Source organism: Desmodus rotundus, chromosome X, assembly GCF_022682495.2.
Source record: "Desmodus rotundus isolate HL8 chromosome X, HLdesRot8A.1, whole genome shotgun sequence".
In the NCBI taxonomy this organism is placed as follows: Eukaryota; Metazoa; Chordata; class Mammalia; order Chiroptera; family Phyllostomidae; genus Desmodus; species Desmodus rotundus.
In genome coordinates, this window is record NC_071400.1 from 5157741 (window position 1) to 5229829 (window position 72089).

General features: G+C 39.6%; 1 pseudogene; it reads left to right on the plus strand.

The window, feature by feature from the left end:
* The first annotated feature begins 24256 nt into the window (after positions 1 to 24256).
* LOC112300038 (putative transmembrane protein 217B) lies at positions 24257 to 55198 on the plus strand (annotated as a pseudogene).
* Positions 55199 to 72089: the final 16891 nt, after the last annotated feature.

Sequence of the window (72089 nt, forward strand, 5' to 3'; positions counted from 1 at the left end):
GTCTTCGTGGGAAATCTCTGCAAATACTGTGTGATCCTAACTACCCTGGGGGCTTTGCCCAAACAGAGAGTGCTCTTGGCTGAGCCTCTGCTCCTTCCATTTCTAAACTTTGTATATTTCGAGGGAAATCTGATCTGGACCCTTCTGATTCATTTACACTTAAATCATCCAAGGGCTCTGTTGTAAGAGTGTACTCAGCTCCAAAAATGTCTTATAAGCTTTGGTTATAAAACTCTCTAAGATATTGTGGGCTAAAAATTTTTAACTCTCCTTTTCTTTGAAACAAGCTGTTGTGACTTTGCCAAGAGTAAATGGATTTCCAACCTCAAAGAGGTCATGTTTGGTTCAAGAGTCAGAAATCATGAAACTCAAAGGCTCAAATGCATTCTTCAGGAACTGGCAATAATGAACCCCAGGGGGATGGGATAAATGATAAATCTAGGAGTCTTTGCATGAAGTAGAGCGCGCATTCTACTCTTTTCACTCAGTGCCCAAAAGCCTCAGAAGTTTTGTCCCTTAACTGGGTAAATGGGGCCATGAGACAACACACTACTATAAGGCACCAGCAAAATTAGGCAGGAAAACAATTTTCATTTTGAAAAAGTACCTGCCAGTTGAAACAGTTCTTTTCAGTTTCGCTACTCATTTAATCTTGTAGCATCCCTGTGGACTAGGCATAATTATCCCCATTTTTCAGAGAAACAGAATGAGGTTCAAAGGAAATCATTGCATATTCAAGGCCACAGAGCTAATCTACAACCAAATCAGAAATTCTCATTAATTAACTTCAGACTGCAATGTGCTGGGGGAGAAATAAGATGCAGACATTTACCTTGATGAACTGAGAGCCAAAAAAGTAACTATGATGAGTGGCTATCACACTAAAATTATTTCTAACAAAATTGGATATGTGGAATACCCATGTACCAGTGATGTACATGGGTAGAGTGTGCATGTCCTCTTACTTTTTAAAAAAAAGATTTTATTTATTTATTTTTTAGAGAGGGGAAGGGAGGGAGAAAGAGAGGGAGAGAAACATCAATGTGTGGTTGCTCCTCATGCAGCCCCTAATGGGGACTTGGTCTGCAACCCAGGCATGTGCCCTAGACTGGGAATCAAACCAGTGACCCTTTGATTCACAGGCTGGCACTCAACCACTGCACCATACCAGCCAGGGCCTCTTACTTTTAAACGTACTTAGAAATTACTCTCTGGTCCCTTGCTGACCCACTTAGCTTAGCCTAGTGTCTGGTACAAAGTAGACATTCTGGCAGTAGATGAATAAATGAGTTAGTATGTGATAGACCACAGTGACTTACTTTGTCTAAAACAGTGTTTCTCAAACGTCCCTTTTGATAAAAATTACTTAGAACACTAGTTAATTGTACAGATTTACCTACATCTTCCCTGGAAAATTCTGATTTTACAGTTCTGGGTTGAGATTCAGGAATGTGTATTTTATGAAGTCCACCAGGAGATTCTCATAATGAGAGAAGTTTGGGAAACTGGTCCAGCTTAAATTTTACTTAAGAGAATTCAGTTTTTCCTGTTTCCAACCCACTGAAGATTGAGATAGGGGCTCAGAGAGGCTACAGGTTTAAAGACAACAACATGATATCCCATAATATGTGTAGTTTTTTCACAATTAACCAAGGACTTTTACATTAATATCAGAGATTATTGATACTATTGGTACACACAAATATCCATGTTTTCATTTTTTTCTGGGCATAGAGCTAGACTACATTCCCTAGACATCTTTTTAAAAAAATCTGAAAACCAACAAATTATATTTTTGATTTTTGTATAAAACAACCATTAGAACATCTCTAAGTTACTTAACAGTGTTTATAAAACTAAACACAAGTGTTTAAACAAATGTCTAATATATGTTCTTAATGCTAACCTATTTTATCCTGATGTTTTTTTCTTATTGTTTGTTGACACTATTACAGATGTCCCTCATTTTCCCCCATTTTGACCCCCTCCACTCAGCCCCCACCCTCCTGGTTTTCACCACATTGTTGTCTGTGTCCATGGGCTATGCATATATGCATACATGTTCTTTGGCTAATCTCTTCTAGGCCCCCCATCCACCTCCCCTCAGAGATCCAGGAACTCTTAACTTTTACAACAGTATGACAGCATGGATGGACCTGGAGAGTGTTATGCTAAGTGAAATAAGCCAGTCAGAGAAAGGCAAGTACCGTATGATCTCACTCATATGTGGAATCTAATGAACAAAGTAAACTGACAAACAAAATAAAAGGAGAGGCATGGATACATTTCCTAGCCTCCTTTGCTCTTGGATGCAGCCATAAGTCTGAGTTTTGTCAATATAATATGAGAAGAAATAATGTACATTGCTTTGAAGTTTAATCCTAAGGAACTCCCCTATGCAACCATCCCTCACTTTCCTCACAAACCAAAGTACCAAGAGGAGTGTAGAGCTAAAAAATGAATGAGTCTGGATCCCTGAATGACCACGTAGAGCAGAGTCCCCTACTAACCTGAATTGGATGGCGAAATAAGTGAAAAAAGTATTATTGTTTTATATAACACAATTTTTAGGTTGTTGTAGGTTCTTATTAGAGTAGTTAACCTACTTGAACTAACACAACCTCTATTACCTCAACCGAACTTCATTGCAGTCTTATAACATAAAGACATTATCTTTAGTTTGTAGAAAAGAAAACAGTCTCAGGGTGAAGGCAGTTTGCTGGAAAACAATACAACTGAGATTAAGAAACAGTTTACCTGCCATGTGTTTTCTTTCTTAGAAATGTCATTTAGACCAAAATTACCACAAAAGGGCTGGATGGAGTAAGTGATGAAAACAAGAAAAACTATTGAAATCTTATCTCTTTAGAGCCATGGTCAAATGAGACCTCCTCTCCTTGATGTTCTTTACTAAGAGTTGTCTTTTGCTTCCTTAGAGACCCATGGAAAGTTTGTTCATGCATTGCTCAGAGCATGTTTTATATATTTCATTTGCTTTAGAGTTATTTGTGTTTTTATCTTGTAACCTTCATTCTTATTATTCTCCACACTTCACCAGATTCTGAGCAACACAAAGGTTTAAGAGAAACGTGTCTTATTTGTCTTTGTGCCCAGTTTCTAGTTCAGTGTCAGGCACAGCAAAGGGTCATCTCCCAAGAGGTGTTAAATAGAGATATATGTAAAGAGTAAATATGTGAACATGTAGAGGCATGAATGTGTGTGTATGCTCATATGTGTTTGTGTGGGTGTGAGAATACATGTATTTTAGAGGTGTATGGATCTTGCAGGGGGGTGAGTATGTATCTGTGTGTTACAAAACTGTGGAGTTATGTGTATGCATGTGTTTCTGTGTGTATTGTGAAGATGCAATTCCATGACTGTGCTTGGGTGTGAGGCCTGGATAATTTTTTCCTCTGGAACTAGGTAAGAAGGAGACTTTGAGCTTGTTGAAATAATTATTTGACAAAACCTAAGGATTTCATTACTGATGCTCAGCCCTAAAGGTGCCAAAGGCTAGCCCTAAAGACACTTCCAAAATCTCTGCTGGTGCTACCCCACAAGGAAATGGGTCACAGAGCCAGGAATCAGCAAAAATGAAGTTAGCAAAGTTTACACTTGAATCACTTACTTCCCCTTTCCATGCCCTCCTTCTCCACAGACGGCCCATAGGGCCATCAAGTTGAAGCAGGTCTCCTGCAAATTAGGAAGATGTCTGATAAATAGGATTGGGCAGATAGAGACCCCAGGCATTCCTTCGAAAGTTGAAGGCTCTCAGGTTCTTTTTGACTGCTTCCACCACTCAATCTCCCTAAGTATCTAGAGATTTTCTACACACTCTCATATCTGAGATATGGAGCAATTTGGTTGGGGAGATAAAAACCATTTCACAGGCATTCCCTTCTTTTTGTATAATTAAATCTGCAGACTAAAAAGGGGCTCTGTAATAAGTCTAATTGAAAGTAACCTCACAGGGTGATCTGATAACGAATTTCTAGCTAGGCAGGTCATGGTGGGTAGTCATGCCTCGAGCCTACAACTTCCCTAGTAAAAGGTTATCTTTGCTTTAAGCAAGCCCTTTCCATTGTTTTTGTGCATCTAGGTTAACACACTTTTTAAATATCTCCTTTTTAGACCAATTGGAAGGAAAACCACCCTCAAGAGAGCACATAATCTTAACTATCTTGTAGTCTAATCATAGAGATTTCCTTGCCTTGCTTTCTCTCACTTTCATGTAATTTTCCTTACCTTCCCTCCTTAATTCCAAATGTATAAAAGAAACTGCAAACTGTCATTTTGGGAAGCATATTTCTCAATCTGTTTAGTTTCTGCTTACAGGAATGCCCTCTGTTTGGCTCAAATAAATTCTAATATACTTATAAAATTTTTCTACAGGTTTGGATGTTCTTATGTTAACAATTCTATAAACCTATTTACAACTGGACCTGTTTTTCCACTACTGTTACAATGGAGGACTTTTTATACTATCACAGGCTAAATTTTCTACCTGTATTTTGTATACTAGATATTCTTACCTTACCAAAGACTTCCTTATTAAGTTACCAGCCATGTTCTTTTTCTATATCTTCGTCCCTACTGGATCATTATATTCATGCTACAAACATTCTCTAGTTTTTTAGTTACAAAAACATTTTTCCTTGATACCACATTCCCTTTTAGTTACCCTTCATAGCTATTTTCCTCTTCCACTTAACAGCAAAACTTCTCAAAAGAGTAGATTACCAATGATCTCTATGTTGAAAAATCCAATGAATTTCAATGTCTCTGGTTATATTTTGTTTGCTTTCTTCTTTTGTTGATTATGTTCCAGTTAAAGGTGAGATCATATGGTATTTGTCCCTCACTGCCTGGCTTATTTCAGTTAGCATAATGCTCTCCAGCTCCATCCATGCTGTTGCAAAGGGTATAAGCTCCTTCTTTCTTTCTGCTGCGTAGAATTCCATTGTGTAAATGTACCATAATTTTTTGATCTACTCATTTGCTGATGGGCACTTCGGTTGCTTCCAGTACGTGGCTATTGTAAATTGTGCTGCTATGAACATTGGGGTGCACAGGTTCTTTTGGATTGGTGTTTCAGGGTTCTTAGGGTATAATCCCAGCAGCTATTTAAATTTTTTTAAAGCAGGGCCAAAGCCATACAGGCCAACTAGAATGACATGCTTTACTTTTGCTAGAATAAATAAATCAGTACAATAATGCTAAGCTATATCATCCTAATCAGGATTGGACTGGCAATTATATAGAACTTTATGAATCAAAATTGTGGAAGTTATTTCAAGAACTGCCGTTTCAAAGGGAGAAATCTCTTAAAGATATCGCATTTGTGAATAAAAAATGATATAGAACTTTAATAATAAAAATTCAGGAACTATAATTTTAAAAAAAGAAAAAATCCAATGAATATTTTCTTTTTTTTTACTGCTTACACTCACTAATTTTAAAATTATTTTCAGGTGTAAAGCATAGTGATTAGAGTATCATATACTTTATGAAGTGTTTCCCTTGATATTACTAGCATTTACCTGGCACTGTACATTTTATAACTTCCAATCTGTACTTTTTAGTCCCTTTACCTTTTTTATCCAGTCCCCCGAACATCCTCCCCTCTAGCAACCATCAGTCTGTTCTCTTATCTATGACTCTCTGTTTTGTTTATTTATATTGTTCCTTAGATTCCACATATAGGTAAAATCATATGGTATTTGTCTTTCTCTAACTTTCTCTATTTCACTGAGTATAATACTGTCCAGGTCCATCCATGCTGTCACAAATAGTCATATTTTGTTCTTTTTTATGGCTGAGTGTTATTCCACTATACATATGTACTACCATGTTTTTATCCATTAATATACTGATGGGCTCTTGGGTTGTTTCCATATCTTGGCTACTGTAAATAATGCAGCGATGAACATAGGGATGTATAGATTCTTTCCAGTTAGTGTTTTGGATTTCTTCAGATAAATCCTAAAAGTGGAATTGTTATGGGAGAAACTCCCAGAAACTTGGTTCTTCTGGCCAATGCAATAAAGAATTAGAGATCAGCGAGTGTATTAGCATGCCATCCAGGTTTATTGGTGATCCGTTCTCATGGAAGAGAATGGGCCTAGCTAAGGTGGGGTGGGGGCTGAAAGGCATAGTTTCAGGGTGAAGCAGAGTAAAGGCAGCAATGGTAAGGGTAGCCAAAGACTGGGGTGACAAGCACAGGGGTGGTGAGGGCCAGGGTAGCACGTGTGGCCAGAGGCCAGGTGGCCCTGCCTGGCAGCCATAGAGCCAAGCCTGCCAAGCCCCAAGTCCTTTGTCCTGAGGACTTACATAGTTGATGGGCTGAGGGGTGAGGGGGAAGAAGTTACATGTTGATTGACAGGTAAAGGTGGTGGTAGCTTTCTAGGACAGGGCATGAATACCCAAAGGTATTAATGAGCTTCTTCCTTTAAGTGCTACATGCCCTTTCGGCCTTTCAGGTCTTGGGATGAAAGCACAATTTCAAAGGCCTTCTTTCCCAGATAGTGGAAAAGATACATAGAATTTCAAGGACTACTGGGTCAGTGGGTAGGACATGCATCCCTTCTCCTTCTTGCCTTTGTTTGCTATCTTTCCTACCTAACAGAATTTGCTGGGTCATAAGACAGTTCCATTTTTAATTTTTAAAAAGGAACCTCCATAATGTTTTCCATAGCTGCTGCACCAGTCTGTATTCCCACCAACAGTTCATAAGGGTTCCCTTCTCTCTGTAGCCTTGCCAGCACTTGTTGTTTGTTTATTTCTTGATGATAGCCATTTTTACAGGTGAGAGATGATGTGTCATTGTGGTTTTAATTTACATTTCTCTGATGATTAGTGACATTGAGCATCTTTTCATATGTCTATTGGTCATCTGTATGTCTTCTTTGGAGACCTGTCTATTCAGGTCCTTTGTCCATTTCTTAATTGGATTTTTTTTGGTGTTGAGTTTTATGAGTTCTTTATAAATTTTGGATATTAACTTCTTTTCAGATGTATCATTGGTGAATATGTTCTCCCATTCTGTGTGTTGTCATTTTATTTTGCCGATGTTTTCCTTTGCTGTGCAAAACCTTTTTAGTTTGATATAATCCCATTTGTTTATTTTTTCTTTTGTTTCCCTTGCCCAAGGAGATATGTCAAAAAAAATATTGCCGCAAGAAATATCTGAGATTTCACTGCCTATGTATCTTCTAGGAGTTTTATAGAGTTGAGTTTTACATTTAAGTCTTTAGTCTATTTTGAGTTTATCCTTGTATATAGTGTCAGAAATTGGTCCAGTTTTACTTTTTTCATGTATCTGTCCAATTTTCCCAGCACCATTTATAGAACAAACTGTCTTTACCCCATTGTATTTTCTTATCATTTTTGTCAAATATTAATCAACTTTATGGGAGTGAGTTTATTTCTGGGTTCTCTATTGTATGTTCTTATCTCTTTGGTCAAATATTAATTGATTTTATTTATTTCTGGGTTTATTTCTGGATTCTCTGTTCTGTTCCATTGGTGTATATGTTTATTCTTATACCAGTACCATGCTGTTTTGATTAATATAGTCATGTAGTACAGTTTGATGTCAGGTAGTGTGATACCTCCAACTTTGTTCTTCAAGATTTCTGTGACTATTCAGGATCTTTTGTGGCTCCCTATAAATTTTTGTATTATTTGTTCTAATTCTGCAAAACACACTATTGTTATTTTGATAGGAATTGCATTGAATTTATAGATTGCTTTGGGTAGTATGGACATTTTAACAACATTAATTCTTCTTTGTTTTTTTATTTATTCATTTTTAGACAGGAAAGGAGGGAGAAAGAGAGGGAGAGAAACATTAATGTGTAGTTGCTTCTCACATACCCCCATCTGGGGACCGGACCTGCAACTCAGGCATATGCCTAGACTGGGAATTGAACTAGAGAACCCTTGCTTCACAGGTTGGCACTCAATCCACTCAGCCACGCCAGCCAGGGCAACAACATTAATTCTTCCTATTCATGAACATGGTGTATGCTTACATTTATTTGTATCTTCTTCAATTTGTTTCTTCAGTGTCTCATAATTTTTTGCATAGAGATGTTTTACCTCCTTGATTAAATTTATTTCCAGGTATTTTTTTGATGCAATTGTAAATGAGGTTGTTTTCTTAGTTTCTCTTTCTAATAGTTCATTAGTAGTATATAAAAATGTAACCAGAAGTGGAGTTGCTGGGTCCTAAGGCAGATCCATTTTTAATTTTTTGAGGTAACTATACTGTTTTCTAAAGTGGCTGCCCCAATCTGCATTTACACGAAGGTTCCCTTTTCTCCTCATCCTTGCCAACACTTGTTTATTGATTTATTGATGGTAGCCATTCTGACAAGTGTGTGGTGATATCTCATTGTGGTTCTAATTTTGCATTTCTCTGATAATTAGCGACATTGAGCATCTATTCATATGTGTAAAAATGGTGAAGCAATTAAGAAAAAAAAACCCTCATAGACACAGACAATAGCATGGTGATTACCAGAGGGAAAGGGGAGTCAGGGGAGATTGAAGAAGGTAAAGAGGGGATAAATGGTGATGGAAGAAGACTTGACTTGGGGTAGTGAACACACAGTGTAATATACAGATGATGTATTATACAATAGAATTATACACCTGAAATCTATATAATTTTATTAAACAATGTCACCCCAATAAATTCAATAAAAATACAACTGATTTCTAGATTTTTTTTGTGTCCTGCTACTTTACTGAATTTATTTATTAGTTCTTGTAGATTTTGGTGAACTCTTTAGAGTTTTTTATATACAATATCATGCCATCTGCAAATAATGGCAGTTTTACTTCTTTCTTTTCCATTTAGTTGCATTTATTTCATATTTGATTGTGGTGGTAAGAACTTCCAACACTATGTTGAATGAGACTGGTGAAAGTGGACATCCCTGTCTTGTTCCCAAACTTAAGGAATACATTTTTACTTTTTCCCCATTGAATATGATGTTAGGTATAAATTCGTCACATGAGGCCTTTATTATGTAGAGATATGTTTCCTCTATTCTCACTTTCCTGAGAGTTTTTTATCATAAATGGTTACTGGATTTTGTCAAATGCTTTTTCAACATCTATTGACCCAGGAATTCCGCTGCTAGAATTATACCCTAAGAACCCTGAAACACCAATCCAAAAGAACCTATGCACCCCAATGTTCATAGCAGCACAATTTACAATAGCCACGTACTGGAAGCAACCTAAGTGCCCATCAGCAAATGAGTGGATCCAAAAACTATGGTACATTTACACAATGGAATACTATGCAGCAGAAAGAAACAAGAAGCTCCTACCCTTTGCAATAGCATGGATGAAACTGGAGAGCATTATGCTAAGTGAAATAAGCCAGGAAGTGAGGCACAAATACCATATGATCTCACCTTTAACTGGAACATAAGCAATAGAAGGAAAAAGCAAACAAAATATAACCAGAGTCATTGAAGTTAAGAACAATCTAACAATAGCCAGGGCGGGGGTGGGGGGTGCGGGCGGGGACAGTGGGTAGAGGGGATTACAGGAACTACTATAAAGGACACATGGACAAAACCAAGGGGGAGGGTGGAGAGGGGGGAGGGAGGTGGGTTCAGCTGGGGAGGGGTGGAGGGATGGGGAGAAAAGGCATACAACTGTAATTGAATAACAATAAAAAAACCAATATAATTATTGATTATGCTATTACAGCTGTCCCATTTCCCCCACTTCCCTCAACTCCATCCTGCCCACCCCCTCCCTCCCACATTCCCCCCCTATAGTTCATGTCCATGGATCATACTTAAAAGTTCTTCAGTTTCTACATTTCCTACACTATTCTTACCCTCCCCCTGTCTATTTTCCACCTATCATTTATGCTATTTATTCTCTGTACCTTTCCCCCCTCTATCCCCCTCCCACTCCCCTATTGATAACCCTCCATGTGATCTCCAATTCTGTGGTTCTGTTCCTGTTCTAGGTGTTTGCTTAGTTTTCTTTTGTTTTGGTTTTAGGTGTGGTTGTTAATAACTCTGAGTTTGCTGTCATTTTTACTGTTCATATTTTTTATCTTCTTTTTCCTAGATAAGTCCCTTTAACATTTCATATAATAAGGGCTTGGTGATGATGAACTCCTTGAACTTGACCTTATCTGAGAAGCACTTTATCTGCCCTTCCATTCTAAATGATAGCTTTGCTGGAATAGAGCAATCTTGGACGTAGGCCCTTGCCTTTCATGACTTGGAATACTTCTTGTCAGCCCCTTCTTGCCTGTAAGGTCTCTTTGGAGAAATCAGCTGACAGTCTTATGGGAACCCCTTTGTAGGTAACTGTGTCCTTTTCTCTTGCTGCTTATAAGATTCTCTCCTTCTGTTTCATCTTAGGTAATGTAATTATGATGTGCCTTGGTGTGTTCCTCCTTGGGTCCAGCTTCTTTGGGACTCTGAGCTTCCTGGACTTCCTGGAAGTCTATTTCCTTTGCCAGACTGGGGAAGTTCTCCTTCATTATTTGTTCAAATAAGTTTTCAATTTTTTGTTCTTCCTCTTCTCCTTCTGGCACCCCTATAATTCGGATGTTGGAACGTTTCAAGATGTCCTGGAGGTTCCTAAGCCTCTCCTCATTTTTCCGAATTCTTGTTTCTTCATTCTTTTCTGGTTGGATGTTTCTTTCTTCCTTCTGGTCCACACCGTTGATTTGAGTCCCAGTTTCCTTCGCATCACTATTGGTTCCCTGTACATTTTCCTTTGTTTCTCTTAGCATAGCCTTCATTTTTTCATCTAGTTGTCGACCAAATTCAACCAATTCTGTGAGCATCCTAATTACCAGTGTTTTGAACTGTGCATCTGATAGGTTGGCTATCTCTTCATTGCTTAGTTGTATTTTTTCTGGAGCTTTGATCTGTTTTTTCATTTGGGCCATTTTTTTTTGTCTTGGCGTGCCTATTATGTAAAGGGGCGGAGCCTTAGGTGTTCACCGGGGCAGGGTAATGCTGGTCACTGAGCTGTGATGCTGTACGTGGGGGAGGGGCCGAGAGGGAACAATGGTGCCTGCTCCACTCTCCACTGGATTTCAGTCACTCCCTCCACTTCCCACAATCAAATTGGGCCCCTTTGGTGCTGATTTCCTAGTGGGTGGGCTTGTGTATGCTCTAGGCCCCTGTGGGTCTCTCCAATGACCTGTCCTGTGAGGCTGGGAGTTTCTCCTGCTGCCGCCCAACCCCCACGGGTGTTTTTAATCAGAGGTTTGAGGCTTTATTTCCCAGCGCTGGAGCCCTGGGTTACATGGTCTGCTTCGCTCCCCTCCGTTCTTCCAGGTTTATCTATGCGCGAATGTGGGGCCGCGGGTGCTACCCGCTGCTCTGCCTGCCCTGTTATCCACCACTCTGAGTCCGGCCCTCTCGGTTTATCTGTGTGCAAATGTAGGGCCGCAGGGTCTGCTAGTAGCCAGACTGCCTGCCCTGTTCGTCCCACACTCTGCCAGTCTCGGCCCACCATGGCAACATAAGTCCTCTCCGCCCCGGCTGCCCATCTCTGTCCCTCCTACCGGCCTGAATGAATGTTTCTTTTTTATCTACTTGGTGTCAGACTTTCTTGCTGTTCGATTTTCTGTCAGTTCTGGTTGTGTGAGGAGGCGCAGTGTGTCTACCTATGCCTCCATCTTGGTTCTCTCAGCCTGTACCATAGTTTTTTTGGAGGTTAATTTATTTTATAAATAAATGATGAGAAATCCACTGTTTTTCTTATTGACCTTTTCACATAGGTAATGTCTCATTTATCTTGGGCTGTCTTTAAATGTTTTTCCTTTTCTTTAGTTTTAAGAAGCTTAATTATGATGTGTCTTGTCATGAATTTCTTTGGGTTTGTCCCATTTGGGGTTTCTCACTATCTTGTATCTGTAAGTTTGTGCCTTTAGTCAAATGTGGAAAAATTTCAACCATTATTTCTTCTAATGCATTTTTAATCCCATTCTCTTTTTATTCCTTTCTGGGTCTCCAATGATTCATATGGTGTACCCTTTGTTATTGTCCCCCAGTGTCTGTTCATTTTTGTCTGTTTTTTCTCTGTTATTAAGTTTGAGTACATTCAATTGATCTTTCCCCAAATTCACTAATTCCATGTTCTGCCTTTTTCACTTTACTATTGACCTCACCAAGGAAACTTTTAATTATTTTTGTATATAATTTCCATTGAATTATTGAGCAAAAGTGTGTCATTTTATTGCTTTTGCTTCCTATATCTATTGAAATTTCCTTTTCATTTTTTCAAGATAATGATTAATTCTCCTTTCAAATGGCTTTTTAAAATCCTTGTAAAATAATTTCAACATGTGATTTATTTTCATGTTGGCATTAATTAGCTTTATTTTCTCATTCAAGTTGTAATTTTTTGGTTATTGTTATGATGCATGATTTTGTAAATTGTATCTTGAACATTTTGGCTATTACTTTAAGAAACTTAAAACAATATTTTATTTATTTATTTTTAGAGAGAGGGGAAGGGAGGTAGAAAGTGAGGGAGAGAAACATCAATGTGCAGTTGCCTCTTGCACACACCGCCCCCGCCCCCAACTGGGGACCTGGTCCGTAGCACTGGCATGTGCCCTGACTGGGAATGAAATTGGCAACCCTTTGGTTCGCAGGCCAGCACTCAATCCACTGAGCCACACCAGCCAGGGCACTTTAAGAAACTTTTGTTCTTGCCATGGGTGGTGTAGCTCAGTGGTTTGAGTGTGGGCCTGCGAACCAAAGGGTCTCAGTTCGATTCCCAGTCAGGGCACATGCCTGGGTTGTGGGCCAGGTCCCCAATGGGGTTGGTGCATGAGAGGCAACCACACATTGATGTTTCTCTCCCTCTCTCCTTCCCTTCCCCTCTAAAGATAAATAAGTAAAATCTTTAAAAAAATGAAATGTTTGATCCTGTTTAAATATTTAGTTTTAGCAGGCAGATTCCCTATTTAGCTTTAGCATGTAGGTCCTGGCCTACTTTTGTGGCAGTGATTTTGATGGCAGCTTAATTTTCAGAGCCTTTGTGGTATTATTTTGGTTGGGCTTCATTTGGTCCTGGCCAATGCTGCCCAAAGTGATGATATGTGTCTTATCAGGCAGGACCATTTGGTGTCTCTCTTTGGGGTAGGGGAGACTTAGGATCAGAAAGCAGCAGGACCAGAGAGCCTTTTTGGCCCCCTGGACTCATTTTTGATAGGAAACCTCTGCTTATAGAAGATGATAGTGTTCCCCAAGCTAGATAATGACTGTGGCAGGGTCCCTTGTGTTATTTCCACATGGCTGCCCTGGAAAGGCCAATGGGACAGAAAGACCTTTTGGGCCATGGTCTGGTTCTGGTAGGGGTGGGGCGGTGAACAGCAGAGGTAGGGAGATGAGGATGTTGTCATCCTCCACCCTTCATCCAAACTTCAAGAGGTTTTGACATGTGATTTTGGTTAATAACCCCTGATCTCTGATTCCTGAAGCCCTCCCATCTGTGATTCTGTGAATGTTTGCAAGGAGAATATTGGCCTTTCAAAGGAGACTCTGGGGAGTTAGAAAATTTAATTTGAATGAGATTCTCCTTTTTCATTGTGCACCAGAGCAAACAGGAGTATAAACATTCACAAGCAATGGAAGCTGACACTTTGTGATCTGTAGCGCAGGCTGAGGATGGTTCTACACAGATTTCACAGCATAATTATTATGCTGCTTTAAAGACTACCATGAAGTTGATTGAGATCAAGGAATGTAAAGTGCTTTGTGTATGCTGTCAGCTGAAGAATTAACAAATTGTAAAACAACAAATTTAAATTCTCCATGTCAGAATGGTGATGAGGAGGTGGTTGTGTCATACAAAAGTGCTGGACAGGAATTGGAATCATGTTAATGGCATGGCTATAGTGTGGGCACATATCACACAATATTGATAAGACCAGTTGTGTACTATGCATTTATACCTCAATTAGTAATGTCCTCATATTTGGGGATTCTTAAATGTTTCTGGGTATATTTCCTCAGAATATCAAATGGTTACTGTATAGTCATAAATTTGCTCATTGAATATGGAATCAGAGCTCGGGAAGTTTAGTGAGTTTATGAAATGTTCCTGAAGTAGCTACAGCCAAATTATGATGACTTTGCATAGTAACTCAGAATATGTGAAATTTCAGGGCCTATGTATCCTTTCCCCTTCCAGTGCCCTACTAGCTTTTGTGTCTTTTCTTAGCATCTGTAACAGAGAGGCCCCACCCCATACTCACTCCACCCCAACTTCTAAGCCCCTTTTTAATAGACACGTTTTTTAGATAAATGCGTACAATCAGTTGTTTTCCTGTTGTCCTTTAAGGCAGATGATTTAAGCTAGAGTGTACGAAAACACAATTTTTTGTGAATCAACATTTTTCTAGGGAGCAGGACCATAGCTTCTGCCCAACTCTCAAAGGGGTCTGTGATCCACAAGTTTTAAGATGACAAATTTACTTCCTTCTATTCAGAGCTCTCAGAGGGCTCCTAACTAGTGCCCAGGATAATACAGCTAGGAAATAAAGCTCCTGAGTTTTGAACACAAAAGTACTGGGGTGAAATGAAGGTTAGAAACCATTCCTGGGCAAAAGCCCAGGTCACTTTCACAAACCATTGTTCTAGAATGATAATGATGTGGGGGCATCTTGCCAGGTGCTGGCTCATCCTTCCTCCTTTTCATATAGGACTAGGCCTGGGCAGCCTCAGGTTTCCCGGAATATTTATCAGACTTGTATCTTTCTCAAACTGAAATGTTTTCAGCCTCCTGTGTTAGAGATCTCAGCATTTTCAAGGACATCATTAGGTCTATCTCCCCTTTCTTAGGATTATATAAAAGATTCACACACCTATTGTAACATCAGATGCCTTTCAAATTTTCTCTGGAAACAACCAACATGATGAGATGTTGCTATTTTAATTTGTTTTCTTGTGAGTTTAGCTTTTTCTTTGATTCTTAGAATGTCAGAGCTAGAAGGATTCTGAGACAGAAGAGACCCTTTTTAAAGTTAGGGACAGGAAGAAGCTTGTCTATGGTAAAAAAAACAAAACAAAACAAAACAAAACAAAACTGAGTTAGTATAAGATCAGACAAAAAACCTGAGTCCTTGACTCCCAGTCAAATGCTTATCAACAGATGAGTGGCACAGCTCTTTACAAACATTCCCTCTTTACTGTGTTCCATTCCCCACTCATCCCCCATGAACCTGTAACTTGTGTTAGCTGCTGGTGAGGGGAGAGGTATCAGAGGGGCAAACAGAAGGGTAATGAGTATGAAAGGATGGGTCAAGGAAGTAATCATGGTCTGGCCAGTGGGCTTCCTTGGGCTAACCAAGTTTACCTTAGTAGGGCATTAGACTTCCATCTTGTAGAAGTGAGAGAGTATAGTTACTCCACCCAGCTGGCCACAAAAACCCTTGGAGGCCAACACAGTGAGCAGGAGACTGAATAAGATTTCGTAACAATTAGCATAGATATTTCCATTTTTAAACTCCACACGTGCTAGACCATGTGAGAGGTATGTTAAATATATTTGACTCATTTATTTTCCCTACATTCTGGTAGGTAAGGACTGTTAATATCTCAATGAAAAAACTCAACTCTCAATTAATGATCTGATCTGTTCAAGGTTACAGAGCCAGTAAGTGCCAATGTTGAATCTAATACCTGGAGTACTGACTTCAGTGAGCATTTACTTTCTCTATAACAAAAGCTATCATTGATTGAATTTTACACTCTGTCTCAGGCACTGTACTAGGCTCTTGGATATAGTATTAAAATATTTACAGTAAACCTATGAATTAAGTATTGTTATTTTCATTTTATAGAAAGAACAGAAATTGAGGGGTCAGAAAGTAAATGTGACTTGCTTAAGATTCACTTAGCTAAAGTGAAATAAGCCAGGAAGTGAGGGACAAATACCATATGATCTCACCTTTAACTGGAACATAAGCAATAGAAGAAAAAAGCAAACAAAATATAACCAGAGACATTGAAGTTAAGAACAATCTAACAATAGCCAGGGCGGGGGTGGGGGGTGGGGGCGGGGACAGTGGGTAGAGGAGATTACAGGAACTACTATAAAGGACACATGGACAAAACCAAGGGGGAGGGTGGAGGGGGGGGAGGGAGATGGGTTCACCTGGGGTGGGGTGGAGGGATGGGGAGAAAAGGCATACAACTGTAATTGAATAACAATAAAAAAAAAAAGATTCACTTAGCTAGTAAATAGTTTGTTTAGGATTTTAAACCAGGTCTCTCTGACCTTAAAGCCCATATTCTACACCATGCTGCCTCTTTTAGAGATATGGAAGCATGATACAGACAGAGTAAATGAGGCTTTCAAAGGAGAGATTTCTCTTGATGGCTTCAGGGACAGCTTAAATATCTTACATGTTCAATCTATGATATTATAATTCTAGGAGGCAAGAACAAACTAAAGGTACAAGATCAGTTATCTGATATCTGAATATCTGAATATTGAGGATGTCCGAATTCTAGAGAACTGTCCAGTCCTCCAGCTCTACACTATATTGTAGAAACATATGGACAATTAAATTGGGACATATTGGAAAACTGAAGAAATTCTCACTGAGATCAAACTAAGCTGGGACCTCTTAGACTAAGTATCAACTTCTCTGCTGGGAAAGATATGCCCAATTGTGCTTCCAGAGACTGCTGCCTTGGTGTGAATTGTTGTAAATAAGGAAACTTATTGCTGGTTTTCTGTCACTTCTATTCAACTGACTCTTTTCATCCTATAAAACAGTGTTACCCCAGTTTGTGTAGGATGAGTCCAAATCAGATAGATGCCACTTGTGCTCTACCTCTCTTAGACTTAACCTGCAAAATAGAGAGCTAACGCCTTGCTGCTGGTCCATAGATTTCCATATTTATGGTAAGTCCACCCCTTTCAATTTCTTCAGGAACCTCTGGTTTTTAGTATAATCAACTCTAAAATTTTGGGTGATGAGTGTATGGACTATTTATTAGCTTGGTAGCCTTTGATTTGCACCTTTTTGTCCCAGTACCCTAGCCTAGTGCTTGATCCCAAATAGTGCTCAGGAGGTATTAGATAAATGAATAAAATCAACTTAACAAAGCACTTTCATGTATTTTGTCTAGTAGGCAGGATGGGAAAAACATAAGTTCAGGACTTGACCAAACCTCCAAAGTCAGCTCATCTTGATCCTACCTGATTCCTTATAAGCATTTCCACCCAACCGGTCTTTCATGCTCTGCTTGTACACTTCCAGTTACAGGAACTCATGAGTAGACAGCTTGCTCCCAAGGTCTTCTTCATGTTGAATGAACTTGGTCTCTCTGTGGCTTCTACTCATATGTTGTAGTTCCTTAGTACCACACACACTGTCTATTCTGCCAGCCTCATCATGAGACCCCGAGCTTCCAGTTCATTCAATAATTCCACACAGAACTTGGGATCTTGCTTCTTCTTTACTAACCTCTCCTCTGTGCCCACTGTACTATTTCTGTATGAGTTTTTTTTAATATATTTATTGATTATGCTATTACAGTTGTCCCATTTCCCCCCCCCACTCCACTCCATCCTGCCCACCCCTCCCTCCCACATTCCCCCCCCCATAGTTCATGTCCATGGGTCATACTTATAAGTTCTTTGGCTTCTACATTTCCTACACTATTTTTACCCTCCCCCTGTCTATTTTCCACCTATCATTTATGCTACTTATTCTCTGTACCTTTCCCCCCTCTCCCTCTCCCACTCCCTTATTGACAACCCTCATGTTCTAGTTGTTTGCCTAGTTTGCTCTCGTTTTTGTTTCATGTGTGGTCGTTAATAACTGTGAGTTTGCTGTCATTTTTACTGTTCCTATTTTTGATCTTCTTTTTCTTAGGTAACTCCCTTTAACATTTCATATAATAAGGGCTTGGTGATGATGAGCTTCTTTAACTTGACCTTATCTGAGAAGCACTTTATCTTCCCTTCCATTCTAAATGATAGCTTTGCTGGATACAGTAATCTTGGATGTAGGTCCTTGTGTTTAATCTTGGGTAATGTAATTATGATGTGCCTTGTTGTGTTCCTCCTTGGGTCCAGCTTCTTTGGGACTCTCTGAGCTTCCTGGACTTCCCAGAAGTCTATTTCCTTTGCCAGATCAGGGAAGTTCTCCATTATTTGTTCAAATAAGTTTTCATTTTTTTGTTCTTCCTCTTCTCCTTCTGGCACCCCTATAATTCGGATGTTGGAACGTTTCAAGGTGTCCTGGAGGTTCCTAAGCCTCTCATCATTTTTCCAAATTCTTGTTTCTTCATTCTTTTCTGGTTAGATGTTTGTTTCTTCCTTCTGGTCCATACCATTGATTTGAGTCCCAGTTTCCTTCTCATCACTATTGCTTCCCTGTACATTTTCCTTTGTTTCTCTTAGCATAGGCTTCATTTTTTCATCTGGTTTTCGAACAGATTCAACCAAGTCTGTGAGCATATTGATAACCAGTGCTTTGAACTGTGCATCCGATAGGTTGGCTATCTCTTCATCGCTTAGTTGTATTTTTTCTGGAGCTTTGAAGTGTTCTGTCATTTGGGCCATTTTTTGTTTGTTTGTTTGTTTGTCTTGGTGGGTCTGTTACTTTAAGGGGCGGAGCCTTAGGTGTTCACCGGGGCAGGGTAATGCTGGTGGCTGCGCTGTGACGCTGTACGTGGGGGAGGGGCCGAGTGGGAGCAATGGCGCCCGCCTCACTCTCCTCCGGATTTCAATCTTTCACTCAGATACCCACAATCAAACTGGGCCACTCTGGTGCTGGTTCCCGAGTAAGTGGCCTGTGCACACTCTAGGCCCCTGTGGGTCTCTCCAATGACCTCTCTTGTGAGGCTGGGAGTCTCTCCTGCTGCCGCCCCAACCCTCAGGGGCTCTTTCAATCAGAGGTTTGAGGCTTTATTTCCCCCGAGCTGGAGCCCTGGGTTGCACGGTCTGCTTTGCTGCCCACCGTTCGTCAGGTTTATCTGTGGGCGAATGTGGTGCGGCAGGGTGCTACCCGCCACTCTGCCTGCCCCACTCTCCGCCACTCTGAGTCCGGCCCTCTGGGTTTATCTGTGCAAATGTGGGACCGCAGGGTCTGCTAGTGCTCGGACTGCCTGCGCCATTTGTCCCACACTCCGCCAGTTTCAGTCCCACCACAGCCACACTGAGTCCTCTCCACCCTGGTGCCCGTCTCCGCCCCTCCTACCAGTCTGGATGAATGTTTATTTTCTATTTCCTTGGCGTCGGTCCCCCTTGCTGTTCGATTCTCTGTCAGTTCTGGTTGTGCGAGGAGGCTCAGTGTGTCTACCTACACCGCCATCTTGGTTCCTATCTGTATGAGTTTTAAAAAATGCGGAACAGAGGTGGAAATAGAACACCTGCCGAGCAGTGCAGAATAGAAAATAGCCCCTGCCTGTTAAGATCTCAACCCAGCTACCACTCACACTTCAATAGTACTCCTGCCAAAACTGCAGCAACCAAAGGTACAACGCATGAGGTTCTAAAAATGGTTCACTTGGCAAAAATGAATGAATGAATAAATACATCCCAATATGAATTCAGTATCTTACCATATGTATTGGAATTAATCCTACATACATACATTAAGTCAGCAATACTCAAGACTAGATATTATTCGGTAGAATAATGTAAGGGCTGTTAAAAGCATAAGTGTTTGGCAATTACACTTCTGGGAATTTGTTCAGAGAAACTCCAAACACTAATTGTAAAGAATATATTCACTCCTATATTCATTGCAGCATTATTTACAATAGCCAAGATTTGGATACAGCTTGAGTGTCCATCAGTAGGTGAGTGGATAAAACAGTTATGGTACATTTACACAATGGAATACTACTCATCCATAAAAAAAAAAGAAAATTTTACCCTTTGTGACAGCATGGATGGACCTGGAGAATATTATACTAAGTGAAATAAGCCAGTCAGAGAAAGACAAATACCATATGATCTCACTCATATGTGGAATCTAATGAACAAACTGAAGTAACAAGAAAATAAAGACAGACTCATAGATAGAACAGGCTGACAGCTCTGGTGGGGCCTGGGGGATGGAGGGATTGAGCAAAAAAAGAGAACTCATGGACACAGACAACAGTGTGGTGATTGTGGGGGAGGAGGATGGATGGAGGTGGAAGAAGGTGTATAGGGTGTATAAATGGTGATGGAAAAATAAATAAAGTAAATAAGTAAATAAGTAAATAAATGAATGTTTGGGTTCCACCTCTCAGAAGTGCTGATTTGCCCGATCTGGAGCTAGGCTTGGGCAGCAGTATTCCCTCTGTCCTGCTACCCATAAGTCAAATGTCACATAGGGTTAAAAATGAATGTTTTAAGACTTAAGTTGGACCAGCACGATTCAGTGGAATCTTTGCAACAACCTGGCAATGTGTTACATGCCCCATTTTACAGATGAGGAAACTGAGGCTCAAAGAACTAAAATGATAGTAGATGGCAGAGCCAGAATTTTACCTTAAGGCTAACTGTATCAAAGCCCTACAGCTGCCTCTTATAAAGCCTTAGGAGGCCTTAGGAGCCCAGCCAAAGGAGGTCTTAGGGCTCAGGGACAGCTGAACTGTGCCTCATAAAATGAATAGAAGTTTCCTATACTATAAAGTACTCAGCAATATACCATAGTCATTGAGAGCATAGCTGTAGAAGCCAATAAATTGTCTTGATTCATTTCTTAGTTTTACCACTTGCTAATACATGGGCAGGCTAGGTAACTTTTCTTGGTCTCACCAGCTATTCTAATGGCAATAATAATGATATCTACTGTGCAGGGTTATAATTAGGACTAAATGACTTAATATTCATAATGAATTTAGAACAGTATATAGTGTGATAAAAGCTAAATATATTATTGGAAAATAATTAAAATTAGAAATGTATATTACAAAGTCACCTCATATTCCTGTTGCTGCCACTTTTGAAGACATGGTCCTGATTAGTATAAGCAGTGTAAAATGGGAGAAATGCTGCTTCAATATATAAAACCACAATAAAACATCAGACCCGATAAGGCAACCAAGAAAATGATGGTGGCCCCATAGCCCAACAGTTTCCCAAAGAAAGTGAACAGACAATAAGTGAAAGGGAAGCTCTGCATGAGAGAGAAAGCAGAAAGCAGAAACACTAGGCTCGTAAAGATCAAAGTCTGACTTTGTCACTCAGATTAAATAATGAGGTTACTAAGATAATTAACCCCAAAGCCTTGGTTATCTAAGGGGAGAGAAGTGGCATGACTGGAGCCACAAATTAAAACCTTTGGTAGAGTTTATAATAACAACTGACATTTACATAGAATTTTATAACTCAAAACAATTATCTAGCATGTAGTGAGCCCTCAGTAAATAAGAGTTTTATTGTTAATATTTCATTGTTACCCTTACAGATGGGGGGGCGTGGATCTCAGAGACGTACAGGGACTTGTTCAAGGTCAATACAAGCAGCGAATTGGGCAACAAGGGCTGAGAGCCTGTTCCACTGCCTGACTCCAAACCTCCATTCTTTCCTACATACAGTTTTCTTATATTTTAAAAGACTGAAACAAGCCAATGTGTAACTAATATCCCCCCAATTATAATATACTACAAGGTTTTCATAGATATTCTGTGAGAAACAAAACATTTCCTTGGCCACGTAATCTTGTAAGTACTGGGCTAAACATTAAACAAATTTCTTTATGAAAAGACTCTTCAGAGTCATTAAAATGTGCTGTTTGTTATGAATATCTACAGAAGGACTAGAAAATGTAGGCTTTCCCAACATATTGACCATGGGACCTTCTGTTCGTGGAATACTTTTTGGTACTTTCCAGAATTCTAATGTATAGAATGCAGTTTGGGAAACATTGCTCCAAATGCCTTCAGATTTGCTAAGGGAAAGTCTACCAGCATTTTTATTTTTAAAAATATATTTGATTGATTATGCTATTAAAGTTATCCCAATTTTTCCCCTTTGGATCCCTCCACCTCGTACCCTCATACCCTCTAGCAATTCCTCCCCACTTAGTTCATGTTCATGGGTCATGCATATAAGTTCTTTGGCTACTTCATTTCCTATACTGTTCTTAACATCCCCCTGTCTATTTTGTACCTACCAATTTAATGAAAGTTACATTAAGTGAAATAAAGAAAAATCTATAGGGAACCAACAGTGAAGGGGATGAAACCATGAATCAAATCAACAATTTGGAACATAAGGAAGTAAGAAAAAAACATTCAATCAGAATAGCAAGAATTAAAAGAGAATTTTAAAAAATGAGGATAAGCTAAGGAGCCTCTGGGACATTTTCAAACATACCAACATCTGAATCACAGGGGTGCCAGAAGGAGAAGAGGAAGAGCAAAAGACTGAAAACTTATTTGAAAAAACAATGTAAGAAAACTTCCCTAATTTGGTGAAGGAAATAGACATACAAGTTCTGGAAATACAGAGTCCAAACAAGTTGGACCCAAAGAGGATCACATCAAGACATGAAATAATTAAAATGCCAATGGTTACACATAAAGAAAATCTTAAAAGCAGTAAGAAAAAGCAGAGAGTTACCTACAAAGGAGTTCCCATAAGACTGTCAGCTGATTTCTCTATCAGCCTTTTTAAAGTGAACACTCTCACTCCTCAACTGGTAGTCATGTTCTACAGAGGTGCACAAGGATGGAATGCCAGAAGTTTTAGGATTAGACTGGGTTCATAACAAAGAAGTGTCAATTAGCCCTGGCTACTGTGGCTCAGTGGGTTGAGTGCTGGCCTACAAACCAGGGGGTTGTTCGCTTGGTTCCTGGTCAGGGCACATGACTGGGTTGAGGGCTAGATACCCAGTTGGGGGCATGTGAGAGGCAACCACACATTGATGTTTCTCTCCCTCCCTTCCCCTCTCTCTGGAAATAAATAAAAATTTTAAAAAAGTGTCAATCATGTTCGAAAGCCCATTATGTTTCCAAAAGCTGGATCATTACATCAGGAAATAATGCCAAGTCAAAACAAGTAAGGAATACAAAATCCAAGGCAGTCATTTTTTTTTTTTTAGTTTCTGTTTTCTTTTGGCTCTTCTGGTTAGGTGTTTTTGCTTTCTTATATTCCAAGGTGCTGATTTGATTCTCAGTTTCATCCACTCTACTGTTGATTCCCTGTAAATTACCTTTTATTTCAATTAGTGTATCCTTTATTTCTGCCCGGTTATTTTTCATGCTGTTGAGGTTCTCACTAAGGTCATTGAGCATTGTAATAACCAGTGTTTTGAACTCTGCATCTAGTAGGTTGCTTGTCTTCTTTTTGTTTAGTTCTTTCTCTAGAGTTTTGTTCTGTTCTTTCATTTGGGTCATGTTTCTTTGTCTCCTCATTTTGGGAGACTCCTTGCATTTGTTTCTATGTATTAGGAAGAGCTTCTCTGTCCCCCAGGCTTGGTAGAGTGGCCTCATACAGCAGGTGACCTGTAAGGTCCAGTGGCACAGCCTCACCTATTGCCCAACCTGGATGCTCAAGGCGTGCCCCCATGTGGGCTGTGTACACTGTTCTATTGTAGTTGAGCCTTGATTGCTGTTGGAATGAACAATGGAAAGGATTTACCTAGGCCAGTCAGCTGTAAGGGCTGCCTCTGACCACTGACCACTGACCACTGACCTCTGACCACCTTGGAGGATGAGCTGTGAAAAGGCCCATCCCACAGAGAAGGACTTACTTCAGCAGGGCTGTGGTGCCCACTGAATTCACTCCTTGAGTGTGTCACTTGTGGAGATGGTTGAGTGATGGTACCTCAGTGTGGCCTGAAGCTGACTACTGGGTGCACAGCTCTGGAGTCTCCTGGGAGGTGTATGCCCAGGTCAGCCACCACTGGTGTCCTGTAAGAAGCCATCTGGCATAAGATACAAAATGATCTGCAGATGGCTGCTACTTGTGCTGGGTTTAGAGGTGCATAGGAGAGGCCAAACTGTGCTTGTGCCATGCTTTGGGCCACTTAGTGAGAGGAGAGGTATGGGGCTTACTGAGGCCAGATGCTACATGTTTGAGAGAATTTAGGAAAATCTGAAGCATGAGCCAAGACAGGCCATTCATATGGGAAAGCCACTAAAACAGCTTGGGTGGCCCTGAAATTTTGGTGGGGTGGGGCCTTAGCTAATCACTAGGGTGGAGCAAAAAGTGTGAGCCAGGTTGATGGAGTCTCAGATATGGCACCCACCTGTAGGCTCTGTGAGGGAAGGGCTCAGAACAGGGAACAATGGCCTCTGCCAGCACTTCTGGTTGGGAGAAAGCTGCCCCTCCAGCCCTCACCCTGATGCCAGATAATTCAGTTCCTCCCCGTATGTCTCTAGTGCCTTTCAAGCTGCTGCTCCAGTGCTGGAGCTCAGATGGAGTGTGTCCAAGTAAGTTTGTGTGCATTACATTTAAGAGAAACTGCCTGGGACTTCAAAAGTTTCCATCTTACTCAGCTTCAATCCCCACTGGTTTTTACAGCCAGAAATTATGGGGACTTCTCTTCCTGGCACTGGAACCCTGGGCTGGGAGGCCTAGTGTGGGCCTGGGGCCCCTAGGTTCTCAGGGAGGTCCTCCAAAGCTGAGATATCCCTCCAATTTTTATCCGCCACACGAGTGGTGAACCAGCCAGTTCTGCTATCTCTGCCCCTCTTACCAGTCTCAATGTGGTTTATTCTTTAATTCCATAGTTGTAGGACCTCCATTCAGCTTGATATTCGGTGGTTCTGAATGATGGTTGTTCTGTAGTTTTGTGTAAGGAGCCTCTGGGACAACATCAAGTGTACCAACATTTGCATCATGGGGGTGCCAGAAGGAGAAGAGAAAGAACAAGGAATTGAGAACCTATTTGAAAAAAATAATGCAAGAAAACTTCCCTAATTTGATGAAGGATATAGACATGCAAGTTCAGGAAGTACAGAGAGTCCCAAACAAGATGGATGCAAAGAGGGCCACACCAAGACACATCATAATTAAAAGACCAAAGGTTAAAGATAAAGAGAGAATCTTAAAAGCAGCAAGAGAAAAGCAGGTAGTTACCTACAAGGGTGCTCCCATAAGACTGTCAGTTTATTCCTCAAAAGAAACTTTGCAGGACAGAAGGAAATGGCAAGAAATATTCCAATTTATGAAGATGAAGGCAGTCATGAGTAACAGAGCTTAGCAAGAGGAGCAGGTCCAAGGGAACATCAGGAATGTTTCTAGGGCCAACCCAAAGTAGCTTTGTCTAATTGTTTAATTTAGTTTTACAGTCAGGCTTGATAAGAGTGGAACTGACTCCACTGAGAGAGGGCACCTCTGATCAAGGGAACTTTGGTATTTGAGGTCTCTACTGGGAAAGATTCCCGAAGCTTTTGACTTATGGCTGATGTAAGAACACAAAATGAGAAATGGAATCATGAAACTTCCTTATATACTATTTATAAAATCTAAAATGCAATGTGTACAATAAGTGTTTTTGGCAACCCTGTGCCCACCTAACCCAGCAGGTACATTTTTGGCTCTATATAGTACAGAGAACAATTCCAACTACTTTCGCTTCTTCTGCTATGGTTTAGTTCAGGCCCACATGACTTCGTACTTGGACTCTTAACTATTTTCTTGTTGTCTACTTTCCTCTCCCAAATGTATTTACTACACTTTTATCAGGGTATTGACCACCATAGTTTTACTACATGAATTTCTTGTTTAGGTGTGTCATAATTGCGTTCTGGGTTTCTTGGGATATCTTTTAAGTATCTCCTTTGTCCCAACCTTGCTTTCCCCACAGCATCTTCTAACTCCATCCTACTGAAACTTTGTAGTGTTTTTATTTGATTTTATCTTTGTTTATGTTCTATTAATGTCTGGAATGCCCCACCTCAAGCTAGTTTGAACAGTCCTTTGTGAATTGACAACTTCTGCTCATCTTTCAAGTGGTCTCCATGTCCTTCCTGAAACCTTCATTACTCCTTCCTCTTTCTCATGTCCCACTGTTTCTTGACTGAGTTCTCCCAAAAGTGTTCCCATACTACTCCATGCTCATCTTCATCTTTGCACTTTTCATACCCTATGAAGTGTTTTTCTCTGCGAACCTGTGTCATTTATTACAATTTGTTCTTCCTTAGAATGAGAGTAGGGACACAGGTGGGTGGCTTAAGCCAGTAGGTAAACTCTCCTGCTCATCCCTTTGGCACCAGCATCTATCATCACCTAGCCTACCGCAGTTTTATTTTAATTTAATGAAAACTATGTGTATCTCGGAAACTAACTTTCTATTTTTTAGAGGGAGGAAGGATGAAAAAATTTGTAGTAAGAAGTATAACATTGTGTTCATTAGAATTCCAATGAGGCTAGGGAGAGCAGACTGGCCTAGCAGGGTTGTTCCCAGAGAGAGGAACAAACAGAGTGACAGTGATAAAAGTAGGTTTCCCATGAGACTGAGTCTTGTGGAGAAGTTCACATTTCATATCTATAAACCTTCTGACAAAGGGCCAAATCAACACAGAATGCATGGCGCGGGAGTGGAGAGAAGAGTGAATTTCAGTGATAACTCCTCATCTATATTTTAAGATTTAAATACAGAATATTTAAGACATTCTCACACATAAAAATTATTTTACATTGATATAAATATGTATAAATATCAATACATATTTAACATAAATAGTAGACTAAAATATTATATAAAATATAAAACTAAGAAATATTCTTATTTTTTAAAAAATCCACCAACTTCACATTATCTGGAAAAATGATTACTTACTTTTGAAGTGCCCCCTAAGTGACCACCATAGAGAGTTTAAAGCACATTTAAACCTATATTTTAGGTTCATAATGTGCTTGAAGGAGGGCACTTTTTAGAAGGGCAGACCATCCTGAACATATCTTACAAATTTGATGACAATCTGGCTAACAATATTTTCCCAAAATGTAGTTGCAAACACAAAGATTAAATTTTTTGATTTATATAAATTTATCTTCACAAGAACCATATACAAATACTTTTATCATCTGCTTTTATATAAGGAAACTCAGACTCAGTGGTGTGAAATAATAGAATTTGAACCCTGGCATATTTGATTTATTTTAAATTTATTGTTATTCAGTTACAGTTGTCTCTCCTGTTTCCCATTGCTCAACCCTACACTGCACCCCACTCCCACAGTCAATCGCTCCCCCCCATTGTCCATGCCCATGAGTGTTCTATTCATATTCCTTTGCTTGACCCTCTTCTTTCCCCTGTTATTCCCTCCCCCCTCCCCTCTGGTTGCTGTCAGTTCTTTATTTCCAAGTCTCTGTTTCTATTTTGTTCATTTGTTTGTTTCGTTGATTAGGTTCCACTTACAGGTGAGATCATGTTTGAATTCTGAAGCTATCATACTGTATCTTCAACTATGTTTGTCAAATTTGGTCTTATACTGCACTCTCTTCGAAAAATGGAATTTTTCAAAGCTTAGCTGCTTGAAAATCTTCAACAGGCTTAATCCTTTTCTATGGTGTCTTCTATTGTTTTTATTAGGTTGTGTAGGGCTTTCTCCATCTAAAAAACAATAGGTTGTCATCTGCTTTTGTGACTAGACTTAACTGTTCTAGACTTTTTTGGAAGTCTGGGATTGTTGATACCTCTGTTCCTGATTTAGAATTTGCCACTTTTATTCCTCTGGACATCCAGAAAGTGTTCTTTTATTTCATTTCTTCTCATGCTCAACTCCTGTCTCTTTTCCACCCCTATCCTTACCTCCATCCCCACCCACAACTTCAAAATATTTCAGAAATATCTCAGACACAATATTACTTACTTCACACTTCTTAGCATGCAAGAACTTTCATAATTTGTCCCAAACTTGTCTCTCTAGTCTCATTTCCCACTACTCCTTCCCTCCACACACCCTACCCTCCAGCTATACTGAACTCACTTTTCTCAAAACATACCAAGTCTTTTCATGCCTCTTCCAGGAATGCCATTTCTTTCTTTCTCATGCAAACTACAACTCATTATTCAAGGTCTAACTCAAAGATTGATTCATCTGCCTGCATTCTCTCTTCCTGCACTCCATCATGCATTATAGGTCTTCAGGTCCTCGTATGTAACTGATGGTGTCAAATGTGTTTCAGAATTGAATGTTTTGAATTTTAGAAATGTAACATGGTGACTTCATTGTCTGTTATGCATCCTTCTCATTGGGGCCTATAGAAACAACACATTAAAATGCTTTAATATTTCAATAGTAAAACATATAAAAAGTAACACTAATTGGACCAAAGTTTATACATAATACTGCATCAGATCAAATCAGGTTTTGCTTCCAGATGAGCTGCTTTTGGCTTTCAAAGTGTTTTGAACTTTTAATTGTGAATAGAGAACTTCAGACTTTGTATTGCTGAATTAAACATATCAAGACAAAGTAGAGTTCATCCCACAAAAGCAATAATGAGTTAATATTTAGGACTATATTAACAAAATGTACCATTTAATAGCTCAAAAGGGAAAAAGGATATGTTGACTCAACAGTTTTTAAAATGGATTTGGACAAAGTCTAACATGTGTTGCTTAATTCTAAGATAAAGAAATGTGTGGCTCCATACCATATATATGCCTCGATCATTCTTAATGGTATAACATTAAAATTATTTTCATTAAAAGGAACAGTACATGAGAGCACTTACTTAACAGTGTGATGGAAGTGTTAAGCAATTCAATTAGACTAGAGGAAGAAATAAAAGTTATAAATATTTTTAAATAACCTTCATTTCATTTGCAGAAATATAAGATTGTATACCCCAAAAGACAAATTCCTAAAAATTATTCAAAGCAAAAAGCTAATTCAGTAACATTGCTTGTTACAATTTTTTTACATAAAATCAATAGCTTTCCTATATGAAGTCAGATGAAAATATAATATTGTATATCTCATTAATAATAGTAATAAAACGATAAAATTCTTAGCAATAAACACAAAACGTATAGAACCTATAAAAAGAGAAAAGCTTTTCTTATTAAATCATTTTTTAATTGTTAAAAATTACAGTTGTAAACTCTATTACAGTTGTCCCAATTTTCCCACTTTGTCCTTCTCTGCCTATCCCACCCCCTGCTCCCACGGTCCATCCCCACATTGTTGCTCATGTCCATGGGTCATTCATACATGTTCTTTGTCTAGTGCCTTCCCCTTCTTCCTACCAATATCTCCCTCCCTTCTCCCTTCTGGTCACTTTCATTCTGTTCCATGTTTCCATGCCTGTGGTTCTACTTTGCTTGTTAGTTTATTTTGTTCGTTAGATTCCTCTTATAGGTGAGATCATATGGGATTTGTCTTTCAAGGCCTGGCTTATTTCACTTAGCATAATGCTCTCCAGTTCTGTCCATGCTGTCGCAAAGGGTAGGAGCTCCTTCTTTCTCTCTGCTGCATAGAATTCCATTGTATAAATGTACCATAGTTTTTTGATCCATTCATTTAATTTAGGTTGCTTCCAGTACTTGGCTATTATAAATTGTGCTGCTATGAACATTGGGTTATTTTGGATTGGTGTTTCAGGGTTCTTAGGGTATAATCCCAGCAGTGGAGTTGCCAGGTCAAAAGGCAGTTCCATTTTTAGTTTCCTGAGGAAATTCCATACTGTTTTCCACAGTGGCTGCACCAATCTGCATTCCCACCAACGATGTACTAGGGTTTCCTTTTTCTCCACATCTTTGCAAGCATTTGTATGTTGATTTGTTTATGATGGCCATTCTGACCGGTGTGAAGTGGTATCTTATTGTGGTTTTACTTTGCATCTCTCTGATGGCTAGTGATGTTGAGCTTCTTTTCATATGCCTCTGGGACCTCTGTATGTCCTCCTTGGGAAAGTGTCTGTTCAAGTCTTTTGCCCATTTTTCAATTGGGTTGTTTGTCTTCATGGTGTTGAGTCCTATGAGTTCCTTATATATTTGGCCATCAAACCTGAAGTCCTAGAGGAAAACATAGGCAGGAAAATTTCAGATGTTCCACACAGCAATATTTTTGCCAATATATCTCCTAGAGCAAGGGAAATAAAGGAAAAAATTAAACAAATGGGACTACCTCAAACTAAAAAGCTTCTGCACAGCTAAAGAAACCATCATCAAAATGAAAAGGGAACCAACTTTATGGGAAAACATATTTACCAATGACACCTTGGATGAGGGTTTGATCTCCAAAATATATAAAGAAAAAAGGGTTTAAAAGAAGATATAAGTAAATGGAAAGATACTACTGTATCCATATATTTTAATATAATATTAATGTGATTTACAATAAAAATACTGATGATGATTTCAGAGGGAATTTGAAAAAAATGCCAATAAATTTCATATGCAAATATCTAGATATATTCTGAACTAGAAGAGTAATATGATGATGAATATGACAGTAAGGGAGGGAGAACAGGATGAAGTCAGCCTTATTAGATATTTTGTTTTAAATAGCATATTATGAACCTATAAAGATTAAAACACTTTGGTGGTGGCAAATAAGTACATAAGGCAGTGGAACAAAATAGAAAGTACTAAAATAAATCTGAATATTCCTGGAAATTTAGCATATTTTAAAGGTTATACTTATGATCAATGGTGGAAAGCATGTTTGTTTAACAAGTGGTTTGGAGAAAACTGACGAGTTGAAAAAAAATTAATTATTTACATCAAAATAAATCCCACGTGTATTTAAGATAACATAAAAATTCCATAAGAAGACATTAGTAAATATATTTATTTATTTATTTAGTAAATATATTTTATTGATCATGCTATTACAGTTGTCCCATTCCCCCCCCCATTTATTCCCCTCCACCCTGCACTCCCCCTTCCACCCTCATTCCCCCCCTTAGTTCATGTCCATGGGTCATACATATAAGTTCTTTGGCTTCTCCATTTCCCATACTATTTTTAACCTCCCCCTGCCCATTTTGTACCTACCATTTATGCTTCTTATTCCCTGTACCTTGTTCCTATTCTCTCCCACCCTATCCCTGCTGATAATCCTCCATATGATCTCCATTTATGTGATTCTGTTCCTGTTGTTTGCTTAGTTCATTTTTGGATTTGTTTTAGGCTCAGTTGTTGATAGTTGTGAGTTTGTTGTCATTTTACTGTTCATATTTTTGATCATCTTCTTTTTCTTGAATAAGTCCCTTTAACATTTCATATAATAATAGCTTGGTGATGATGAACTCCTTTAACTTGACCTTATCTGGGAAGCACTTTATCTGCCCTTTCATTCTAAATGATAGCTTTGCTGGATAGAGTAATCTTGGATGTAGGTCCTTGCCTTTCATGACTTCAAATACTTCTTTCCAGCCCCTTCTTGCCTGCAAGGTTTCTTTGGAGAAATCAGCTGAAGGTCTCATGGGCATTCCTTTGTAGGTAACTGTCTCCTTTTCTCTTGCTGCTGTTAAGATTCTCTCCTGATCTTTCATCTTGGGTAATGTAATTATGATGTGCCTTGGTGTGTGCTTCCTTGGGTCCAAATTCTTTGGGACTCTCTGGGCTTCCTGGACTTCCTGGAAGTCTATTTCCTTTGCCAGATTGGGGAAGTTTTCCTTCATTACTTCTTCAAATAAGCTTTCAATTTCTTGCTCTTCCTCTCCTCCTTCTGGCACCCTTTTGATTCAGATGTTGGAATGTTTGAAGTTGTCCCAGATTCAACTTCAGGCTCTCCCCATTTTTTTTTTTGTTTTGTTTTTGAATTCTTGTTTCTTCATTCTGTTCTGGTTAAATGTTTATTTCTTCCTTCTGCTCCAAATCATTGATTTGAGTCCCAGTTTCCTTCCTTTCACTGTTGGCTCCCTATACATTTTCTTTTATTTCACTTTGCATAGCCTTCACTTCTTCCTCTATGTTGCAACCATACTCAACCATTTCTGTGAGCATCCTGATTACCAGTGTTTTGAACTGTGCATCTGACAGATTGGCTATCTTTTCATTGCTTAGTTCTATTCTTGGAGCTTTGATCTGTTCTGTCATTTGGGCCATATTTGTTTGTCTCAGTGGCCCCTGTTACATTGTAAGGGGCAGAGCCTTAGGTATTCACCAGGGCGGGGCAACCCAGGTAGCTGTGTTGTGGCTCTGTATGTGGAGGAGGGATCCTAGAGGGAACAATGCCACTTGTTAGGCTCACCGCCAGCTTTCAGTCACTTCCCCCACTACCCACAAGCAAATTGGGCTCTTCTGTTGTTGATTCCTGAGTTGGTTGGCTTGTGTACATTCTAGGACCCTGGGGGTCTCTCCAATGAGCCCTCCTGTGAGGCTGGGAGTTACTCCCGCCACTGAAATTCCCACAGGATTTTACAGCCAGAATTTTTTAGGGTTTATTTCCCTGTGCTGGAACCTTGGGTTGCTCAGTCTGTTTTGTTCCACAGTTGTTTTTCTTGGTCTATCTGCACACAAATGTGGACCTCCTGGTCTGCCAGCCACCACCTCACCCACCCAGTCCTCCAGCTGCTGCCTTGGTTTGCATCCCCTCCACCCCAGTTGCTTGTTTCCACTGCTCCTACTGGTGTGGATGAATGTTTCTTTAACTTCTTGGTTGTCAGAGTTCCATGCAGCTCGATTTTCTGGCAGTTCTGGTTGTATTTTGTTTTTAAATTTGTTGTCCTTCTCTTGGTTGTGTGAGGAGGCAGTGCGTCTACGTACACCTCCATCTTGGCTGGAAGTCAATAAATATATTTATAATCTTGGCATAATAGAGAACTTTCTAGCAAGACACAAAATGCAGAACAGATAAATTTAATAATCAATACATTTGACCATATTATATTATTTAGAAATCTCCTCTGATTTTGCTTGGGGCAATGGGCACAGGATGCAGTGTGCAGATAATGTTTTATTTAGTTGTATATATGAGACCTGTATGGTTCTGTGAAGCAATGTAACCCAAATAACCTCAAAGAAGGAAAAAACAAAGAAATTTCCTCTGTGTGGTCAAAAAATCTAAAAACAAAGTTAAAAATACAAATGATGAACTAGGGACACTATTTGCTAATATCCACATTAGAAAAAGGCATACTCTTTATACTCTACAAAGAAATAAGTCAATAAAAAAATCAATCATTTCAACAACAAAAAAATAGATGAAAAGTTTGAACAGAGGGTTCATCCAACAATATTTACTGTGCATCTACCCTGTGTGCCAGAAACTAGTCTAGATACTGGAGATAAAACAGTAACCAAAACAAAGTATCTGGTTTTATAGTTTCACTAGGAAGCTATATCCTAGTGAAAAGAGAGAGATAAATAGGTGAATTCATAATATAGAGGTTGGTGATAAGTGCAATTAATAAAAATAAAGTAGGAAAGGATGAGAAGTGCTAGTGGAGGAGGTGTGTTTCAATTTTAAGTAATGGTCAAAAAATACATAGACTAGAAAAAAAGTATTTGACTAAATATCTGAAGAAAGTGAGGTAATGAACCATGTGGATATCTGGGGGAGGAGCCTAGCCCTGATGTGGGAGCATGTCTGTTGTGTTTGAGGAAAAGGAAGAAAACCAGGTAGCTGGAGAGGAGTGACTAGGAGCTACAGTAACAGGAGATAACGTCAGAAAATTAAAGGGTTGGGGGAAGCAGATAGTGTAGTACGTTTGGCTTTTTCTCTGAGTAAAATGGGATGTCACTGGTAGGCATGTCCTCCTAGGAGAATATGTTGGCAGGAAGGATCACTATCTTGGTAGCCCTTGAGTGTCTATGAAGTCACAGACACCAACTATAACCTATTTCACCACTTCCTAGCATGCTTCATTACCTCTCTTCCAGTGCTAACTGGACTCTGCCTCCCAGGAGCAGTCAGTCTACCTTTGCTCCCATGACACAGAACTCCCTACCTGGTGAGACTGGAAACAGTCCTCTTGGCATGCAGGGAGGCACAAGCAGATGGCTGCAATCTGATAGCAGGTAGCAGGTTCCAGAGAAGTGAGCTGATGAAAGGAAAGGATGACTGTCATACTCATTAAGTAAGGGGACTTTATGAGGGAAAAAGGCACTAATCTCAATCATGGCTGGTGTTCAATGACTGAGTACAGATGAAGATAACTCTTTGGGCTGCGGAGCTGTCAATAGGGGGGAAAGAGAAATCAGAGATAGCCATTGCAGAGGCTGGAGTCTTCCCATGAAACTCCTGCTTTATGGGGAATCAAGCAGGATCAGAACGAAGAAACATTTGGGATCTGGGCACAAGTGTCACTTTGAAGCTGTTGGCATATTATTTGCATCTTATCTATGCTAATTCACTTAGTAAGTCTCAGGACTGGTGGTGATTCCTTGGTCTGAGAGATGTAAAGAACTAAGACCACCGTTTGGCAGAGTTAAAATGAGCTTTCATCACTGTTGCTATTGCTTTTGTTGTTAGAGTTTTAAGTAATCAGTAAGAGAAATCATATAACCTTATAGATTTCAAGTTTGGTAAGGTCTTTTGTTTGTTTGTTTGCTTTTGGAGGGGTTGGTAGTGAAACTCTTTTTTCAAAATAATTAAGACAAAGATCTCCAATATATACATGAAAATATGAGTGGTATTTTATTATCACAAACTGATTATGTAAGTTCAAATTCATGTTTACTTGTAAAATCAATCACTGTTTCAATGGAAAAAAGAGAACATATAATAATTTGATTATGTGTGTGTTTTATTAAATTTATTGGGGTGACATTGGTCAATGAGTATATGGGTTTCATGTATATATTTTTATGGTACATCATCTGTATATTGCATTGTATATCCACCATCCAAAGTCAAATCATCTTCCAGCACCATAAATATATGACCCTCTTTTAGTCTTTACTACTCCCACCTCCCATCCTAGTGGTAACCACCATACTGTTGTTTGTGTGTATGAGTGTTTATTTTTCTTTTGTGTTCATTTGTTACTGTCAGGTTTATATTCCACATATGAATGAAATCATATAATTCTTTTTGTCTGACTTACTTCACTTAGTGTGATCTTCTCAAGGTCCATCCATATTGCAAATGACAGTAATTCATCTTTTCTTATGGCTGACTGGTATTCCATTGTATAGATGTACCGCATCTTCTTTATCCAATCATCTGTAAAAGGACACTTCAGTTGTCTCCATGTCTTGGCCACCGTGAATAATGCTGCAACAAACATAGGAGTGCATATACCTTTGAGAATAAATGTTTTCAAACCTTTTTGGCAGATACTCAGGAGAGGGGTTGCTGGGTTATATGGAAACTCTATTCTTAGTTTTTTTTGAAATCTTCACACTGTTTTCCATAGTGGCTGTACTAGTCTACATTCCCACCAGCAGTGAATGAGGATTCCTTTTTATCTAGAACCCCTCCAACCTTGTTATTACTTGTCTTGTTGATAATAGCCATTCTAACAGGTGTGAGGTGGTATCTCATTGTAGTTTCGATTTGCATTTCCTTAATAGCTAGTGAAGTTGACATTTTTTCATATATATATTGGCCATTTTTATGTCTTCTTGGGAGATGTGTCTTTTCAGGTCCTCTGCCCATTTTTTTTGTTTGTTTATGTGGTGTTGAGTTGTATGAGTTTCTTATATATGTTGTATATTAACCCTTTGTCAGAGCTGTTGTTTTCAAATATCTCCTCCCATTTGGTTGGTTGCTTTTATGTTTTGTTGGCAGTTTCTTTTGCTGTCCCATTCATTTGATATAGTTCCATTAACTTATTTTTACCTTTATTTTCCTTGCCTTTTGGGTCAAATTTATAAAATCTTCTGTAACACAAAGGAACATAAGTTTAGTACCTATGTTTTCTTTTATGTCATTTCTTGTTTCAGGTCTCATGTTAGGCCTTTGATTCATTTTTGAGTCAATTTTTATATATCATGACAAACTGTACTCTAGTTTCAATCTTCTGCATGTGGCTTTCCAATTTTACCTTCCACATTTATTGAAGAGGCTTTCTTTTCTCCATTGTATGTTTTTGGCTCCTTTGTCAAAAATTATTTGTCCATGTACATGTGGGTTTATTTCTGGGCTCTCAATTCTGTTCCATTGGTCTTTGTGTCTGTTTTTTCTGCCAACATCACACTCTTTTGATTATTGTTGCCTTGCACTAAATTTGAAATCAGGCAGTATGATATCTCCAGCTTCATTCTTTTCTTTTTCTCCTCAGGATTGCTTCAGCTATTTGGGGTCTTTTGTGGTTTCATACAAATCTTATGGTTTTTTAATTCTATTCCTTTAAAAAATGTAATTGGAATTTTATTTTATATTATTTTATTTTTAAAATATATTTTATTGATTATGCTATTACATTTGTCCCAATTTTCCCCCTTTGCCCCCCTCAACACTGTACCCCCTTTGAAATAAAGAACAAACTGACAGTAACCAGAGGGGATGGGGGAGAGAGATAATGGGGGAAAATAGGGTCAGGTCCATCAAGGAACATGTATAAAGGACACATGGACAAACCAAAGATGGTAGGTTCGAGTTCAGGAGGTGGGGATGGGTGGGGTGGGGGCATGATGGGGTGAAAATGGAGACAACTGTACTTGAACAACAATATAAATAAATAAATAAATAAATAAATAAATAAATAAAGTGCTAAGACCTTACCTCTGTATTTAATACTGTAAAATGCCTGCACATCCAGCACCCCGATGTTCTTTACCCTGTTCTAACTTTTCCATTTTCTACATAATTTCTCATATTCAAGTATATGATATCATTTACTTATTGTCTTTCCTCTCCAATTGCATGTGAGTTCCAGAAAGGCAGATATGTGGGTCTATTTTGTTCTTTTCTGTGTCCTAAGCCTCTAGAAAAGTGTTTGGCACTTAGTAGGTGCTCAATAAATATTTTAGTTGAATGAAGATTCTCTCTGTCTGGGTTGTCTCCTAGAACTTTTCTCCTAGCTTGTATTCTTTTCTCCCCTGCTCAATGTATGTCCATTCCCTGCCACTTACTTGGAATTTTGGACACATAGTCTTCAGTTACACTGACAGGCCTTAAACTTCTTGTGGTATTTTGGGATTTAGTTAATGTGACCTTCGTGTATGGCTTGGATACAGGGTTGTCAATAGTTAAAATGGACAGTTTATAAAGACTATTGTGGCTTTCCTGCCTGAAACCAAAAGAGCTCCTTTCCTTTCTTTTTTTTTAAGATTTTATTTATTTATTTTTAGAGAGAGGGGAAGGGGAGAGACAATAATGTGTGGTTGACTCACATGCGCCCCCTACTGGGGACCTGACCCCACAACCCAGGCATGTGCCCTGACTGGGAATCAATTCCCTTCCTTTCTTTAATAGGCATCAGAGGTGGACTTGAGTAATCAAATTGGAGGAGTAATTGGTTTCCCTCATCAGAAGGAGACATACCCCCCAAAAGTAGCCATTAAAGATAAAATTTACAGTGAAATTATTTTATTAAATCTGTATACCCCAAGGGTAAGCCATGAAAGAAAGAAACCAAAGGCTCCTCTGCAAGATGATGGAGACCTATTAATTTCAAAAGCAAGGCAGCCCCATGCTTTTCATTCCTCAATATGGGTTTAGGCAATAGGTCTGAGGAAGCAAATTTTGTACCTGTCTTTTGGAGATGTGCTTACTTTATGGGAGACAAGTAAAGGAACAAGGAGACCCACATCTCTCACTCCTGGGAAAATAAAAAGAAAACTTGAATTGGCAGATCTAAACTCACCTTCTTCCTCCATGAAAAGTTGGCATTGGTGGAAAGAAATACAAATCTGAAGTGATGATCTGGAGAAACAAAGGCGAAAGAGGAGTGACTGAGATTAAGACAGATCACTTGACTGATTATCCAGGTCAATAAATGGGAAGAAGGGTGAAATTCCATGAATCTCTTTATTAATGCAGGGGTAAAATTGGCATTGGGTTAGTAGATGATAGTGTTAAAGCATGTGGGAGAATGTTTTTTGGTGTCTTTCTTAAGTGTAGTTAGTGGGAGAAATCCTACCTGACATTAGAAGGCAAATGGCTCAGTGCTGTTCTTAGAATTTCAAAAGCCCTGGAAATATGCACTGAGCCTAACTGCAGGACCACTGTGCCAGAGCAAAAAATTGCTAAAATAACTCTGGTGTCCCTTATGATTTTATCCTTTGGCCAGAGGCCCATCCTTACCTTCATCACACACAGCTGAAAGGACCCATAGCCTTTGAGTCCCTAAGCAACAAATGAACATTGGCTCAGTTTGACTTGGCTCAAAGAGTAAGAGGTCAAGGAAGAGAGATATACATCCACACTCCCCAGTTAAAGCCTAACTATGGGCACACTCAACTGCTGACTGCTCTATAGCAGTTGTGGATCTATTTGCATTGAAGTCCTCTCTCTCCATCCTCAGTTGTTCTATGATTAGGATTCTCTCTCCTTTAATAAACAAAAACAAAAACTCCCATCAACTTCCTGTAATATCTGCTTCCAAAAAATTCCTCTGGCTTTTGTCCTCTTTCCAGCAGTCTCTGCTCCATGACTAGTATCCTTCTTGAATCAGGAGGCTACTTGAAAGAATTGCTCTGGGATATACTTAGGGTGAATGTTTGGGCATGTGGGCATAGGTAACTGGCAAGTCATTGTGGGAGTAACTTTTGGAAGATCCATGAAAAAAGGGCCTAGCAGTTTTCCCACTGGAGGCATGCTTATAGATGTAAAACTCAGGCTTTATTTAAGATTTATGACCAATTGTTAGTTACAAGTTAGAACCAGTCCTTAACCATGATTGCTTTTAAATGACTTCAGGGAGGAAACTAAGCCTGAATTGATAACTGACTAATATAGGAGCCCTTAAATGAGGAAAAAGAGTGGATTGGGGTGTGGTGAGGGCAGGAAACAAACCACTGCTTAACTAAATGTTCCGATAAATAGAGAGATTTCTGAGCACAGTCTCCCAACATTCTTGTTTTTGAATCATGAACACTGACACAACCTTGTTTACTCCTTCTGAAACCCTTATGAGTGACTGTTATTATTTTTTTTTCTGTACACAGAAAAACTAAGCCTCAGAGAAGTTAATTGACTTGCTGAAGGTTGTATAACTATTAATTGACCTATGACTGAAAGCCAGACTTTTGATTTCAAATCCAGTTGTTATTTTTATCTCTAAATCAGCTGTATCACTGTGTCCTCTAAGACATGTTTGTTATACAAGAAATAGAAAAATTAGAATATAAGAAAATGCTCTTCAAAATGAATTTATTAAAACCATAGTGTAATCATGGACCCATAATAATGGCTACTCTCTACTGACTTTCTATATTCTAGACCAGGGGTGTCAAACTCATTTTCACCAGGGGCCACATCAGCCTCGCAGTTGCCTTCAAAGAGCCGAATGTAATTTTAGGACTGTATAAATGTAACTACTCCTTAACTATTAAGGAGTTGAAATTATACTTGGCCCTTTAGAGGCAACCACGAGGCCGATGTAGCCCCCAGTGAAAATGAGTTTGACACCCCTGGTCTAGACCTTTTATATTCCTTATTTTGAATACACCCATTTTTACAGAGAAGGAATTGGTGGTTCATAAAGGTTAACATACTGTATATGTATGTGTATATGCATATGTATGTAATAAATGTATATATTCATTTATTTATTTCTATTATATATTGTATGTCTCCCTGGAGTAAGTTAATAGAATTTAATCCCCTTAAAGACAAGGATCCCCAATGTCTAAAATGATCCCCAGCTTATGGTAAGTGCTGTAAAAAATCTTTCTACATGAGTGCTGACATCAGTCAGGATTCTCCAGAGAAATAGAACCAATAGGATATGTATGTTTTAAGGAGTTGGCTCACAGGGTTGTGGGGGCTGGCAAGTCCAAAATTGGTAGGACAGGCTGGAAAGCTGGAAACTCAGGCAGAATTGATGCTGTCATTTTGACACAAAATTGGTTCTTTTTCAGGGAACCACATTTGTTGCTATTAAGGCCTTCAAATGATTGGGTGAGCCCACCCACATTATCGAAGGCAACCTTCTTTACATAAAGTCAACTGATTGTAGAGGTTAGCTATATCTACAAAGTACCTTCACCAGCAATAGCTAGATTAGTGTTTAGTTAAAAGACTGTACTATTGCATAGCCAAGCTGATGTATAAAACTGACTATCAGAGTGGTCAAATTCATACAATTAATTTAAGAAAGTGGTATTGCTGGGACTTATTTCCAGGTCCCTGTGATTCTAAAGCCTATTATATTTTCTTTATACCATAAGAATGTCTAATCTGGAAGACATTTTACTAATTATCTAGTCCAATCCTATAAGAGTAGATATAAAGATATCAAGGATGAGCAGAAAGAATGAGGGTAAGTTACACAAAATTACTCAAATTAAATCTCAGATTCCTAGACCTGTGTTCATTGTTTGATGATTAGGATTTGCAGGACTTATTCTGAATACGCAGCAACATCCTCACAGACACGTCCCCTAAAGCAAGGGACATAAAAGAAGGAATAAACAAATGGGACCCCATCAAAATAAAAAGCTTCTGCATGGCTAAAGAAAACAGCACTAAAATGAAAAGAGAACCAATAGTATGGGAAAACATATTTGCCAATAATACCTCAGACAAGGGCCTGATCTCCAAAATATGTAAAGAACTCATTTTTAATTTTTTGAAGAAACTCCATACTGTTTGACACAGTGGCTGCACCAGACTGCGTTCCCACCAACAATGCATGAGGGCTCTCTTTTCTCCTCATCCTCACCAGTACTTTTTGATTGTTAGGTTATTGATGGTAGCAATTCTGGCAGCTGTGAGGTGATATCTCACTGCGGTTTTAACTTGCATCTCTCTGATGATTAGTGATGTTGAGCATCTTTTCATATGACTCTGGGCCCTCTGTATGTCCTCTTTGGAAAAGTGTCTCTTCAGGTCCCTTGCCCATTTTGAAAATGGATTGTTTGTCTTCCTGGTATTGAGTTGTGTAAGTTCTTTATGCATTTTGGATTTTAACCCTTTATCAGATTTGTCATTGACAAATAGGTTCTTTGTACAGTGGGTTGCCTCCTCATTTTGTTTTCAATTTCTTTTTCCCATGTCTTATAAAAGTTTATCATAGATACTTAATGCCACTGAATTTTGTATTTTAAAATGGTTAATATGGACTTCCAGCCAAGTTGGAGGCATAGTTAGATACACTTTGCCTCCTTGCACAAACAAAAGAAGGACAACAACAAACTAAAACAAAAAATACCCAGAACTGCCAGAAAAGTGAACTGTATGGAACTCTGATAACCAAGGAGTTAAAGAAAAAACATTCATTCAGACTGGTAGGAGCGGTGAAGATGTCCAGCTGGGGCAGAGAGGTCATCCCACAAGGCGGTGGTTGGAGGACCAGGTGGGCAAGGTGGCAGTTGGTGGACTGGGTGGTCCCACATTTGCATGTGGAGTGAGACAGACCGCACAATCCAGGGTTCCAGTGCAGGAAAAGAAAGCCTCAAAATCTCTGGCTGTAAAATCCTGTGGAAGTTGCAGTGGTGGGAGAAACTCCCAGCCTCAAAGGAGAGTTTGTTAGAGAGACCCACAGGGTCCTAGAATGTACATAAAACCACCCACCCAGGTATCAGCACCAAAAGGGTCCAATTTGCTTGTGGGTAGTGGGGGAAGTGACTGAAAGCTGGTGGTGAGCCTAACAAGTGGCATTGTTCCTTCTAGGATCCCTCTTCCACATACAGAGCCACAACACAGCTACCTGGGTTGCCCCGCCCTGGTGAATACCTAAGGCTCTGCCCCTTACAATGTAACAGGGGCCACTGAGACAAACAAATATGGCCCAAATGACAGAACAGATCAAAGCTCCAAGAATAGAACTAAGCAATGAAAAGATAGCCAATCTGTCAGATGCACAGTTCAAAACACTGGTAATCAGGATGCTCACAGAAATGGTTGAGTATGGTTGCAACATAGAGGAAGAAGTGAAGGCTATGCAAAGTGAAATAAAAGAAAATGTATAGGGAGCCAACAGTGAAAGGAAGGAAACTGGGACTCAAATCAATGATTTGGAGCAGAAGGAAGAAATAAACATTTAACCAGAACAGAATGAAGAAACAAGAATTCAAAAACAAAACAAAAAAAAAATGGGGAGAGCCTGAAGTTGAATCTGGGACAACTTCAAACATTCCAACATCTGAATCAAAAGGGTGCCAGAAGGAGGAGAGGAAGAGCAAGAAATTGAAAGCTTATTTGAAGAAGTAATGAAGGAAAACTTCCCCAATCTGGCAAAGGAAATAGACTTCCAGGAAGTCCAGGAAGCCCAGAGAGTCCCAAAGAATTTGGACCCAAGGAAGCACACACCAAGGCACATCATAATTACATTACCCAAGATGAAAGATCAGGAGAGAATCTTAACAGCAGCAAGAGAAAAGGAGACAGTTACCTACAAAGGAATGCCTATGAGACCTTCAGCTGATTTCTCCGAAGAAACCTTGCAGGCAAGAAGGGGCTGGAAAGAAGTATTTGAAGTCATGAAAGGCAAGGACCTACATCCAAGATTACTCTATCCAGCAAAGCTATCATTTAGAATGAAAGGGCAGATAAAGTGCTTCCCAGATAGCATCAAGTTAAAGGAGTTCATCATCACTAAACCATTATTATATGAAATATTAAAGGGACTTATTCAAGAAATAGAAGATCAAAAATATGAACAGTAAATTGACAAGAAACCTACAACTATCAACAGCTGAACCTAAAAAGCAAAAACCAAAACTAAGCAAACAACTAGAACAGGAACAGAGTCACAGAAATGGAGATCACATGGAGGGTTATCAATGGGGAGGGGTAGTGGGGACAAGGGGGAATAGGTACAGGGAATAAAAAGCATAAATGGTAGGTACAAAATATACAGGGGGAGTTAAGAATAGTATAGGAAATGGAGAAGCAGAAGAACTTATAGGTACAACCTATGGACATGAACTAAGGGAAGGGGGGATACTAGAGGGTGGGAGGGTACAGGGCAGAGGAGGATAAAGGGTAGAAAAAATTTGGGCTACCTGTAATGGCATAATGAATAAACTATACTTTAAAAAATGCAAAGGTGAAAACCTTAAGGACTGTCTTTGTCAAATTAGAAGCTTAATCTAGAACTGAGAGTTTTATTTCCTTTTCCTAAAGATTAGAAAAGCCAGGCCCTGAGAAAGTGTGAGGCAGATTGCATAAATAGGAGGGGACAAAGGTTTAAAGTGAAGTAAGAAAGCTTAGGAGACATGAATGTAGTCTGGTGGGGAGGATAGATAAATGAAGAGAAAATATTGCTTCCCAGTATTGCACCCACTTAGTTTCTCAGTCTCAGAGGTTGATCTTCACCATGTCAAAGAGCTCATTAATTTTATCAGTTCTTTTCAAATTTTTTATTTGTTTGTTTCATGGACTACTCGACTATCCAGATAATACAAAAGCTCCAACTTCTTTTTTGTCTGAAATTTCTGTGTTGCCATCATATAAAACCAGAGACTCCATAAGTTTCCAGCTAGAAGGGATCAGAAGAAGCCAGAGAGATTCCCTTTGGTGAGGGAAGGTTTGGTGTTAGATATAATTTTGCTCAGCAGTCAGTGTCTGGCACAGAATAAGTGCTCTATAATTATTTGTTGAATAAATCAAAGTATTACTTGTTTTTGCAGAAGTAATTACTTGCCAAAAGAGTACCATTTTTTTTCAACTGATTTGGCTGTTATTACATTTACAGCCACCAAACTTACCCCCCTAGGAGCCAGTGACAAAAGGCCAACAGATTGGCAAAGGACAGACAGATGCATTTACAAGTAATGAGGAAACACAGGTATTAAAGGCTCTCTGAAAACCAAGAAATAAGTGCCTATTCCTTAGTCATCACTCTGTCTTTTTGTGCACTTAGCATGAGTCTGGCATTTCATAAAACAAATTCCTGACAGCATTTTCCATGAGTCTGCTTTCGCAGAGATGTGCAAATTAATTTATTAAAAATGCAGCCATTGATTCACAGGCCTGAAGAATAAAGGACTGTAAGAGCCTTTAGCTTCATCCCCTTTATTTTGATGAGCAAGGACACTGTGTCCCAGAGAGAAGAGGGTAATTGTTCAAGATCAGAGTCAGAGACTAAGCTGAAACTTGAACTTAGGGCTTCCAGGACCAGTATAGTTTCTTTTCTCTTCATTACCCATTGATATGCAAACCACTAATGTGGGGAGTATCTAACCCACATCCATGTATAAAGGCACAATTAGAGACCTTGAGTTTGCTATTAATTTACTAACCAGGTTTGTTAATTTAGCATATGCAACTGCTATCCTGACGATATCCTATAAAAACAGAACTCTCCATCATTTTTAAGAGTTCTGTATCTGCACTGTCCAATATAATACTCACTAGCCACATATGGCTTTTTTGGCCACATGAAATGTCTAATAGAACTTTAAATGAATTCCATATCTGCACTGTCTAATACAGTAGTCATTAGCCACATGTGGCTTCTGAGCACTTGACTATGGCTAGTGTGAATGAGGAACTAAATTTTAAATTGTATTTGATTTCAATTCATTCAAATGTAAATAGCCATGTGTGGATAATGCCTACCATATTGGGAAGCACAACTATAAAATGGGAACAAGGGTCCCTGCCTTGCTTTCCTTCCATGACTAATAAAGATGGAGAGGGCAGAATTCTACCAGTCTAAAATAGTGGAACAAGCTTCAGGCTCAGACAGACTTGACTTCAAAACTTGACTATACTACTCACTAGTTGTCTGCCCTTAAGTAAGTCCCTTTATAATTTGAAAACTTAAGTGTCTTTATCTGTAAATTTTACAGAGTAGGGCCTAACTTCACAGGGTTTCGAGGTTGTACCACATGAGATTGTCCAGACCAGGGCCTAACATGGCAATATGCTCAGGGTCTATGGATTGTGATTTTTTTCCTCTTCTGTTATCAAAGCCTTCAATGATCCAGCTGCAAAGGCAGCCTTGAAAAGGAAACACTCCCCAGGGAACAAAAGGACACATGGTAACAGGTGGAGTAGGGATTAAGAATTAGAAGTGGAGACCCCGCCAGCAAAGCAAGATTCCAAGCAGGTCTGCACTAGAGAAAGGCCTTGCAGCAAAGGAAAGCCGAGGTTTGAGACAAGTAAAGGACCTGGAGTTAGAAGTACAGAGACCTGAGTTATGGACTCCACTTTGAGCTTCAGTGTCTTCATCATTAAAATAGGATGGAACTATATGGTAGTGGTGGAAGGTAGTCATGAAAATATAAAATCTTTAAAGTTCCTCTGGCTTTCCAACTAACCCAGTCTGTGGCACCCAAGACTTAACACTCAGCCTTACCGTCAGGACCCAGAGCAGGCCTAGCCCATTTTCCTATGAACAGACCCTCCTCCCTAATCATCTTAGGACTTAGTTGTTTAGTACTCATAAAGCCATTCCCCCATTTTATTCTCATTCAAATGTTCCTCACTCTTTCAGGTTCACCTTAAAAACACCTCCTTCATGAATCCTTGTTTGATCCACTAGGCAAAATTATTATTCTCTATATTTTTCCTGACAGCCTGTTTTTCTTTAAAGAAGACAATGGGACATGGAAGGTGTACAGAACTTAGAGTTAGACCAGGACTTTAGGTAAGTTGCTTCACCTTCCAGGGTCTCAGTGTTTCCCTAATAGTAAAACAAGAGTGGTAGCATCTATTTTCCAGGGCTATTGTGACAATTAAATTAGAGAAAAATGTATCAGTGCTTTGTAATCTGTGAAGGACAATACACATAGGAGAAATTAACAGATAAACTTTTATTCTACTTTGCTTATACCTCTAGGGAGCAATTACTTGTCTGCCATGTTTAAGACTCAGATATTGACCTGTCTGTTTCCCTTCTCAGATTTTGACCTCCTGAAAGTTCCAGAATGTATCTTAGTTATGTCAGTATCTTTAGCCCCTAGGGTAGTGCCTGGTTCAGAGCAGACACAAAGTCAGCCTGCAACAATACATTTAACCCATATAGAGCTGAACCCTCAGAAGCAATAATACTATTTTCTCTTATTTATTTAATTTATTTATATTTTCATTATGTTTTTTTCCATTACCATTTATTCCTCCTATACCCCCTTCTCTCTGCAATCACCGCAGTGTTGTCCATGTCCATGAGTCCTTTTCCCTTTTTGCTTGATCCCTCTACCCACTGACCCCTGCCCAGTACTGTCAGCCTGCTCTCCATGAGTTTCTCTTTATGTTGCTTGTTAGTTCATTTTGTTCATTAGATTCCACATATGATTGAAATCAAATGATGTTGGGAAAATTGGACAGATACGGGCAGAAAAATGAAACTAGACCACATTCTTACACCACACACAACAATAAACTCAAAATGGATTAAAGACTTAAATGTTAGACCTAAAACCATAAAAATCCTAGAAGAAAACATAGGCAGTAAAATCTTGGACATTGCTCATAGCAATATTTTATCTGATATATCTCCTCAGGCAAGGGAAACAAAAGAAAAACTAAACAAATGGGACTACATCAAACTAAAAAGTTTTTGCACAGCAAAGGAAACCATCAACAAAATTTTAAAAAACTACTGAATTAGAGAACATATTCGCTGATACATCTGATAAGGGGTTAATGTCCAAAATTTATAAAGAACTTATAAAACTTAACACTGAACAAAACAATCCAATTTTTTAAAAAAGGACAATAACACTATTTTCATTTTATAATTCAGTCCTAGAAAAAAAATTTGTTCTTGCACAGAAACTACTAATGCTGCTAACTTTGTCTTGGTTGCCAGGAAGCTCAAGATACAACAATCAATTATATTGATATTTGCCACAACGGTCTGGCTCATCCTCTCCTTGGCTTTTATTTTCTTATACTATTCTTGACCCACCATGGATTGCAAGTATTTTTGTTTGTAAGGAGTAGCAAATACTTTGTGGAACTGCACAGTGATTTTGTACATGGGCTCTAGGGTCAGACATACCAGGATTTAAATCCTCTACTATTTCCTGTCTCGATTGTTTTGACCAAATTACTGCACTACTTTGAGCCTCATTTTTCTTATAAAAGTAGGATAATAATGTGTACCTCAAAGTGATACTGTATAATTTAATGGGGCAATGCACAGATCCTGGCGTGCCATAAGCAATGAGTAATCAATCAATTGATATATACATGTAAGACTTTTCTTCTTGTCTTTTCTCCAAGAGTTAGGTAAAAGTGAACGTACACATCCATAATTACATTTTACTTTTTTGCTGCTTCCTACTTTTGGAACTAGAGCCAAGGCCAGTGGCCACCCAACACCTCAAGAAGGCGGTGCAACAAATTAGATAACATGTCTCCTTCAGGGCATTGAAGCACGGGTAGCCAACTAAAGCCCTTGGACCAAAACTTGTAAACTAAGAATGATTATTCAATGTTTTAAGAAGAATGATAAGAATAAATCACCCATTGCCTGTAAAGTCTAAAATATTTTCTATTTGACCCTTTATAGAAAAATATTGCTAACCACTGACCTAGAGAAAGAGTCATGGACACCTTTGCTCAAGGCAGAGAAAAGCACAATGTAGTACTAGAATGAGGATCTGAAGTTAAATGCCGTGAATTCTTGTCCTGCAGCCCAGAGACATTGTGAGGGGCAACTGCGATAATATATCTGGCACTTAATGTAGGTGTAGCTTTCTTTCCCCCCTTACTTGTTTATGGAAATGGATAAATTTTTATAAATATGGGGTTTCTATTTCAGGGAATGCTTAATTTTGCTCACTCTTCTTCAGTCCTTTCTCTTCAATTGGGCTACTCTGTGCTATGATATCTTCTGCCAGTGGAACACCTCATTAGGCACCCAGTAAGAACTCAGTGTATACTTCCTTATTGCTTTGACTTGAAGTGCAGAAATGCCAGAAACATCTCCAGAGAGAGGTCCCCTTTTTGTTTTGGTGCCTCTTTCCTAGGTTATATACATGAAACTATAGAGTAGCTTGAATATCCTAAAAACAATTATCATTTCTGGCTTCAGTTAGATATTATCCTTACTTTATCTCTAATCCTGAGACAATTTTGTAACACAAGCAATATGCTCACCCTCCCCCACATTCAGATAACAACACTGAGGCTCTAGGATGTTTACATCACAGAGTAATAGAGTCAAGTCCAATCCTGTCTATTCCCAATTTTTTCTTTATATTGTCCCTTAGTAAGTGGTTAAGAAAGCCTTCTTGGAGAAATAAGGTTAGGGGAGGAGAAACAGTAGACCCATCATTCTATGACTTTCATTCCCAGGGTTTTTTGAACTGAGAAATTTGAGGATATCAGGTCAAAGAGAGAGTAGCCTTCTGAAAATAGGGATAACTTTTTTTTCCCCCCATGGAGGTGGCTGAAGAGGAGGACTGATGGATCCTCAGAATCATGTCAATAAAGAATACAAACTCCTTCTATATTATTTGAACAATAATTTCTGCCTTGCAATCTTCAAAAAGCTGTGTTGAACCTTAAAATTAGATTAAAAATGTGAAAGGAAATTGTAAACTCTAAAGGGCTGTATTAATGTGAGGATCTTATTCTTATATTCAGAAGAAGGACCTTGCTTTAGATGCACAATCGATCTGTGCTAGAGTCATGCCTGATTCAATCTATCTTCCTGTCCCTGAGCCTAACTCTTTTGCCAATGTTTTGGCAAACTCTATAACTAATGGCTTTCTGGCAGGGGTGTCCAACCTTTTGGCATCTCTGGGCCACACTGGAAGGAGAAAAGTTGTCTTGGGCCACACATTAAATACACAAACACTAACAAAAACTGATGAGCAAAAAAAAAAAAAAAGGTTTTCAGTAAATTTGTGATTTTGTGATGGGTAACATTCATAGCCATCCTGGGCTGCATACAGGCCACGGGTTGGACACGCTTGCTAGGGTGTTAGGTGAGAGAAGAAAGAAGGTGAAGGTGGCCTGTGCAGGTAGCGTAAGCATCTCACCCTTTTTCCAAGGGAAGACCATCAACCCAGCAGGCAGATTCCTGTGTCCTGCTCACTCTCTTAGTGTGGAATTCTTATGTCTGGCTTCCATCATGGATGTAGGAAGCAGGAATGCTGAGGAGACTGAAGAGGAAGAACAGAAGCCATTTCAGCCAGAGAAGGAAGCTTCCAGACCATAATTGATAATCTGTGGCTACCATTCAGGTCAGCTTGACAAACATTCCCTGAATTTCCTCTGGTCAGCCTGCCTATAGGTCATATGCCAAAGTTGACTGTGAGTTGGCCCTGTCCTCTGTCTTTCACCCAAGTCTTGTGGGCATAACTTTTTAGTTCAGCTGCAGCTTGAAAATTGCAGAAGTATCTAAGTGCAGCAGAGGCAGGGTGATGAAACAGGGGACAGAGAAACCTACAGGCACATCTCTCCCATACCCAGGGCTTATGCTGACCAAGACCCATACAGTTTGAGGGAACTGTACTGATCATCAGGTCTGGAAACCACAGAAGTAATAATACTAATGGTTGTGCGAGTCACTAGACCAAGTATTTCTCACATATTAACTTTTTAATCCATCCATGAAGTCTATGCAAAAGGTATATTATTATGCTAATTTTCCAAATAAGGAAACTAAGACATAGGTTGTCCTCAGAAAACTGAAAGGGAACTAAGTCATCTTGATTCTATAAACATTGAGCACCTACTATGTACTAAACTCTATTCTAGTGCCAGAAATACAGTGAACCATGGAAATATATAATCTGCTCACTCTATGGGAAAGTAAAAAAGTAAACAGTGAGATAAGCAGTCATCAGTTATATATACAGTTATACATACAGTTATATATACAGTACCTATTATATGCCAGACCCTATGCTAAGTGCTGATGTTAGATGATAAACGAAGCAGATAGTGTTATAGCACAGAGTGGCAAGTGCCATGGCAGAAGTAACCATAAAGGCTCTCAGCCTGGGGAGTGGTGGAGGAGGTCACAGAAGACTTCCTGGAGAAAGTGATCCTTTGGGAAGTTGCTACCACCCAGGTTATTTGCAAGAGACTCTTTCCAACTAAAGAGATAGATCTCTTACCCTCCATTTCTCTGGCCCCAGGAAGCTCACAATTTATTTTCTTAGGGTTAGGTCAAGCTTGAGGGGCTTTCTGCCCACATGCAGGTCAGGGCATTCAGCCCCAGAAGCCTCCCTCTCAATTCCCCTCTCTGTAGCATTAGGTGCAATCTGTCTATCTGCTTTGCCTTAAAAATATCCTCCAATATGCCTAAATAAAAAGGAAAGACTGGTATCTCACTGCAACAACTGGCTCATTGTCTCCATGGGGAGTACCTTCAGACAGCTCGTGCCCGGAAGTTTTGTCTGCAGTGTTTTTCTATCCTTTCATTATATTCATATTTATTACAAGGGCATAAGCAATGTCTGAGAGTCTGTCTGCTTAGCACAGCAGTAAGGTTTATTTTATATTCAAGACAAAATTTGTTGTGTTTTTTTACAAAATACTCTAATCTTCAGCAAGAATGTGTGTCTAAGTACGAGATATATATACATGGGTATGTAGGGAAGAGGGGGCTTTTATACAACAGTATATGCGGTAAACTCTGTGTGTGTGTGTGTGTGTGTGTGTGTGTGTGTGTGTGTGTGAACATGGGCTGGCAGAGCAGGACTCTGATGTCCAAGATCTCATCCATAACCACTACACTCTTCTGGATTAAAACCAAGCCACCATTTAATGTTGAGTGAAAATAGAGCATTTTATAGAAAATGTCAAAAATGTAGAGTTTAGAATTCATATCAAATACATTGGTACCCACTCACATTTCTTGAGCAAGGTGGTATGTAGAAAGTGATGCTTTAGAAGATGGATTTCTAGAAATGAGGCAGAACCTCTGGACAAATCATCTGTTTGTTTACTGTCCTGATTCTTGCAATCCAACCAAAACAACAGGAAGTAAGTTGGGTTTTCCTGAGATCCAGGATCTTTCTTGAGGTCATAGTAGCCAGTTTTAGGGAAATGCTGATATGGGAGGAGGACACAGCGTTTGACTTCTAGGAATATCCCAGATGAACTTGCTGCAATTATCTGGAAGCTGACTGTTAAGTCACTTGACCTTTAGAAGCTTCCAGAGATTCTTACCTTATTTCCCTACTTTATTTAAGTATCTTTAGGTCTCACTGTAGCTCAGCTTATTAGATGTACTCATTATTTAATGCTTATTGTTTAACTAAATGTTTCTCTTTAGTTCTCTATGCTAATCTCTCCCCCCATAATATGCACACAAAATTCAAGGCTAAAAGACATCAAAGGAGGTATGGAAGGGCAGAGCCAAACTTATTTAAACAAATATACACATATGTAGGAGTTTTTTATGGATATATTATGTATATGATTTTATAAATATCATCTCATTTCACCCTCATATGGAATAAAAGCAACTCCTTTTGTTTCTTTAACATTTAAAAGATCATGGAATTTACCATAGTTCAATAATCATTGGACAATGATTAATAGACTCAACTACATGAAAATAAAAATCTTCTGGGTTGAAAAAGTTGTCTAATAATGACACTAATCTTTATCTGTTGTGTGAGTTGCAAATATGTTCATATTTTATTGTATTTTGACTTATTTTCCTGTCTTTTGTCAGAGAAAATATTTGCATAATCTTAGAGTGGAGGAGATCTTCTTAAAAAAGACAGAAAACTCCAATGCTATAAAGGAAAAGAGGCATGTTTGACTGCATTGAAGAGAAAAAGTTAAGGCTTTTAGTATCTCTCTCTCCAGGCATAAGAAATGCTTAGGCGGGGGAGCATGTTGAAGAAAGGCAAAAACCAAGCAAAGAAAAAGAAGTATAAGATTAGCATTCAAGTAGGTACAGCAAGGGCAGTTTGACCTGCAGCTGGGGGTTTTAGCTAGAACTAGCAAGGAATGGAAGAAGGTGTGTCTGGGGAACAGTAGTGATAAATGCTGACTTATTGTTTAAATGAGAGTAAAGGGCTGGGAGAACAACCTTAGACACAGAAATCCAAGTCTTTGTCTAATAGAATGATGGGAGAATGGTGGGGGAAATCCAGACACTCTGATGGTCCTGAGGCCACACCCTTCCAGCATAATAACCTCTAAGGGTCTCTGAGAGTTTCCTCTAATTGTGGTCAGGAGCTTTACAACCCTAACTGCCTCCTGGAATCCATCAAAGCTTTCTACCCTCACTCCCCATCTCAGGCTTCTTGGCCAGACGCTCTTGATCCAGGTAATTTTATGATTGCTTTGGCAGTAGAATGAACAGAAGCTTTTGGACCATTATAATAATGTTGCAAAATGAGTGCTCACTGGCTGTGTGACTGTGGGCAAGTCATTTTCATTCTCTGAGTTTCGGTTTCCTCATTTGAAAAAAAAAGGTTAATACTGCCTTCAAAGGTATTTCAAGGGATTAAGAAATCAGATGACTGATGTTTGTGAAAGGGCTTCAGGGAGTGTAGAGGCCAATAAAAATATAGGTGATTACTATGATCTAGGTTATGCAGATAAATAACCTGAAGTAAGAGAGGCATGCCAAGCACTAACTTTCCCCTACCCTTGCCATCTGCAAACCATTTTGAGTGGGTGAGGAGAGACTATGTGTATGTAATTGGATGAAGCTTCAGGATCTTCTCTGAAAGAAAATAGCCCACCTGCTACTAGCATTACCATGGCCCTCCATCCATGCAACTTATGGGGATGTCACAGTCTGATGAGATATCAGTAAGATGATATGTAGTATTTACTCAGTATCATTAGACAAGTATTAACTCAGGTCAGAAAGCCAGGCAGAAATTGTATCATGTTATTATTGCTAATGCGGAGGAGGAGACTGACCCCTGGAGCTCCAGAAGGTCCAGAGAGATAACTCTCCGGGGAGTCTGAGTTCTGAGGATAGATGAACAGCCAAGCCAATGTGGAACAAAACCACATAAACACACACTTAAAACTGGCTGAGAGTATGGGAGTGAGTGGCCTGGATGGGAGTAAAGCAAAATGATTATTAATCCTCACCTCTGTATGTACTCTGGAACCAGACTTACTGGGTAGGAATCCTGGCTCTGCTATTTTAATGTCTGTAAGACATTAGACAAGTTACTTAATCACTGTGTGCACCAGTACTACTACTTATCTTACAGAATTCTTTTGGGTATTACATAAATTAATATTTGTAAAATGCTTAGAATAGTTGCTAGTGTATAGTAAGTGTTATATAAATGGCATTTCAAAATAATAATTAAAACCAAATAATTTTATTAGTAGGGCATTTAACATTTTTTCCCTTAATCAGGCCCCTATCTATCTCTCCAGCCTCATTTCTTACTGTTTCCTTTTAAAAATTACATCCTCCAATAATGAAATAGGTGCAAAGGTATCAGGTGATTGTATGTCTCTGTGCCCTAGCTTTGGCCTGGAATATCCCTCCTATCATGTTCATTAAGAAAATCTGTCTTCAACAAACAACCCAATTAAAAAATGGGCAAAGGACTTGAACAGACACTTCTCCAAGGAAGACATACAGAGGGCCAAAAGACATAGGAAAAGATGCTCAGCATCACTAGCCATCAGAGAGATGCAAATTAAAACCACAATGAGGTACAATCTCACACCGCTCAGAGTGGCCAACATAAACAAATCCACAAACAAATGTTGGAGAGGATGTGGAGAAAAGGGAACCCTAGTGCACTGTTGGTGGGAATGCAGACTGGTGAGGCCACTGTGGAAAACAGTATGGAATTTCCTCAGAAAACTAAAAATGGAACTGCCCTTTGACCCAGCAATTCCGCTGCTGGGATTATACCCTAAAAACCCTGAAACACCAATCCCAAAGAACCTATGCACCCCAATGTTCATAGCAGCACAATTTACAATAGCCAAGTACTGGAAGCAACCTAAGTGCCCATCAACAAACGAGTGGATCCAAAAACAATGGTATATTTACACAAGGGAATTCTATGCAGCAGAGAGAAAGAAGGAGCTTATACCCTTTGCAACAGCATGGATGGAAGTGGAGAGCATTATGCTAAGTGAAATAAGCCAGGAGGTGAGGGACAAATACCATATGATCTCACCTTTAACTGAAACATAATCAACAGAAGAAAAAAATCAAACAAAATATAACCAGAGACATTGAAGTTAAGAATAATCTAACAATAGACAGGGGGGAGTGGGGAGGGGACAGTGAGGAGAGGGGATTACAGGAACTACTATGCAGGGCACATGGACAAATTCAAGGGGGATGGTGGAGGTGGGGGAGGGAGATGGGTTCAGCTGGGGTGGGGTGGAGGGATGGGGAGAAAAGGAATACAACTGTAATTGAATAACAATAAAAATTAAAAGAAAAAAAGAACGAAAATCTGTCTTCTGACTCCTTGCAGTCAAGATGGCAGAGGAGATAATGCTCTGTGCTCATCTACTCCAATAATCACATCAAGACTACAAGTAAATTACAGAACAACCATCATTGATAATCATTTGAAGACTGTATGAACAGTAGTCCTATAACTAAGGATATATGAATAGATGAAGCCATGTCAAGACTCCGGTAGCTCACCAGTGTGGTGAATGAAGAGAAGGGAAGCACCATTCTGGAATTCTCTGAAATGGGAGCCATAGGTATTCTGGTAAAACAAGTATAAATTGAATGATAAGATGTTCTCCCTTTTGGCAGACATTTTCTCTATCTTCAACACCATCCAATTTCTCATCTTTGACTCGACTAGGTTAAGTTTATGATATGAGGACAAGTTCAACATCCACATGGAAACAAAGCCTGGGATAGTTTCTTGGGTTATGGTCAACAAGAATATCAGCATTGGCCTATCCACCATCACCATCATGCTCAGCTTCCTGCTCCTTTGTTGCATCTTCATATACAACTACATGGGGTCACTGTGCTAGTCTATGTGGATCATTGCCTCTGAACTCACCATGTTCTTATGGTCCTGCTCATCAATAAGACCATCAAAGAGAAGTTCAAGGAGTTGAATTACCTGCACTTGATCTTACAATTCCCTCATTCTCCATCACTTCTTCTGTCTGCCCTTTATCATCAAGTATACACAAACCCTTTATAAGCATTCCAAGACTTTCAGCAAGATAGGCCACCATGAGCACTCCTCCACCAGTACACTTGATTTGTGACTGCCTGTCAGGCTGGAAACATGGTACTGCAAGTTAAACTGAATTATGCAAGGAAGAAGAGAGAGAGGAGGACAGCGCTCCCCAGCAAAGGAGCCCCCTTTTCCTGCCTACCTGCTGTTAATTCTGCTTGCCTTTTTGGTTCTCAAGTTTTATGCATTTAAGAGTGATTCTTGGAGGGGAAAGGATTATATTGATCAATTATTATACATGTGTGTGTTTGTGACTTCTTTTAGCATTGAATTATATACTACCTTCATGTTAAAAAAATTTCTTTTCTCTTTTCAAAAGTCATCTCAGGCATCACCTCCTCCAGAAAGCCTTTCCTAACTATTGTCACCTTGTTTTCCACTCCCTTGACCTAGGCACTCATTTTTACAATCAGTGGAGCTTATACACAGTGATAGCTCACATTTTGTACTTTAATTTTTTGTTTATGGGACTGTTCACCACAGTTAGACAATAAGATCTTGAATGCAGAGACCATAATCTTTTTCACTGGTTTCTTCTCATCCCTTGAGCCCATAGCTTGGTACACAGTAGGAGCTCCAAGTATGTTGGCTAACAAGGCTTGAATACAAAACATTTTTAATAACTACTGATCTTGTGCCATTCGTGCAACAACTTGGTATAATAGACACTGTCATTGGCCTCATGTTATGGATGAAGAAACTGAAATTGAGGGAGGTTAGGGTACATCAAAGTCTCAACCAGCTAATGAATAACAGAGCTGGGATGTAATTCCAGGCCTTTTAAAACATAGTGCCCTTTCCAAGGCAATGTTTTTGTTGTCCACCTGATTTTATTACTAGTGGTAATGGTTAATGTTTACTGACTATTTGCTATGCTCAAAGCAGTAGGCTGAGCCCATAACACAGATTGTCTCATTTAATCCTCTCAATAATCCTACAAGGCTTATCCCATTATGGTACTCATTTACAAAAGAGGAAATTGGTACATACAGAGGTTACACAATTTGTCCAAAGTCACAAAGAATTTTAACCCAGTATAAATTTATAGCAAGAAGCTATAATCCTCTACTAATTCTCAATTGAGACTTAACAAAAGTGACTTCCTCTAGATTCTACCATCACAAAATGAGATTTCAAACCCATACCATAGTGCCTCTGAAGATCTTGTCTTTTTATCACAACAAGTGACTTCATTAGTTGCAAAGAAATGAAGAACTCTTTTTGAGGGAGAAACTCCTGAGGAATTGGAAATTCAGTTACTCAACTTGGGATTTGGGGACCATGGCTCCTCATGGAGGAGGTGATGCTTGAGATGTAAGAGAAGCAGTAGGCTCAAGTTAATGCCCTTATGTCTTCACAAATTTGTGATGAGCACATGTTACCTATCCTGATGACAAAGGAGAGACAGAAACAAAGAACAATGGGGTTGGAAGGAAATCAATTGCTGAAATGAAGCCCCAGTGGAGCAAGTTTCAGAAAGGCAGTATTTTCATCTTCTGCTTAGCCAGTGATAATCTCCTAGGCAAGTATTTATTTCATAGGAAAGGACAAGAGAGTTCATCATTTTTATTTCATTTATTTGCTGCAGTTATTGGAAGTTGCTCATCTTCAAATGGGCAATGATAAATAAAATATATTATCTGATTTCCCAGATTTATGAGCAATGATGCATCAATTGCAATTGCCTTGGGATGTCTAAGAACAATTCATGAACACAGGAAGGGAGCAAGGCAAAGAGCAGAATTTAGGAGCTTCTTGGTTAGGAGATAACTTGGTAAGTAGGCAAAGGGACCCTTTAGACAAAAGTACGTGTTGGGGTTAACATACCAGAGCCGGGCAAACCCAGTGACTCAAGGCATCACTCAATCATGGAAAAAGCTGCCATGACTATAGGTTTCCAGACCTCCCTGACAAGCTGATTTACGAGGTTGGTCCAGAAGGTATCCAGCTATGTAATATGAAAAATAGAGACATTTATTGAAGAAGATATACAATAAAAGATATATTGTGCATAAGACAATGATGCCTCAGTCCCCGTCAAAGTAGGCACCTGGGGACCTCACACAGTTCTCCCAATCGCCATCAGCTGCCCCCTCATATTTTTCTGAATCTCATCAACAGTCTGAAATTTCTTCCCTTTGAAAGCTGATTTTAGTTTTGGGAAAAGCCAGAAGTCACGGGTGCCATATTTAGGCTACAAGGGGCTGAGTCACCTGGATGATTTGATGTTTCACCAAAAAACTCTGCACAAGACCTGTTGCATGAGCAAGCATGTAGTGGTGATTATGCTGACAACCACCAGTCGCCCATAGCTGTGGCCTTTAGAATCATCTGAATAGTTTCTGTGGAGGAATGTTCAAGTTCAATGCAAAATTTGATGCAGATGTATTGCTCTACTCACTCAGTCATTTTGAATGTGGTGGCCACACAGTACACATGCTCACTCAACGGCATCTACCATCCTCACTAACTAGTACAGTGAAGTCATCATTGTTCATGCATGGACATTCCAGTCCACTCTCCTTGGCTGCCATGTTACATTGATGTTGCACAAACTATTCTCATTATATTTACAATGGCTGGACTTTTTCTGGAAAGAGCTCATATATCCTTAGGAGACAGGAGGATGAATTGAAATAATTAGGCTCAAGGACATTGCAACTTTGGGTTAACTTACCAGGTTAGTAAAATAAGTACATGCTTCTCTGAGACCCTGAGCCATACAGGACATCTCTGCAGAGTGCCCATTGACTGTTTGAGAAGCTAAGATTATGGCAGAACTCAGCCAGAAATCAAGACCTTCGGCTGCAATCCCAGAGTCCCTACCACTTCACTTTAATTAATTCTATGTACTCATCATCTCTGTAGGTGAGGAAACAGAGGATTTAGATATATGCCTGTACAGAGTGTACAGAAAAACTGCAGGTAGCTCTTAGCACTTGTGTTTCCAATTAGAACAATGGATTTACAATAAAAAGTTCCAGGTTTGACTCCTACCTATGCCATTATTTAAGTGGTCTTGGGGAAGTCCTTTTACTTTTTTGAATCTTACTTTTGTCATCTGTAGAGTAAGGAGACTGAAACCTGTCTAGTGGGCTTATGGGCAGAGGGGTTGTGCAGGTTGTCTGAAGTATGGGAAAGCTCTGGAGAAATGGTCAAGACAATGGATCACAGACTCCTTCCTACAGCATTCCCCACACCATTCATTAGCCATCAAATGCTTTTGGTTTTGCACTTTCAATGGCTTTTATTTTGTGTCCACAAACATTTGTTGAATATTTACCATGTGTACAAGTCATTCTATGTGCTATGAAAGATGGAGAGATAGGCCTTTCCCAGTAATATGGAAAGGTACATGAATGATAACTAAAGCTACAAGAACTGAGCTGAGGGCCAGTGGCAATGGCCTTCTGTCTCCAAGGTGGCCTTTGAGCAGGCCTCACCTGGATTACTGTGTAAGTGCTCTTACTAACGCTGCTTCATTCAGTACCCCCTTCCCTACACTATCCACCCTGTATATTTGGAAGGTGCATCAAGTCCAAATTCTTCTGCTTAGTATTCCAGGGTCATCCCATCCCTGTCCCAGTGACCTTCTCTCTCACTGGTATTAACTACCCATGATCCTCAGGCTTGGTTCCTAACAGAGCTCACTCCCCCCATGACCACTCACTTTCAAAATACTATCTTCATTCCAATCTTTCCTCTTTACTTATCTATTTCTTTGTCTATAGTCACCCGCCTCTCTCATCTTTCAGATACCAGCTAAATTTCCACTTCTTTGTCAAAATCTATCTCCTCTGACTTCCTAAAATCAGAACCACATAGTTCAGCTCTGAACTACTAAAGGCTCAGGTGATCCCAGGCTTTTTGTCCTGCCTTCGTAATTGGAATGTCAGCTCCTTGAAGGAGGGAATCAAATAATATTTTCTAAAATATGATGGTTAATTTTTGTTTAAGTGTTTTTGTTATTACCCCCAAAATTGGGACCTGCAGTCTGACACTAGTTGAAGTATGACCCAAAGAATGTTTTTTGGTTGCCAACATATTGACATTTCTGAAATATTGAAATAATTACAACAGTTTATGATAGGAATTTTCAATCTACTTTTAACAATGAAATTTTCTACGGCAAATAAAATTTGACAGAGACCCACAGTATGGAAAGCATCAAAGTGGGGCTCTTCTGGATGAATGGAGAACCATCCCTTGTAGGCAATTTCTATGATACATCCACAAAATACTTTAGGGTTCATGACATACACTTTTAAAATGACTGTCTAAAAATATCAACAGGCCATAACATGTTAAAATTAAGATACATATTTGTTGATTGATGACTTAAGTAATGTCATAACTCAGAGATCCAGGGGACCTGAAATGACCTGTGGGGCCATAGTTTGGGCAACCTATTCGACATGTCCTTAAGAGTAGGGGATATAAGTTAAGCACCAACAGAGAGAAATAGGGAAAGCTCAAAAGGGCCTTGGAGAAGTATAAGGATACCATATGATTTCACTTATATGTGGAATCTAAAGAACAAAATAAACAAAATTAAAATGGACTCACATACACTGAGAACAAACTAATGGTGCCAGAGGGGAGGGAGGTTGGGAGAGTAGGTGAAAAGGTGAAGGGATTATGGAGTACAAATTGGCAGTTATGGAATAGTCATGGGGATGTAAAGTACAGCAGAGGGAATATAGTCAATAATGTTGTAATAACTATGTATGGGGGTAGGTGGGTACTGTAAATATCAGGGGAAACACTTTGTTAATTATGTGATTGTCTAACCACTATGTTATACACCTAAAACTAATACAAAATAATATTGAATATAAACTGTTATTGAAAACGTAATTTAAAAATAAGAAAAAAGAAACTAAAAAAAAATGAGGAAACCAGATAGATAAATCTGATGTGCCTGGTGATGAGCTCCTCCTGCTTTGGGAATGCCAGGGTCTCAGGCATTCTGCAATTCTGCCACTACTCTGTTTAAGCCTCTTCACTGCCAAGGGTAACAAATCTCCTTTTCTGAGAACCTGCTTCTCTCGGGGTCCATTTCCCACTGTTTTAAACTATTTCCAATAATCATCTAACTGTGTTTTTCTGTGTCTGGTATCCAAAGAGTCAGACATATTTTCCTGAGGGAATTCACTCTTTCTTAAGAAAAAATATGAGCATATACATCAGTACCCATGTAAGACACCACTATGGACCTTTCAGAAACTCATATATGGCCTATAATCTATTAGGTATTAGAATAGTCTGGATAAATTTTTTCTGAAAGAATCTCAGTTCGTCACACATCCCTTTTCCAAAGATCATATCTGGGCCACCTTTGTGATCACCTGTGGTTTATAAATTATCCTCTCTACATTTGTTGACCGACAGAAGTATTTTGGGAGGCAGCTGTGCTGTAAAACTACCTCCTTGGTTTCTCAGTTTTAAGAATAATAGTTAACTAGTTATCACTGTTCTAAGTGGTTTGACTGTATTAACTCATGAAATTCTCACAGCAACCCTATGAGATAGGTGCTGTTTTTATCTTGTTTTTATATGAGAATGAGGTACAGAGAGGTTAAGTAACTTGCCCGAGGTCAGACAGCTACTGTTGCAGCTCTAGGGTTCAAACCTAAACATCCTGAATCCAGAGCTGGAGTTAATTATTCATACATTTTACTTTCATGTCAGCTTATTTTAGATGAAGAAACTGAGGACTTGGGAAGCAAAGCAACTCATCCACATTAGTGAGATGCTGGTTCACCCACCAACAGACAATATTCAGTTCCTTGTTGGCTCTCGCCTGCCTTCTACAGCATGAACTAACAGGAGCAGCAGATGTTGAAAAGCACAATTGTCTTGGAAATTAGTGGTTTGGATTCAAGTAATTTCTTTTTTATTAAGTCTCTCTGTGGCCCTGGGAAGGAAGACTTTCTCTTTGTATATCAGTTTTCCAAAATGCAATATGATGACTTAAAAGAATGGACCTCAGACTTTTTCGAATTCAAGTCAGTGTACAAATACTTTGTAGATTTCTTTTTGCTTAAAAATCTCATCTCTATTTTTGTACTTTATTCCATAACAAATGTCTTTATTTCAATATAATTCTTCTACATCTTCTAATAAAATTCAATTCTTCAGGAGAAAGTGGCCCTATAGTCCATGTACTTCCAGTACTTCCGTGTACTTACCAGTGCAGTGGTAAGTAAGGACTTCTGATGTATGTGAATTCCAGTTGCACAGCCAATGATCTAAAAGGTGTCTCCAAAAGTCTTCTCTGCTTTCACATTTAATGGTCTTAGAAATCATTCATTTAATGCAACAAATCAAGTGCACTGTATTAATTCTGGTTTAACCCATAATTCTAGGTAAAGGAAAAGAGAAAGGGCACAGAAGGGCAAATGGGCTGAGTGTATTTTCTGAACTCTCAGATAGTCTTTACTCCTGCTCCACTACAGACAAGGTGTGAACTTTGAAACAGATAGTTGTTTTTTTTTTTAATGAAAACCTGAAGCTATTTTTTTTCTTTTTCTTTTTTTTATTGTTATTCAATTACAGTTGTATGCCTTTTCTCCCCATCCCTCCACCCCACCCCAGCCAAAACCCCCTCCCTCCCCCACCTCCACCCTCCCCCTTGATTTGGTCCATATGTCCTTTATAGTAGCTCCTGTAATCCCCTCTCCTCACTGTCCCCTCCCCACTCCCCCCTGTCCATTGTTAGATTGTTCTTAACTTCGATGTCTCTGGTTATATTTTGTTTCCTTTATTTTTCCTATTTATTATATTCCAGTTAAAGGTGAGATCATATGGTATTTGTCCCTCACTGTCTGGCTTATTTCACTTAACATAATGCTCTCCAGTTCCATGCATGCTGTTGCATAGGGTATAAGCTCCTTCTTTCTCTCTGCTGCGTAGAATTCCATTGTGTAAATATACCATGGTTTTTGGATCCACTCGTTTGCTGATGGGCACTTAGGTTGCTTCCAGTACTTGGCTATTGTAAATTGTGCTGCTATGAACATTGGGGTGCACAGGTTCTTTTGGATTGGTGTTTCAGGGTTCCTAGGGTATAATCCCAGCAGCAGAATTGCTGGGTCAAAGGGCAGTTCCATTTTTAGTTTTCTGAGGAAATTCTATACTGTTGTAGATCTGGACAGCTACGTGCAAAAAAAAGAAACTCGATCACCAACTTACGCCACACACAAAAATAAACTCAAGATGGATAAAAGACTTAAACATAAGTCGTAACACCATAAAAGTCCTTGAGGAAAACATTGGCAGGAAAACCTCACACATTCCACACAGCAACATCCTCACAGACATGTCCCCTAAAGCAAGGGACATAAAGGAAAGAATAAACAAATGGACCTCATCAAAATAAAAAGCTTCTGCATGGCTAAAGAAAACAGCACCAAATTACAAAGAGAACCAATAGTATGGGAAAACATATTTGCTAATGATACCTGAGACAAGGGCCTGATCTCCAAAATATATAAAGAACTCACACGACTCCACTCCAGGAAGACAAACAACCCAATTAAAAAATGGACAAAGGACTTGAACAGACACTTCTCCAAGGAAGACATACAGAGGGCCCAGAGACATAGAAAAAGATGCTCAGCATCACTAGCCATCAGAGAGATGCAAATTAAAACCACAATGAGGTACCATCTCACACCAGTCAGAGTAGCCAACATAAACAAATCCACAAACAAATGTTGGAGAGGATGTGGAGAAAAGGGAACCCTAATACACTGTTGGTGGGAATGCAGACTGGTGAGGCCACTGTGGAAAACACTATGGAATTTCCTCAGAAAACTAAAAATGGAACTTCCCTTTGACCCAGCAATTCCGCTGCTGGGATTATACCCTAAGAACCCTGAAACACCAATCCAAAAGAACCTGTGCACCCCAATGTTCATAGCAGCACAATTTACAATAGCCAAGTACTGGAAGCAACCTAAGTGCCCATCTACAAACGAGTGGATCCAAAAACTATGGTATATTTACACAATGGAATTCTACGCAGCTAGGGAAAGAAGGAGCTTATACCCTTTGCAACAGCATGGATGGAACTGGAGAGCATTATGTTAAGTGAAATAAGCCAGACAGTGAGGGACAAATACCATATGATCTCACCTTTAACTGGAACATAATAAATAGAAGAAAAAAGGAAACAAAATATAACCAGATACATTGACGTTAAGAACAATCTAACAATGGTCAGGGGGGAGTGGGGAGGGGACAGTGAGGAGAGGGAATTACAGGAACTACTATAAAGGACACATGGACCAAATCAAGGGGGAGGGTGGAGGTGGGGGAGGGAGGGGGTTTTGGCTGGGGTGGGGTGGAGGGATGGGGAGAAAAGGCACACAACTGTAATTCAATTAACAATAAAAAATTAAAAAAAAAGACTGTGGCACATTTACACAATTGAATACTATGCAGCAGAAAGAAAGAAGGAATTCTTATCTTTTGAGACAGCATGGATGGAAGTGGAGAGCATTATGCTAAGTGAAATAAGCGTGTCAGTGAAAGACAAATACCATATGATCTCACTTATAAGAAGAATCTAATGAACAAAATAATGAGAAAAGTAGAAGCATAGACATGGAAACATGGAACCGACTGCAGCTGCCAGAGGGGAGGGGAGAGGGGGGAATGGTGGAAAGAAGGAGAAGGGACTAGTCAAGAACATGTCTGCATGATGCATGGATATGGTCAGTGGTGTGGGGATTGATTGGGGAGCAGGGGTAGGCTCGGTGGAGGAGAGCAAATGTAGAAAAATTCATACAACTGTAATAGAATAAACAATAATAAAAAAGTGTGCCTTTAAAATTTTTTTAACTTTATTTTTCAATTGTATTTTACAACAAAAGAAAAAAAGCAAACAAAATATACCCAGAGACATTGAAGTTAAGAACAATCTAACAATAGCCAGAGGGGAGAGGGGAAGGGACAATGGGGGGGAAGGACTTTCAGGAACAACTATAAAGGGCACATGGAGAAAACCAAGGGGGTGGGAAGAAGCAAGGGAGGGAGGTGCGTCTGGCTAGGGTGGGGGGGAGTTGTGGGCGGAAAACACAGACAACAGTAATTGAACAATAAAATAATTTTTAAAAATATTATTTTGTTTTGTTTAAAGTGGCTCATTCTATCTCCTCCCCACTCCCCTCTGGCTATTGTTACAATGTTCTTAATAGTGGGGAGAGGGGTCTATAGGAGCTACTATGGAGGACACAATGACAAAATCAAGGGGGAGGGTAGAGGTTGGGGAGGGAGGTGGGACTAGCTGGGGTGGGGTGGAGGGATGGGGAGAAAAGGCATACAACTGTAATTGAATAACAATAAAAATTTTTTTCTAAAAAGAAAATGTTCCATGTGCATTTGAAAAGAATGTGTATTTTGCTTCTTTGGGATGAAAGGCTCTATATATATCAGTTAAGTCCATTTTATCCAAGGCCTTGTTCAATGCCTCAATATCTTTGTTGATATTTTGTTTAGAAGACCTGTCCATCTTTGATAGTGGGGTATTAAAATCCTCTACTATAATTGTGTTGCTGTCAATATCTTTCTTGAAGTCCTCTAAGATTTTCTTTATGTATTTGGGTGCTCCTATGTTGGGTGCATACATATTTACAATGTTTATGTGTTCTTGGTGGATTCTTCCTTTGAGTATTATGAAGTGACCATCTGGGTCTCCCTTTATGGCCCTTTTTTTGAAGTCTATTTTGTCTGATATGAGTATTGCTACCCCTGCTTTTTCTTCCTGTCCATTTGCTTGGAATATTTGTTTCCAGCCCTTCACTTTCAGTCTGTGTAGGTCTTCTGTCTTGAGGTGGGTCTCTTGTAGGCAGCATATGTGTGGGTCATGCTTTCTTATGCATTCAGCTATTCTATGTCTTTTGATTGGAGCATTTAATCCATTTACATTTAAGGTTATTATTGATAGGTATTTATTCATTACTGATTCTTTGTACCTGTGTTCTTCCCTCTGTCTCTCTTTTCCTTCCTTTCCTTACAGCAGCCTCTTTAGCATCTCTTGCAGAGCTGGTTTGGTGGAGGTATATTCTTTTAGACTTCTTTTGTCTGGGAAACTCCTTATTTGGCCTTCTATCTTGATTGAGAGCCATGCTGTGTAAAGTAGTCTTGATTGCAGTCCTCTGGTTCTCATTACTTGGAATATTTTTTGCCATTCTCTTGTGGCTTGGAGCGTTTCCATTGAGAAGTCAGTTGCTAACCTTATTGGGGCTCCCTTGTATGTTACTTCCTTTTTCTCCCTTGCTGCCTTTAAGATCCTCTCTTTGTCTTGGAATTTTGCCATTTTAATTATGATGTGTCTTGCAGTGGGCCTCTTTGGGTTCCTCTTGATTGGGACTCTCTGTGATTCCTGGATTTGGGTGACTTTTTCTCCCCTCAGATTAGGGAAATTTTCCATCATTACTTTTTCAAACAGGTTTTCTATCCCTTGCTCTTCCTCTTCTCCTTCTGGTATCCCTATTATACGGATATTATTGCCTTTCATGTTATCCTGCATTTCCCTTAACCCCTCTTCATTCTTTCTGAGCCTCTTTTCCTTTTCTTGCTGTTTCTGGGTATTTTTTTTCTACCTTGTCCTCCAGTTCGCTGATCCAGTCCTCTGCTTCATCAAGCCTGCTTTTCATTCCTTCTACTCTGTCCTTCAGGTCAGAAATTGTATTCTTCATTTCCTCTTGGCCTTTGTTGATAGTTTCTATTTCCTTTTTCATGTTGATATAGTTTGCAGCGAGTTCATTGTAGTTTCCCTGTAGTTTTTGGTAATTCTGTGTGAGCTGATTAAGCTTCTTCATAACCAATTCCTTGAACTCAGAATCTGATAGTTGACTTGCCTCTTTTTCATTTAGCATTGTTTCTGAGACTTCCCCCTTTCCTTTCATTTGGGGATTGTTTCTTTGTCTTCCCATTGTTTGTGAGATTCTTCCTGTTAGCCTCTGTTTCTTAAGTTGCTCTGTTCTGACCCCCTGAGTTTTTGGTGTAAACTGCTGTGGTAGAATACCTGTGAGATTTTGTGTACAGTCTCCTTGATCTCCTGATCTTACTGATCTTGGGCTGTGGTTTCTGTTGGCTCTGTGTATGTCTTTGGTTTTTGGTTCCTGTTGGGTCTGTCTTTGGTGGGTCTTTCCCACCAGCTGGTTAAATGAGGGTCAGTCTGTCCCCCACCTCTTGTCTTCTGTTGTGCAGGTGTGGGCAGGTTGTGTTGGAGCTGGTTCTTCTGTGTTTATAAGGTTTTGAGGCTTTTCCCTTGCTCTTGTTCAGTTGTTTGTTCTCACTATTTCGTTGTATTTCCAGATAGGTCCTGGGTTGAGTTAGTGTGACTTCCACTCCCTCCTTCACCTTCTTCTGTTATCTCTTGGTGATTCCTTTGTTGGTGGGTTTCCTCTTCCAGGAGGAATCCTGGTGTTCCCAGCTTCTACCCACTCTTTTTTTATGGTAGGCCTTCTCTGGGCTATGGGTGTGCATGCAGAGCCTTCCTTGATTCTCACTCTCCCTGGTTCCTGTGGTCTCAGCTCCCTCCAAAATGAGGTGCACGCACTCCCCGGTGGATGGGCACCCTCCCCCCGGTGGTGCCTGTAGTCTCAGCTCCCTCCGAGATGAGGTGCACACAGTCCCCAGTCAATGCACACACTCCCTGGACTGGCGAGTGGCCGGGTGGAGAGCAGACTAGAGCTGTTGCTGCAGGGGAATTCCCCGAAGTGCCCCAGAGGGATTTTTTCTTTTGGGGAAAAATCCTCCTGCTCGATCCTGTGGCTGCCTCTGTACAAGGAAGGGCCTGATGTCTCACACAGCCCACCTCTCCAGCTAGGCCGGGGGCTGTCCCCGTCAGGATCGCACACAGCCCAGCTGTCAACTCTCTTCGGCCAGCTGCCTGTGGTCTCCCTGGGTTTTCCACTTCGTCCTTATTCCCCTCCCTGCGACTTCAGGCAAGTGGGTCTCTCACCCTGTTGCTCAGGCCTTGTTTGGCAGTGGAGGGGGCTGTTAACCCGGCTCTCTCCCAGGAGTCCTGCGGCAGGCCCCGCACGGGGCAAGCCTGGGGCTGTAGCTGCTCTGGTCCCCGCGTTGGTCCCAGGGACCTTTTTGTCTTGAAGCAATACCCTTACCTTCTGTTTTCTCAGTGTCTTCTGTACTTTTTGGTCTCCTATCTTCATAAACACTGGGCTGCTTTTGGCTGTTCACTTTGTTTCTCAGTGGAGTGGGTAGGTGTTTCACCCAGGTGCAGGGGGAAGTTAACTCTGCTCCCACCTATCTCGCCTCCATCTTCTCTCCAAATCTTGTTTGTTTTATTTAACAAATACTTATATAATATTTATTTTATGACAAGCACTGCTTCAAGTGCTTTGCAAATATTAACTTAGTTATTCCTCCTGAAAACATTATGAGGTGGGTTATATTACCATCCCTATTTACAGATGATATAATGGAAGCACAGGGAGCTAAAGTAACCTGCACAGTGTCACACAGCTAACAAATGGCAGAGAATAAATCTTAACAAAGGTCTTTTTCTCTTGAGAATACATGCTCCTAACTGCTAGGTATCATCTGCTGAAGTGAAATTGGTTTTATGTAGGGTGGTGTCATGTAAAGTCACAGATTGTAGTCTAACCTTTGCCACTAAAAAGAGTTTGGTTGTCTTTGGTAAGTCATTCTCCTCTATTCACCTTATCTGTACAGTGATTTTCCTTCATTTTGCCCATTTCTGATCTTTGAAAAGCCCAGAATTCCTTTTTTCCCCAGAGACGTTTTCTTAAGCAAATCTTTGGTTTTATTCCCTCAGCCTTACTCTTAGCCCACTCTCACTTATTACCTCCAACAAATAATGCTCTTTAAGCATAGAGAACATTCAATTGGAGCAGATAATATTTTACAGCCTTCAGATACCTCAGCAAGAGTAGAGCTCCAGGAAAGTTCACATTGCTGTTGTTCATTTAGATTTAATAAGATAATTACTATCTGTTATTTAAATATTATTGGGTTATTAAAAGCATTAACAATTTATTTTGTTTCATCCTGTTTGTTTACTGTCTATTTGGGAACAGAATGTCATTAAGCAAGCATTATGGAACAGATTTTTCTTGTGCTATAAATGTTAATGCAATTTTGAGAGGCAGCTCAGGGCACTGCCACCATTTTCCCATGTGACCTTGGCACATCATTTAACTTTGATGACCCTCGGTAACCAGCCAGGAGATAGTTCCATTGATCACTTGAGCATAGGCCTTGACTTTTTACAAAAGTACTGTGTTATGGAGCAGAAACACACCTCTTATGTATGCAAGCTGCCAACTATTTCACCAATGAGGAAACAGGTCAGAGAGAAATTGCCTATGGATCCATTGTGAATGGTCAATGTAGGAGTATAACCATTACACTGGAAGTCTCATGAGGCCAGGAACTGGATATATTTTTTTCCCCACAGTCTCCTCAACATCAAGCACAATGCTAGGCCTAAAGATGGCAGTTGAAAAATACTGCGGACTGTCAGATTGGCATAACCTGGGTCTCCTGAGTTCCAGGTGAGTCTTGTAAGTCAACTATAACTTTAAACAGCCTTACAAATTAACATGATCATAGAGGCCTAGGGCCTGAGAGAAATCAGGCTGTGAAAGAGATATTTTCTATCAGTGAAAAATACCAAACTCTCCCATATAACCATGATCCTTACCATCCTGGTGCTATTCAAGTTCCAGTCCTTTAGAAAACCAAACAGGTTATTGCTCCCAATGTGTTAGTGGGGAGAAAGACTTTTAGAGTGAGGACCAGGGAGGAAGGTGTGGTAGCTGAAGAAATGAGGCCAGTGTGGTGCAGGCCATTTTATCTCTGGTTTCATTAGTTATCTATTGCTGTATAACAAGTGATCTTAAAATAATGTGCAATGATAATTTAACTTTGGGTAAGAAAGCCAGGCATGCTTTATCTGGGTGCCTCTGACTCAGGATCTCTCAAAAGCTGCAGTCAAAGGGTCAGCTGGAGATGCAGTCATCTTAAGGGTCAACTGAGGCACTGAGGCAGGATCAGCTTCTAAGCTTCCTCATGTGGTTCTTGGCAGGATTGGGTTTCTTGAGAGCAGTTGGACTCAGTTATTTGCTAGCTGTTTAACAGAGGCCTCCTTCAGTTTCTTACAACATAGGCCTTTCCATAAAGCAGTTCACAAAATGGCAGCTTGCTTCATCTGTGAGAGCAAGTGAGAGGAAAGAGAGAGAGAGAGAGAGAGAGAGAGAAAACTTAGTCTTTCATAACCTGACCTCAGAAGTGACATCTCATAACTTTTGCAACATTCTATTAATTATAAGCAAGTCACTAGGTTCAGTCCATAGTCAAGGGTAGGGACTTACAGGAAGGTATGAATACCAGGAGGCAGTGATCATTGCATGCCATTTTAGAAACTGCCTACTACAGTGGTTTTCCCTGCTCTAGTGTGAGCCATAGCTTTGTATAAGGTAAGAACACCATGTGCCTAGGGACAGCAAATGGTAGTGATCAGAACATTAGAGAGTTTGGTTATAGCTCTTGCTCTGCCACTTACTCCATGGTCTTTGGTAAGTTAGCTCACCTCTCTGAGTTTCCCTGACTTCACAAGCAATACATAGATAAAATGCCTGCCTCACTGGGTAGTTGTTGGAATGCAATGAGATTGTGGATTCCAAGGAGCTGGTAATCTAGCAAGTGGGTAGGAGTGCATGCATTATTTTGCAGATAGGGTCCATATGTTTAAAATATACATCAGAGTTTCAAAGATACCCTTGACTCCTTGAAATGGAGTAAATGATTTATCCCACATGTAGTAAATCTTTCTGTTAATCATTCATTTAAAATATATTTATTGAGCACCCACTTTAAATGTACTGTTTTAGGTGCTGGAGACATAGTAATTGAGAAATCAGACAATAAACCCTGGCACTTACATTCTAGTGAGGAAGACAGAAACAAAGAGAATAAATAAAATATATAATATGTTAGATAGTGGTAAGTGCTAAGTAATAGAAAAGTAAATTATAGAAAATGGGTAAGAAATATTGGAAGGGTGGGTATAAATTTAGATGTGATGGCCAAAGAAAGTCCCCCTGAGAAGGTGAGATTTGAGTGCAGACCAGAAGTAAGTGAGAATGAGGCATGTGCATACATGAGGAAAGAGGGAGTGGCAAGTGAAAAGCTTGTCGTGTATCTTAATTGTTCAACGAACAGCAAAGAAACCAGAGCACCTGGAGTGAGCAAGGTAAAGAGTAGTAGGATATGAAGCCAGAGAGGTGGGGAGTGGGGGAGATTATAAAGGGCCCTGTAGACCATTGTAATCAGTTCTCAATGCCATTGTTAATGTGCTCTTAAAACCACTCCTGGCTTTCACCACCCACTTCTGATGCCTCTTCAAGCTGCTTTAGTTCTCTCCCCTAAGGCTCTGATTTAGTTATTGCTCTCCTGGGTCAATTAAAGGCTGCAATTGCTGCCCTGCTCTCCTGATTTATTCTTGAAAATTCTCTCCATCCCATTTCTCTCAGAAAATCTCTACAAAACAAGACCCATACATTATGCATCACTGAAGTCCCAGCATCTAGCCCATGTTAATAAAATATATGGCTGAAAAGAAGCATTTAGCTAAAGTTTGTTGAAGGAACTGATTTTGTTACTGTGAGGTGGCAATGCCCTAAATTGATGCGTTATGCTATTCAGTGTAGGTCACCCTTCTTTCCTGGCAAGAAGAGAAGAGTCACAGATTCAGAAATCATTCCAACAGGAAGATCACCCAACCCAACCCTCTCCTAACCTACTACTTATTAAATTCCTATGAGGTACTAGGCATGGTGATAAATGATCTCATTTAGCCTTCACCACAACTATTTTTAAACATGGGAAACTGAGACCTAGACAGTGGGAAGGGATTTGCCTAACATCACACAGTGAGTTGATGCCAAGATGATGGTTGTTGTTGATGCTGTTGGCCCACAACAGTGGAAATGGTCTTCACTCTCCTGCCAGCCCAGCATCAACTTCTATGACCTTACCTTAAAGGCATACCTTAGCAAGACAGTTCTCAGAGGTGATGGGTGGATCCTGCAGCCATTGTTTAGACACAATTAAGTTTACTGCTTCGAAAAAACGGAAGGAAATCCCCTTTAGAGGCAGAAATTATTGGGACTAAATCATAGTCACTTATAGTCATGAGAACTTGAGCAAATTGCTCTTACTCTCCTTTTTCCTCCCTGTGAAATAGGATTATAAAAACTCCTCAGGGTAGGAGACATAAAAGGGGTGGTCAGTGGGTTCTGAGGATTGAAATAAATGTATGTGAAATCATTTAATACCATTTCTAGCACACAGTTTAATTACTCAAGAAATGGCAGTTTTCTTACTTATCAGCCATTGATTGGCTCAAATCAGTTCCTACTGGGATTGATATCCCTTGATATTTTCATGATCATTCTCCACTTTTTACTTAATCCTTCCAGCTTTCTCATAAGCAGCATGCCAGTTTTGGTTACACCAGCACAATTCCAGACTTCCTCAAGGCTTAAAATTACCACCCCCCCCCAACACACACACTCCAAGAACCTTTGACAGTTGGGCACACATGTGTGTACACATCTACACAGATCTCTGGACAAAGATAAATCTGAGCCAAAGGAATGGTTTGCCAAATGGTAGATTTGGAGAGGCCTTTAGTTCCCCTCCATAATTTCCATCAATGTTTCAAAGCCACCCCAAATACTTATACACTGTATATAAAATCAATGCACTTGTCCAGACAAGTGTCTCTCCTAATCCCCCTTTGTATGAAGATTCTGGAATCACAACCATCAGAGAAGAGTGGGCAGGGCTCAAAGCTTACTAGCCTTCTTTCTCCTCCTTCACTACACAGGGCACCCTGACACTATTCACTAATCTCACATTGTGCCTGAAGAGGCAATTTCTAAGTAAACTCGGAATATTAGTTGCAGAAGAGCTCAGATAGAACAGCTAGGAAATGGGGAGCCCAGGAGGCAGAACAAAGACCTGTGGATAGAATCTACAGGAGCCAAATCTCAGTTCAATGCAAAACATAATTATGTGGTCC